The 67036-nt window shown below is 37.1% G+C and overlaps 7 protein-coding genes across 11 annotated transcripts; 1 reads left to right on the top strand and 6 right to left on the bottom strand.

Annotated features, from left to right (window-relative positions):
- Nucleotides 1–24491: 24491 nt before the first annotated feature.
- LOC110604695 (integrin-linked protein kinase 1) lies at nt 24492–31378 on the bottom strand. Of its 2 annotated transcripts, XM_021742965.2 has the most exons (12): nt 30509–31359; nt 30024–30098; nt 29846–29941; nt 28613–28698; nt 28405–28525; nt 27536–27615; nt 26817–26876; nt 26613–26719; nt 26365–26450; nt 26051–26172; nt 25216–25327; nt 24492–24809 (listed from the first exon to the last, which is right to left on the bottom strand). In XM_021742965.2, exons 1-12 carry the CDS (start codon nt 30824–30826, stop codon nt 24708–24710), a joined length of 1365 nt encoding a protein of 454 aa, XP_021598657.1. In that variant the 5' UTR covers nt 30827–31359; the 3' UTR covers nt 24492–24707. The 2 variants fall into 2 exon arrangements, with proteins under 2 accessions (XP_021598657.1, XP_043808430.1); XM_043952495.1 differs by lacking the exons at nt 24492–24809; nt 25216–25327 and adding an exon at nt 25352–25643 and having other exon boundaries at nt 26036–26172; nt 30509–31378.
- A 1481-nt stretch (nt 31379–32859) lies between these two features.
- LOC110604696 (cyclic phosphodiesterase) lies at nt 32860–35112 on the bottom strand. Of its 3 annotated transcripts, none has more exons than XM_021742966.2 (4): nt 34954–35112; nt 34412–34729; nt 34215–34269; nt 32860–33256 (listed from the first exon to the last, which is right to left on the bottom strand). In XM_021742966.2, the coding sequence occupies exons 1-4, from the start codon at nt 35095–35097 to the stop codon at nt 33051–33053; spliced, it is 723 nt and encodes a 240-aa protein (XP_021598658.1). In that variant the 5' UTR covers nt 35098–35112; the 3' UTR covers nt 32860–33050. The 3 variants fall into 3 exon arrangements, with proteins under 3 accessions (XP_021598658.1, XP_043808431.1, XP_021598659.1); XM_043952496.1 differs by having other exon boundaries at nt 34824–35080; XM_021742967.2 differs by having other exon boundaries at nt 34869–35077.
- A 7577-nt stretch (nt 35113–42689) lies between these two features.
- On the bottom strand, nt 42690–44347 carry LOC110604701 (oil body-associated protein 2A). Its single transcript, XM_043952432.1, has 5 exons — nt 44080–44347; nt 43830–43984; nt 43635–43749; nt 43355–43555; nt 42690–42757 (listed from the first exon to the last, which is right to left on the bottom strand). Exons 1-5 carry the CDS (start codon nt 44345–44347, stop codon nt 42690–42692), a joined length of 807 nt encoding a protein of 268 aa, XP_043808367.1.
- Nucleotides 44348–44475: 128 nt separating this feature from the next.
- On the bottom strand, nt 44476–47590 carry LOC110605625 (protein NRT1/ PTR FAMILY 4.5). 2 transcript variants are annotated; one of them, XM_043952500.1, is made up of 7 exons: nt 47533–47590; nt 46936–47018; nt 46755–46851; nt 46381–46598; nt 45831–46274; nt 45575–45702; nt 44476–45475 (listed from the first exon to the last, which is right to left on the bottom strand). In XM_043952500.1, the coding sequence occupies exons 2-7, from the start codon at nt 46936–46938 to the stop codon at nt 44605–44607; spliced, it is 1761 nt and encodes a 586-aa protein (XP_043808435.1). In that variant the 5' UTR covers nt 46939–47018; nt 47533–47590; the 3' UTR covers nt 44476–44604. The 2 variants fall into 2 exon arrangements, with proteins under 2 accessions (XP_043808435.1, XP_021599949.1); XM_021744257.2 differs by lacking the exons at nt 46936–47018; nt 47533–47590 and having other exon boundaries at nt 44477–45475; nt 46755–46857.
- Nucleotides 47591–48513: 923 nt separating this feature from the next.
- On the bottom strand, nt 48514–54115 carry LOC110605260 (MACPF domain-containing protein CAD1). Its single transcript, XM_021743692.2, has 6 exons — nt 53535–54115; nt 51663–51901; nt 51055–51250; nt 50728–50911; nt 50119–50273; nt 48514–49417 (listed from the first exon to the last, which is right to left on the bottom strand). The coding sequence occupies exons 1-6, from the start codon at nt 53793–53795 to the stop codon at nt 48773–48775; spliced, it is 1680 nt and encodes a 559-aa protein (XP_021599384.1). The 5' UTR covers nt 53796–54115; the 3' UTR covers nt 48514–48772.
- Nucleotides 54116–55635: 1520 nt separating this feature from the next.
- On the top strand, nt 55636–59083 carry LOC110605678 (probable LRR receptor-like serine/threonine-protein kinase At1g53430). The gene is made up of 10 exons (XM_021744324.2): nt 55636–55846; nt 56187–56258; nt 56362–56433; nt 56565–56636; nt 56729–56800; nt 56896–56967; nt 57050–57118; nt 57202–57285; nt 57374–57445; nt 58522–59083. The coding sequence occupies exons 1-10, from the start codon at nt 55791–55793 to the stop codon at nt 58622–58624; spliced, it is 744 nt and encodes a 247-aa protein (XP_021600016.2). The 5' UTR covers nt 55636–55790; the 3' UTR covers nt 58625–59083.
- A 61-nt stretch (nt 59084–59144) lies between these two features.
- On the bottom strand, nt 59145–66655 carry LOC110605178 (probable LRR receptor-like serine/threonine-protein kinase At1g07650). Its single transcript, XM_021743545.2, has 25 exons — nt 66501–66655; nt 66175–66321; nt 65856–66033; nt 65645–65716; nt 65482–65550; nt 65322–65393; nt 64766–64837; nt 64600–64671; nt 64421–64492; nt 64257–64328; nt 64071–64142; nt 63912–63983; nt 63668–63733; nt 63398–63457; nt 63140–63205; nt 63012–63047; nt 62821–62870; nt 62177–62553; nt 61910–62105; nt 61606–61740; nt 60952–61070; nt 60604–60814; nt 60252–60489; nt 60003–60153; nt 59145–59855 (listed from the first exon to the last, which is right to left on the bottom strand). Exons 1-25 carry the CDS (start codon nt 66541–66543, stop codon nt 59436–59438), a joined length of 3138 nt encoding a protein of 1045 aa, XP_021599237.1. The 5' UTR covers nt 66544–66655; the 3' UTR covers nt 59145–59435.
- Nucleotides 66656–67036: the final 381 nt, after the last annotated feature.

Below are 67036 nucleotides of genomic sequence, written 5' to 3'. Positions count from 1 at the left end.
AAGAGATAATTCGGTAGAGAAAGAAATAAAATTAATTTATCTTTGCAATTATGAATACGTTTCTTTTCATTGTAGAAGACATGTCAATTGTCTATGCTAACTCTGCCTGACAATTCATTCTTTACCAATCAAAATGCAGTGTTCCTCCATGTTCTTCTGCCACCACCTTTGCTCTATTTGCTCAAACTACCCTTTTCATTCTTTGATTCACTTGATTCATTCATGCAAAGTTAATATGATTTGTAACAACTAGTCTTAAATTTTACGGCAGATTTAGACCGAATATAATTTTTACTGTCGACGTCCGATAGATATCTACAATAATTTTTTGAAAAAGAAATTTCGAAACACGTGACTTTTAAAGTGTAGGTCAATTTTGCATTGTTTAGTGAATCAATTTTATATTTTAATTATTTTTTTAGATATTTTAGATATTTTTATAATTTTATATATTAGAGTTTTGTTTCTATTATAAATAGTTTTGAAAAATTTTAATAAAACTAATCATCTTTCAGTTTATCTTTTCTCTTATATCGTCTTAGCCAAACGATATTGGTTAAAACTCATGACGGAATCTAATTAGTTAATTCTATTTCTTACTTCTTTTTCTTTTTAGTTTTTGATCAGTCATTTAACTGTGTACATTTTAAAATCGAATTTAAATTTTTGTCTTGAGAATGTAATAAATCTTATGAGTAAAATATTTCCTGTGGAACAAATTAATAGAACCTTAATGAGCAATCCATTTTTTTTTTTCAAAAATTGTATATAAGGAATTAAATTGAAAATTTTAGTAATTATTGTTTTTATTCTATTTTGAAAGGACAAATGGCAATTAGTCCTTCTCTAATTAACTTAATTATATGGGTTTGACTTGGCTAAAATGCAAAATCACAATAAGAAGGAACAGATTAATTAAAATTGGATATTAATTGAAAAGTCATAGCAATACTTATTTAGGGTTAACTAGTTGGTATTTTTTTCCAATTATAACATTAATTAAATTAGCATTTCTACCTTGATCTCCAACTTCATTCATTCTACAAAGATCATGATGAATTTGACTTTGGAGTAAACGTGTTCAAATTAGATGGGTAATTAAGCTAATAATTTTCCTTAACAACATCAATTTCATCTTAATCTTATATAAAATTAAACTCGACTAAATAATTTTTAATATTAATCATAATAATTAATTTCAATCGATTTAAATAATTTTCAGAATACGCAAAATAATTAATTTAAATTATTTTAATAGTTAAAAACAATTTGATTACTATTAGTTTGACGATCTAATATTAGGATGTGAAATTTTAGTACAAGACGAACAACCATATTCACATTTAAGAATTTCTAAAATACCCAAAAGAAAATATTAATAAATTTAGTTGGAACCATTGCTCAAAATTGAGATGCACAAGATGGTTTCAACCTCGTAGTGAAGCTTAATTTGATTGCAAATACATATCTTAAACTCAACCATTCCAAATTCCAAAACAGCAGCCTCCTTGTGTTTAGCTAAATGAGGAAAATTAAGTTTGAACTCAATTAAAAATAAATTAATATTCAGATTAATAAATACTAAGATGGTAAAACAAAGTTTTTTTTTTTTTTTTTTTTTAATGTTCACAGCTCATTGGAAAAAGATGTCCAATAAAATATGAAAGCAAGTACATAATGATATTCTCTAGCTATTTTTGGGACCACTTTTTATATAATAGTAATGTTATAAGAGTTTCAGATGATGTTGAAAGCTCCTTCACTTCAATGCTAGACCTAATCCATTAAATGCCATTATGCAGAAGTTGCAATCCATCACTTTCGTTTCATTATCTCCCCTCTAATCCTTTCTTCCTCTTCTTCTTTTCTTTCTTTTTCACTGTAGGTTTTGGGAAAGAGTCAAACTCAGCTATATTGGCTTCAACAACAGATGTCATCACGGCCTGATCGATAGGTTTTAAGAAAGAGTTAAACCGGCTTTATCGAATTCCACTCTAAATGTCATTGCCATCACTGACATAGAAACGCAACAATAATAAATTATTATCTTATATATTTTAACTGTAATTATAAAAAATGGTAAAAATTTGAGAATTATATATTTGCTGATTAGTTTAAAAAGTGTAATTAAAATTATAAATTTATTAAATATAAAATAAATATTTTATTAAAATATATTATCATATATAATAAAACAATAATTTTTTAAAATAATTTTAAATTGCTGCCAAATTAATAATCTCAACTACTACTACAATACCAGTGTCTCAATTCTAAAATATAATATTGCATCTAATCTAAACAGGGCAAGCCTCTCAATCCACTTAACCATTTTTTTTCTATTTTTAACTGCATCCTACTTCAAGGTTCAAGCTAATATAGATCTGGGATTTGAATTCTAAGATCAAACAATTAATTACTATTATTATTAATTATTATAATTATTTTTGCAAATTCACACCACCATCTTTTTTTGGACCGAAGGGTAACTTTTATGTTATAAAATTTACTAATGATTTCATTAATTTTCTTCGCTAACTAATTAGTTGGATTTTAAACTTATAATTAATATATAAACTCTTCCTATTCATTCTTATATATCTTTATTTTTTAAAATTGTTATTATCTAAAATTATAGGTTATTTTAAGAAAATCAAGAAATATTAATTAATTTTTATAATTAATTATTTGTATAATTATTTAAATACCTATTGATGTTTCAGAAATAAAATTGATAACGTAGCCGGAATGGAGTTGTATTGTGATTAGCTGGAACCTGCAAGGGAGACAACGTGAGGTGGTAGTGGGTGTCCACGGCAGTCACTCCGACACTCAAGTCAGTAACTGAATGAGAGAAAGTGTAATAAAATGTTTAGAGTTCTAGAAATTGAAAATAGCATACCTTTGTCTCTGCGATCGTTCCTCTTTTATAATATAAGAAGGTAGAAATGAATGTAGTATTTCCTGATAATCCTGTGGTATTATGGCTAGTCTGCTGGTAAGGAATCTTTATGGGCTAATTGGTCGAGAATCCTGTGATTGTAGGCACAAAGGGAATTTTCTAGATTGTAGCTGTTTAACGGTAACTTTCTTATGAATGTGACCACTTACTAGCTTATTAAATCTTCCTACGTGGCCCTATCTTATGGTGACAACTCACGGCTTACTTTGGGGAATTCTTATGTAACATCAGAGGTCCCTCCGCTGATCTTCGATTCTTTAGATTCGAAGGTGATAGTTGTTTTTATGATCTGGCTCATGTGGCTTATTTGGCCGAGCTGATCACGTGATGTCCTTGCTTTTTTCTTACTTTCCCTATCGAGCTTCCAAGCCCTTTGCAAGCTTGTCGAGCTTTTGGCACCAAATGCCTTTGCGAGCTGCCAGGTACTTTCCTTGTCCTTATGAATTCCTTGGCTTTTTCGAGCTTCCGGACATTTTTCTAGCCCTTGCGAGCTCTTTGGGCTTATATAGCCCTTATGGGCTTCTTGGCCTTTTACAGTCCTAACGAGCTTTTGGCATCCAATGTCTTTGCGAGCTTTCGAGTATTTTTCTAATCCTTGCGAGATCCTTGGCTTTTTTTAGTCTTTACGAGCTTCCGAAAATTTTTTTAGTCCTTACAAACTCTTTGGCCTTATATAGCCCTAACGGGAGTCCACGCATTTCCAGCCCTGACTTTCTTCCAAGCACTTTCTTGTCCCAATGGCCCTGGTGATCTTCCAGGCATTTTCTGCTCTTGTAAGCTCCTCGAGTTTTCGGGTATTTTTCCAGCCCTTGCAGCCTATCATCAAATGACTTAGAAACTTTTTGTGACACGGGACCAACAACACCCAGTTGGTTGGTCCAATGTATACCTATCTTGCGGCTTGGCATAAAATGCTATAGAAACTTTTTTGTGAAGTGAGACCAACACCCTACTGGCTCAGCTTGTCTTATGGACTTGGAATCAAATTTCTAAAAAACTTTCATTCATTAAGACTAACACCCGGTTAATTGTCTTCTTATACAGGACCAACACCCGGATGGCCTTGTTGCCTTTATGAACGTTTATTTTTGTGGACCAATGCCCAGATGGCCTTACAATTGTCTTACGGCCATGATTAGTGAGACCTACTTCTGAGTGGTCTGACAAAAACTGTCTTATGACCAGGTCCGGTGAAAACTGCCTTGTGACATTGATTAATGGGACCAACACCCAAGCAGTTTGGTGAAAACTATCTTGTGATCTGGTCTGACAAAAACTACCTTGTAACCTTGATTAATGGGACCAACACTCAAGTGGTCTAGCAAAACCATCATGTGACTTGGCCTGGTGAAAACAGCCTTGTGGCCTTAATTAATAGAACCAATGCTCGAATGGTCACTTGACTTGGCAAAAATAGTCTTGTGGCTTTAATTAATGAGACCAACGCCTGAGTGGTCTGGCAAAAGCTGCCTTGTAACCTATACTGGCAAAAACTTCCTTGTGGTTTTGATTCTCATCATACAAAAATAACCTCGTCAACTCCTTATTGATAAAATTTTCTTAAGTTGCAAATATTCCATGCATTGGGAATAACTTGACCATTTAGATTGGCCAGCTTATAAGACCCTAGGCGAATAACCTTTGAGACCTTAAATAGTCCTTTCCAGTTTTTTCCTAGCTTACTGGATCTGGCATTGCCTCCTGTTATGTCTGTTCTTATGAGGATCAAGTCTCCCACATTGAAAGCTTTCGGTCTGACTTTGATGTTGAATATCTTGGACATTTTGTTCCTGTAACGATCCGGAAACCGGACCGCTACCGGCGCTAGGATTCTGATCGACTTAAGGTCGCCGAAACCCATAGCAAGCCTACTATGCATCCTGTGTACCTGATAAAATCCCATATATGAACATACATTTTCATAAAAAAAATTTAAACTTTTCATATACCAAGCTCGACATGTATATTCATCATGAACTGTAAACATAAAACCCACACTAGAGCCCTCATCAAATGCTCTAGTATGGTCAACATCATGTACATCAAGCTTGAATTAACATAACTCATCATAAAAACTTTTACATAAAAACATGTTCATTGGGATTAACAATATAAACTAGGGCAAAGCACAAAACTAAACCATTACAGGATACATGTCCACTACTATTCTATTACATAACGTATACCATCAACCTTGGTGACTTCCCCGCTCTAACTCTGATCCTGCAAACCTGGGGGTTAGGAGAAAGGGGTAAGCTACAAGAGCCTAGTGAGCAGAACAATAAAAACAGTTTAATAAATTATGCTCATATGGAATGCATCACAACACAAACAATACACATCAAGGATGGACTTGTCACCAGTAGCCCTCTACATATCCAAATAATGCCCGGCTCTCGACGGAGCTCCTCAGGACTTCCTCTTAAACATAACATAACATGTCCAATTGTGCCAGGGGCGTAGAATGGGCAAGCTTGGTCTTTCCCTTACATCATGCTAGAGGCATAGAATGGGTAAGCCCTGGACTTCCATATCATATCATATCATATCGTATCGTATCATATCATATCGAGGGCTAGTAGGTCATCCAATATCCATCCACATCAACAGTAAATTATACAATGCATCATATTCGTGAGTTCTAATGCAAACAACCTATTATATAACAGGGCATTCATGATACATGAACATGCTTAATAGATTGATAATATTTAAAATAATGGATTAGTTTAGTTCTACTCACCTCAGGCTGATGCTTGACTGACACTGAAGCAGCAGACTCACTACTGGTCTCTTCGGTCTCTCAGGTCCGATCCTACATTGATGGACTCAAGTGAGGGACCAAACATAACTCTAGCAGGACTCTAAACATCTCCCCCAAAAACCTCCTAAAACATCATAAAGCATGCATAAGAAACAAGCAAAGGAAGGCTGGGCAGAGGACTTTCGGCGGCAGGTTCGGCGGCCGAAGGTCCTCTACAGATCCGAAAGTCGGGGACCTTCGGGGGTAGGTTCGGCGGCCGAAAGTTCTCCATAGATCCGAAAGTCAGGGACTTTTGGGGGCAGTTTCGGTGGCCGAAACTCCCTTCCAGATCTGAAAGTGCATGCTTTCGGGGGCATATTAGGCGGCCAAAAGGCTGCCTCCCATACAGGTTCGACGGCCGAACTCTGCTTCGACAGCCAAACCTGGGTTCTCCAAAATGGCAGAACCCGATTCTGTCTCATGCATTTCAGCCTCGAAACTCTCAAATCCTCACTCCCAACTTTCCACAACATGCATACTCACTCCAATATGCATAAGGGGCATAAAAACTTACTTAAGCCCCAACAAAACAACAAAATCATCACTTAAATATACATTCATCAAAAACCCCAACTCAAAGCCTATAACTCTAGGTCCAACCAAAGCATGCATCTTTACCCCTTAACCTTTCATGAAACTTAATTAAAAGCATAAGAGAGGCAAAAATCTAGGCTTACCTCTTGGAGATCTAGGAGTGACAGCAACCCCCAACTTGGAGATGAGTCAAACGGTCTCCAAGGCTTCAAAACTCGGGTTTAAGCTTAGATCTTCAAAAACACGATAAAAACTCATAAAAACATTGAAGGATTTGAAAGAAAATCGTAAAATCATCAAGGGAGGGTGTGAACTCACCTTTGCCCGAAAATGGAGAGAAAAACTCGCCCGTTTTCGGATTGGGGGCTTCTTATAGGTGGCTGGCCAGACCACCTTCAGGGGCCGAAGAGCTCCCACGACAACACTACTTTCGGCGGCCGAACATGAGGTTCAGCGGCCGAACCTGGGCTTGTCCCTCAAAAACTTTTTTCTTTCAATTTAAAACCTTATCTCAAAACCAAACAATGAAATCATGAAAATCATTTTGTAAAAACATATTTTACCCTTCCAAAGGTTTTGGTATCCGAGATTCCGGATTCCAACGGAGATTCCGTCGGAGGATTAGAATTCCGACGCCGGAGTCTAGCCGGGTATTACAGTTCCTGTAAGTCGCCATTCTTATTGCTGCCTTTTCCTACAAGAACTCAGCTTGGTCTAAATTGAATTGCATTTTTTCGGGGTGTCTTGAGATTTTAGGACATTGTGTTCTGAAGCTGCTTACTTGTATTTCCACAAGAATGACTACTTCCGCAACATATATAAGGGAAAAGGGTGTTTCTCCAATAGCTGTTCTGAGAGGAGTCTTGTATGCCCACAGTATGTGAGGCATTTTCTCGGGCCAATTACCCTTAGCTTGATCGAGCCTTTTCTTTAGCCCCTATAATATAGTCTTGTTTAGAACTTCCGTCATACCATTAGATTGGGGGTGGTAGGCTGAGCTGAATCCAATCAATCTCCCATTTCTTGTAAAAGTCTTTAAACCTGATGCTTGCAAACTGAGTTTTATTATCAGTGATCATTATTTTGGGTATTCTGAATCAAGTAAATATATTTTTTACTGGCAAAAGGGATTGCTTACTAAGTAGTGATGGATTGCACTGTCTCAGCTTCCATCCATTTATTGAAGTAGTCTACTGCCACAATAACAAACTTTCTTGACTTGGACACCTTAGAGAAAGGGCCAAGATGTCTATCCCCCACTAAAAGAAAGGTAAGGACTTCCAATGGCTGCTTGTATTTCTTCTAGTGTTCTTGGGATGTTTGCATGCACCTGGCACCTTTGATACTTCTGGACAAATTGCTTCGCATCTTGCATTAATATTGGCCAGTAGTATCCTTGTCTGAATGCTTTTTGGGTGATTGTCTGAACTCCTTCGTGACTCTTGTAGTCACCTTCATGGATATCTTTTAGAATTTCTTGGCCTTCCTCCTTTATCACACATTGCAACCATGGCTGTGTATATGATCTCTTGTATAACTAGCCATCGATTAGTACATACTTAGAAGACTTTCTTATTATCTGTTTGGCTAATAACTCATCAGTCGGAAGGTCATCTTGTGTTAAGAATTTATATACAGGCATCATCCACGACTCTCCTTCTATAGGAAAAGATTCTTCCATTTCCATCGCCGGAGTGTGCAACTCCTCAAATTGGAATGGTTGGGTTATATGCTATTCACCTGCCGCTGCCATCTTGGCTAATAGATCCACCTCTTCAGTGTCACCTCTAGCTACTTGGTGAAGTTTGCAGGTACCTTGCCCTTCCTGAATTTCCTTCATTATGATCCGGATCTTTTCCTCATATTTGACGAGGGTCGGATCTCAGACCTTGAATTGCCCCTAGCACTGATTGACAACCAATTGTGAGTCACTAAAAGTAAAAGATTTTTTTATACTTAGCTCCTTGATGATTCTTATGGCCATTATTATAGCCTCATACTCAACCATATTATTGATGGCTTTGAAGGTGAGCTTCGCCACATATCAAAACTTTATTCCAGTTTGGGATTACAGAAGGATTTTGATTATTGCCCCTCCGGCTCCACAAGCTCCATCTGTCCAAACTTTCACTTCTTCTATGGTTGCTCTAGAGGACTCCGGGAGTTCCAGCACTAGAGTCATTTCTACCATAAAATCGGTTAGGACCTGGGCCTTCATAGCCTTTCTAGGAACATACATGATATCGTAGACTGATAATATTACCGCTCAGGTGGATAACCGTTCTGATAGCTCTAGTCTGTGTAGAATTTTTCGCAGAGGATAATCGGTCCTGACTTGTATGGTGTGCGACTCGAAGTGTAGTCATAATTTTGAGGCTGACATGAGTACTACAAATGTCAATTTTTCAAGAGGAGGATAATTCAACTCTACCCCTTTCAGTACTTGGTTGGCATAATATATTGGCTTTGTTCCATATTGCTCTCATGAATGAGTACTATTGTTTTTTGTATCACAGAAAAATATAGAAATAAAACTTCGCCTTCGATAGGCAGGCTTAGCAATGGAGGGGAGGATAATAAGTTTTTTAAACTTTCAAAGGTCTCTGTGCACTCTTCTCTCTACTTAAACTTACCTTTGCCTTTCAAGGTCTTGAAGAACGGGAGACACCTTCTGGCTGAACAGGATATGAACCGACCTAAAGCAGTGACTCACCCATTTAGCCTTTGTATCTCGTTGATGGTCTTAGGTGCTTCCATATTTTAGATAGCTTTGATCTTCTCTGGATTCGCCTATATGCCCCTTTACAAGATGATGTATCCAAGTAATTTCCCAGCCTTTACCCACCCTCCGAATATCCTCCGGATGTTCTTCTAATGATCGAATTTTAATCATCATGTCGTTGACATATACTGTAATACCCGGCTAGATTCCGGCATCGAAATTCCTACCTTCCGACGAAATCTCTGTTGGAATCTGGAATTTTTGAAGATGCCAGAGTCTTCTAGAGGGGTAAAATGTGTTTCTAAAATATTTTCACATGATTTTATGGTTTTAAATGGAAAAGAAATGGAGTTTTGAAAAGAATAGGCCAAGGAGGAAGGACCCAGGTTCGGCCGCCAAACCTCAAGTTCGGCTGCCGAACATGGGGCGGTTTCGGGAGTACTTTAGGCCTCCGAAGGTTTTGAGGGAATAAACCAGGTTCGGCCGCCGAACCTCAAGTTCGGCCGTCGAATATGGGATAGTTTAGGAGGCACGTTAGGCTGCCGAAGGTGGTGGAGCTGTGGAGACAGCTTAGGCCGCCGAAGGTGGTTGACTGGCCACCTATAAAAGGCCCTCAGACCGAAAATGGGCGATTTTCTCCCCATTCTCAAGCTCAGGTGAGTTCATGTCCTCCCTTGGTTGTTTTCATGCTTTTTCTTCAAATCCTTCACCTTTTTATGAGTTTCCTTTTGGGTTTTGAAGTTTTAAAGCATAAATCAAGTTTTGGGAGCTTGGAGACCCAAGGAGTTTGTTTCCTCCCATCTCCAAGTTAGGGATCACACCGACCCTCGATCTTCAAGAGGTAAGTGTGGATCTTTGCTTTCCTTTATGTTTATTGAAGTTTTAAGAAGTTTTGATGCATGGGATAGGGTAGATATGCATGTTTAGGTTTATGTGGGTTTTATGCTCAATGTATGTTTATATGATGTTTTGTTGGGTGGTTTAAGTTAGTTTATGCCCTATATGCATGAGGGAGTTTGTATGTGTGACGGTCAGTTGCTTTCAGCTGCCTGCTTGCGGATTTGCGGCGCAAATCCGTCCCACATCGAGAAATGATGAAAAAATTGAGTGCTATATAATAGCTAGCACGAAACTACTAAATAATTTGGGTTAACCATTTTGGGCCAAGTGGAAAATGGGTCCAAAAGTTATTTGGGCCAGTTCGGGCCTGGCTGTTTCAATTGGTATCAGAGCCACCCTGGGTCAGACAAATTGTGCGGAGCTAGTGGGTCTGCGAGGAAAGGGCTACCCGTGAGAGACAAGGTGGAGCCGCCCAAGGTACTAGTGAACCACAATACCCAAGGGTCCGGTCCTGGTTAGCAATTGTAATCGATTCAGTTGCGACGAGGACGTCGCAAAATTTAGTGGGACCGAGTGTGACGGTCAGCTGCTTTCAGCTGCCTGCTTGCGGATTTGCGGCGCAAATCCGTCCCACATCGAGAAATGATGAGAAAATTGAGTGCTATATAATAGCTAGCACGAAACTACTAAATAATTTGGGTTAACCATTTTGGGTCAAGTGGAAAATGGGTCCAAAAGTTATTTGGGCCAGTTCGGGCCCAGCTGTTTCAATTGGTATCAGAGCCACCCTGGGTCAGACAAATTGTGCGGAGCTAGTGGGTCTGCGAGGAAAGGGCTACCCGTGAGAGACAAGGTGGAGCCGCCCAAGGTACTAGCGAACCATAATACCCAAGGGTCTGGTCCTGGTTAGCAATTGTAATCGATTCAGTTGCAACGAGGACGTCGCAAAATTTAGTGGGACCGAGTGTGACGATCAGCTGCTTTCAGCTGCCTGCTTGCGGATTTGCGGTGCAAATCCGTCCCACATCGAGAAATGATGAGAAAATTGAGTGCTATATAATAACTAGTACGAAACTACTAAATAATTTGGGTTAACCATTTTGGGCCAAGTGGAAAATGGGTCCAAAAGTTATTTGGGCCAGTTCGGGCCCGACTGTTTCAGTATGCATGTTTGGGAGAGAACATGTGAGGTTTTGGGGTTGTTTTGGAAGGTTTTGAGGCTGTTTGTGCATGAGGAGGCTGAGTTCTGCCCTTCGGGAAGAACTCAGGTTCGGCCGCCGAAGGTAGTTTCGGCTGCCGAACCTGCCTGTGGATGCATGGTTTGGCCGCCTAACCTTGCCCCCGAAAGTTGAGTTTCGGATCTGGAGCAGACTTTCGGCCGCCGAAGGGGCCGCCGAAAGTGCCTGACTTTTGGATCTGGAGAGAGGCTTCGGCCGCCGAAAGTGCCCCCGAACCTGCATGGCTTTCGGCTTTGGAAGGGACCTTCGGCCGCCGAAAGTGTCCTGTCCAGCCTTCCTTTGCATGATTTCTATGAGTGTTTTATGATGTTTTAGGGGGTTCTTGGGGAGTTCTTTATGAGTTGATTAGAGTGTGTTTGGCACCTCATTCGAGTCCACTTGTATAGGATCGGACCCGAGGGACCGAGGAGGCCAGCAGTGTTAGCTGTTGCAGAGTCAGTTCAGCGTCTGCCAGAGGTGAGTAGAACTAACTCAAATATTTTAAGCATGTTCACGCATCATGAATACCATGTATATATATTAGGTTGCTTGCATTAGATTTCACGAAGATGCTGCATTGCATAATTTGTTGTTGATGTGGATGGACCAAGGCGATCCCAATAGCCCTAATTATGATATGTTAATGAAGTCCTGAGGAGCCCCACCGAGGGCCGGGCATAATGAAGTCCTGAAGAGCCCCACCGAGGGCCGGGCATAATGAAGTCCTGAGGAGCTCCTTCGAGAGCTGGGCACAGACAGAGGGAGTTTTGGTGGTCATGTCCATCCGTGATGTGAAATATTTGTGATGTGATGCATTCCATGATAGCATATGATTTATTAAACTGTTTTTTCCTGTTCCGCTCACTGGGCTTTTTAGCTCACCCCTTTCCCCTAACCCCCAGGTTTGCAGGTATGAGGTCGATCGGGAAGTCGGCAAGGGTTAATGTTATGTTTATGTAATAGATTAGTATGTTAGTGTGGACATGTAATGTAAATTGATATAATGTATTGTACGATAATGTGATGTAATGTAACGTAAAGTAGAGTTATATTTATGGATTAGTATTGTGCTTGGCCCTAAGGCTTGGTTAGTCCCTTTTTAATACATGATGTATGTTATGTTTTAGTATTGAGTTGAGTTTGAACCAAACTTGTGGCATGTGATGTTTACCACGCTAGAGTATTTGATGAGGACTCTAGTGGAGGTTTTATGTTTATGGTTCTGATGCATGCACAGGTTAGGTTTCGGTTCATCGGATGTGATCCAAGCTTGATGTATGTAATGTTGACCCAGCTAGGGCATTTGATGAGGGCTTTAGTGTGGGGTTCTTTTATGTTCCCAGTTATGTAGCATACAGGTCGAGCTCGGTATTTAGATCAGATGTTTAAGTTTTTATGTTAATGTTTTGTTCATGTATGGGATTTTACCAGGTAACAGGATGTATGTTAGGCTTGCTACGGGTCCCGGCGGCCTTAAGCCGATCTGGATCCTAGCGCCTGTAGCGGTCCGATTTCCGGGTCATTACATATTGATATCAGAGCCCTAGGTTCATATGGTCGGACCTAGAGTGTGTCGGGCTCATAGAGGTAATAGAAGGGCAAGCACAATAGGAAAATCATGTCCACTAAGATAGGATGTAGAGTCCTGTCTTGAATGATGATGTGAAATGCCATGATTTATGCATGTGCATTAATGTTATGCTATATATGTGATGCAGGTTCATGAGTTTCCACATGAACCGTATGGTCCTAATGTTTGTATGATTGTGTGTTGTTCTTCAGAGGAGCTAGGATGCATGGCACTCGTCGATCTGTGGAATCGACTGGAGTTCCATCTGAGAGGGAAGGTATGGGCACCTTTCCCCCTGCTCTGCCAAGAGCGCAGTCGTGTAGAGTCGGCAGATGGGGAACATCAAGGGATCCTGGAAGGTCTTTTGATGTAAGCAGAGAAGGAATGGATCTAAGGAGAATGTCTGCAGATGCGAGAGAAGTAGAGATGGGTGTTCAGAGGAGGGATGGAGGTCTGGAAGTGAGCATGTTTGAAGAAGGCATGGGAGAGTCTCAAGAAGACGCTCAGACTCAGGATTCCAAAATCTCGGGTTCAGGAGGAATTGATCCTTCCACTCTGAGTACAACTGCCACACGAAGTAAGAAGTGGGGCAGAACCCTGAGGGGGAAGAAGAGTAAGTTTTGGAAGAGGTTGAAGTCTAGTCTGGGATTAGGTGGTGGTTCAAGTTCTGGCTCTGACACTACTGAATGCATGAGGTGTGGGAGGCCGCACAAAGGGGTTTGTCGGTATGGGACTAATCTATGTTATAGATGCGGTCAGGAAGGGCACATGGTTCGTGAGTGTCCTACTGCGCCCTGGTTGGCACAGTCCCAGCAGACAACTTCAGGTAGAGCGGCTCAGCCAGCAGCTCTAGCCATGTTGCAGGTCAGTGGTCGAGGCAGAGGGAGAGGGTCAGCCTTTTCTTCAGAAGGTTCCCGTGGAGAAGGTCCGTCAGCTCCAGCTCGGATCTTCACCCAAGCTCAGTAGGAGGCAAACCCATCGAATATGGTGGTGTCAGGTACGCTCACTTTAAAATGTTCTGATGTGTATATTTTTGTGAACCCTGGTGTTTCTCTTTCTTTAGTTGCTCTAGGAGCCGTCGAGAGGTTGAGTTGATAACTTCTGGGCTAGAGTGTCCTCTTTGGGTCAGTGGACCCGAGTGTGATCCATCTGTGGCAGAGTTAGTCTGCCGGTCCAGTCCCGTGTCAGTTGAGGGTAGATGCCTTCCACCCAACCTTGAGGTCCTAGACTTGACTGTCTGAACGTCATTCTAGGGATGGATTGGGTTTTTTCTACTCGTGGTACTACCTGGGTCTATAGAGACAAGGTAGTCAGGTTCAGAGGACAGGATGGGTCAGAGGTAGTCTGTTGAGGGGACAGTGTAAGGATGCCTAGAGGTTTGATATTAGCCTGTCAGGTTCGTAGGGTGCGTAGGAGGGGTTGTCTGAGGGTTCTAGCTCTTGTTGAGAGTTTAGCAGTCAGGTCAGGGAACCAGCCTCAGTGTTAGTTGTTGAGAGAGAGTTCTTAGATGTCTTCCCAGGCGAGCTGTCAGGTTCACCACCTGCGAGGGAGATAGAGTTTGGAACGAGAAGTGATGCCAAGCATCAGGTTCATCTCTATTCTTCTCTACAGGATGGCACCTGCAGAGTTGTAAGAGTTGAAGGAGCAGTTGCAAGAGCTTGGTAGACAAGGGTTTTATCCAACCTAGTACCTCACCCTGGATTGTTCCAGTGTTGTTGTGGGAAAAGCGGGATGGATCCTTGAGACCCTGTGTCGACTTCAGGCAGTTGAACAAGGTCGCTACCAAGAACAGGTATTCCTTACCTGTTGAAGGTTAGAGAAGAAGTCAGTTTAGTAGAGAAGAAAGGAGAAGAGAAAGGATCAGAGTGCGCAGCGGAAGCTTGTGGAGTTCAGGAGAAGGCTGGGGTATTGCTTAAGGGTGAACTAGCTTCAAGATACATCAGACCCTTTGGAGTCCTGCAAAGGATTGGGAATGTATCCTGCAAGTTAGATTTACCTACTTCCATGGATAGAATCCATTCGGATTTCCATGTTTCCATGTTATGGAAGTTCGTGTCAGATCCAAGTAAGTTTCTTAAAGGACCAAAGGTGGAGATCTTGGAGGGTCTCACCTATGTTGAGCAGCCAGTGCGGATCATTGACACACAAGTCAGAAAGAGAAGGAACAAGGAAACCCCGATGGTGAAAGTCCTTTGGGATCGCCAGTGTGGGCGAGTTCGCTTGGGAGACCCGGGAGTTCATACTCCAGCAGTACCGTATTCCTTTTAGGAGGGAGGTTTTTAGGTTTTGCTTGCTTGTTTACTTGCTTGTTTATGTATGCTTGATGCTATGATTTGAGAATGCCTGTTTGTTTGAACATTCGGGGACGAATGTTCTTAAAGGGGGGAAGAATGTAATACCCGGCTAGATTCCGGCATCGGAATCCCTACCTTTCGGCGGAATCTCCGTTGGAATCTGGAATTTCTGAAGATGCCAGAGTCTTCTAGAGGGGTAAAATGTGTTTCTAAAATGTTTTCACATGATTTTATGGTTTTAAATGGAAAAGAAATGGAGTTTTGAAAAGAATAGGTCAAGGAGGAAGGACCCAGGTTCGGCCGCTGAACCTCAAGTTCGGCCGCCGAACATGGGGCAGTTTCGGGAGTGCTTTAGGCCTCTGAAGGTTTTGAGGGAAGAAACCAGGTTCGGCCGCCGAACATGGGATAGTTTAGGAGGCACGTTAGGCTGCCGAAGGTGGTGGAGCTGTGGAAACAGCTTAGGCCGCCGAAGGTGGTTGACTGGCCACCTATAAAAGGCCCTCAGACCGAAAATGGTCGAGTTTTCTCCCTATTCTCGAGCTCAGGTGAGTTCATGTTCTCCCTTGGTTGTTTTCATGCTTTTTCTTCAAATCTTTCACGTTTTTATGAGTTTCCTTTTGGGTTTTGAAGTTTTAAAGCGTAAATCAAGTTTTGGGAGCTTGGAGACCCAAGGAGTTTGTTTCCTCCCATCTCCAAGTTAGGGATCACACCGACCCTCGATCTTCAAGAGGTAAGTGTGGATCTTTGCTTTCCTTTATGTTTAATGAAGTTTTAAGAAGTTTTGATGCATGGGATAGGGTAGATATGCATGTTTAGGTTTATGTGGGTTTTATGCTCAATGTATGTTTATATGATGTTTTGTTGGGTGGTTTAAGTTAGTTTATGCCCTATATGCATGAGGGAGTGTGTATGCATGTTTGGGAGAGAACATGTGAGGTTTTGGGGTTGTTTTGGAAGGTTTGGAGGCTGTTTGTGCATGAGAAGGCTGAGTTCTGCCCTTCGGGAAGAACTCAGGTTCGGCCGCCGAAGGTAGTTTCGGCCTCCGAACCTTCCTGTGGATGCATGGTTTGGCCGCCTAACCTTGCCCCCGAAAGTTGAGTTTCGGATCTAGAGCAGACTTTCGGCCGCCGAAGGTGCCGTCGAAAGTGCCTGACTTTCGAATCTGGAGAGAGGCTTCAGCCGCCGAAAGAGCCCCCGAACCTGCATGGCTTTCGGCTCTGGAAGGGACCTTCGGCTGCCGAAAGTGCCCTGTCCAGCATTCCTTTGCATGATTCCTATGAGTGTTTTATGATGTTTTAGGGGGTTCTTGGGGAGTTGTTTATGAGTTGATTAGAGTGTGTTTGGCACCTCATTCGAGTCCACCTGTGTAGGATCGGACCCGAGGGACCGAGGAGGCCAGCAGTGTTAACTGTTGAAGAGTCAGTTCAGCGTCTGCCAGAGGTGAGTAGAACTAACTCAAATATTTTAAGCATGTTCACGCATCATGAATACCATGTATATATATTAGGTTGCTTGCATTAGATTTCACGAAGATATTGCATTGCATAATTTATTGTTGATGTGGATGGACCAAGGCGACCCCAATAGCCCTAATTATGATATGTTAATGAAGTCCTGAGGAGTCCCACCGAGGGCCGGGCATAATGAAGTCCTGAGGAGCCCCACCGAGGGCCGGGCATAATGAAGTCTTGAGGAGCCCGAAGGGCCGGGCACCATGTTATGTTACAGAAGTCCTGAGGAGCTCCTTCGAGGGCCGAGCACAGACAGAGGGAGTTTTGGTGGTCATGCCCATCCGTGATGTGAAATATTTGTGATGTGACACATTCCATGATAGCATATGATTTATTAAACTGTTTTTTCATGTTCTGCTCACTGAGCTTTTTAGCTCACCCCTTTCCCCTAACCCCAGGTTTGCAGGTATGAGGTCGATCGGGAAGTCGGCAAGGGTTAATGTTATATTTATGTAATAGATTAGTATGTTAGTGTGGACATGTAATGTAAATTGATATAATGTATTATAAGATAATGTGATGTAATGTAACGTAAAGTAGAGTTATGTTATGGATTAGTATTGTGCTTAGCCCTAAGGCTTGGTTAGTCCCTTTTTAATACATGATGTATGTTATGTTTTAGTATTGAGTTGAGTTTGAACCAAACTTGTGGCATGTGATGTTTACCACGCTAGAGTATTTGATGAGGACTCTAGTGGAGGTTTTATGTTTATGGTTCTGATGCATGCACAGGTTAGGTTTTGGTTCATCGGATGTGATCCAAGCTTGATGTATGTAATGTTGACCCAGCTAGGGCATTTGATGAGGGCTTTAGTGTGGGGTTCTTTTATGTTCCCAGTTATGTAGCATACAGGTCGAGCTCGGTATTTAGATCAGATGTTTAAGTTTTTATGTTAATGTTTTGATCATGTATGGGATTTTACCAGGTAACAAGATGTATGTTAGGTTTGCTACGGGTCCCGGCTGCCTTAAGCTGATCTGGATCCTAGCACCGGTAGCGGTCCGGTTTCCGGGTTGTTACATATACCTCAATGGTTGACCCTATCAGGTCCTTAAAGATCCTTGACACTAGCTTTTGGTACGTGACTCTTGCATTTTTTAATCCAAAAGGCATCACCTTGTAACAAAAAACTCCCTCTTCTGTTATGAACACAGTCTTTTCTGCATTCTCGATGTCCATCATGATTTGGTCATATCCAAAAATGGCATTGAGGAAAGAAACCATCGCAGGGTCCGAGATTGAGTCCAGTAGTCTGTTGATGAACGGCAAGGGGTAATGATATTTCGGGCATACTTTATTCAGGTCAATGAAGTCTACACACATTCTCCACTTTCCATTAGTTTTTTTAACCAGCACCGCATTGGCTAATCAAGTAGGATACTATACCTCCTTTATTAATCTTGCACTCAAAAGTTTATCAACCTCCTCTTTGATCACCTGTTGCCTCTCTGTTACGAATATTCTTTTCTTTTATTGGACTGGTTTAACGTTCTTATCAATAGACAGCTTGTGAGTGATAATGGCCGGGTTTACACCCATGACATCTTTTGGAGACCAGGTAAAAGTTGACACCCAACTTTTCACTAATTCTATGAGACGAGTCCTTATTTTACCGATTAGTGCTATATCGAATCATAGCTTCTGCTCCTTTTCTATCTGGACCTCCTCTACTGGGTCAGTCACTTCTGACTTTACGTGAGATTCTAATTTTTCCAGCAAGTCAATGGGTATGGTTCCTTTTCTGAGACTTTCTATTGGGTGTCCGTAACTTTTTTTTTATTAACCTCGCATGGCCTTGAACCACTGTTATGCCTCTTGAAACTAGAAGTTTAAGACACATAACACTCATGTTAATAACGAAACCGTGATAGTTTAGGACTGGATGACCAAGTATCACGTTGTATGCAAATGCAATGTCCACCACCGTAAACTCTGCGTATAACTCTCGCCAGTATCTCTCATCACCTAACACCAGAGAGAGGTTGATGGTGCCCAACACTGCCACGGTCTTGTCTCCTAATCCTGCTAGGGGATAGAAAACTCTAGCAAGACTATTTTTATCTAAGCCTAACTTATTGAAAACATTTAAGATGATGAGATTAATAGAACTACTTGTATCCGCAAACACCCACCTTACCTCGTACCGGTTCAGCAAGATCTTAATGACTAGAGGGTCATTTTGAAATAACTCTACCGCCCTATCGGCAGGACCAAATCTTACCTCTTGTTTAGCCCATAGTTTTTAATGGACAGATAAGATATCCCTTGCCTCACGCTTATGTTCCCATTGCCCTTATCAGGTCCCCCGTGATGACATGTACCACTCCAGCCATCTCGAGAGATCAGAGAAGAGAGAGATTCTCTTATTCTTCTTTAAATGATAAAAGGAACAAGAGACAGGCTATAATCCAATGAATAAATAAAGTTCAATGGATTTTTCAGCAACAAAACCAAATAATATCGCAAAAATAAGATTGATGATGTGACCGAAATAGAGCTGTGTTGTGATTGGCCGGAACCTGCAAGGGAGACAATGTGAGGTGGTGGTGGTAGGTGCCCACGACAGCCACTCTGACGCTCAAGTCAATAACTGGATGAGAGAAAATGTAATGAAATGCTTAGAGTTCTAGTATTTGAGAATATTGTACATTTATCTCTGTGATCGTTCCCCTTTTATATTGTAAGAAGATAAAGATAAATACAACATTTTTTGATAATCGGGCAGTGTTGTGACCGACCTATTGGTAAGAGATCTTTTACCGGCTGGTCGGGAATCTCGTGATCGTAGGTGCAAAGGGAATCTTCTGAATTATAGTTGTTTAACGATAACTTTCTTATAGAGATTGGCCCTATCGTTTGAGAGGGCGAGTCTGTTCGACTTGAAATTGACCTGTCTTGAGGCCGGATCTCTTCTCTTAATTAAGAGTCTATCGTTCAAGTCTTCTTTTTTACAGGTGCATAGAAAGGAATTGCTTATTGGCTTATCAAACCCTACCACGTGACTCTGTCTTATATTTAGAAAATTCTTATGTAGCATCATTTATTTTATTATTCTAGTTTTTCTCGATTATTTCATTTTTTATGACACATTAATAGAGATTAATTTTTTTATTTTAAATAATTTAATCAAATTAAAGAATATTTTGTTATAATTTAAGTGATTTTATAATTTATTTATTATCATATAAAAAAATTAAATTACAAATAAAAGTGGATTGCGGGTGTATGATTCATTGAGTTTTACAAATTTTACAAAATTGAAGCGTCGTGCAATTGATTGGACCACAGGAGTGGCAGCAGTCGATCGACAAGATTTGGTTGATGCTGCACACAAAATAAACAAAGTAATTATTGAATGCAGACCATGCCAAAGATCGAATCTTGTTAAATTTCATGTTTTGCTGTCTGATTGGCCAATAGTTCCTTCCAATTCAGAACTCCATTTATAAATGCATTAAAAAAAAAAAAAAACTTTCCTCATTCCATTTGTGCTTCAATAGATAAGCCTTTCGATTATTGTGGTTGGTTAATATTTAAATTAAACAATTATATATTGTATTTAAATTAATCATTCACATTTATTAATGATTAATCCAGCAATCAAGTGGGTTAATTTGGTAGACCCATCTTGTTGATTAAGTTGTAGGCAAATTGTAAAATATTTTTAGTATCACAGGTAACACAATCACTAAAAAAAAAAAATCAAATCAAACTCTTTCTTTACTTAAAAAAAAACTTTTAGTGGCAATCTCACAAATTTCTCCTCCTTCTACTAGCTTTTAGAGGCTCTCCTCTTTAGTTAACTCTATTTTAAACAATTTTAAGGTTTTTGTTGCTCAGACTTGTACTCTTATTAAAATTTAGAGACCATAAACTTTCATCATTTTTAATTTAGTAGGTCTAAATTGTAATTGCTAGCCCAACTCGCCAGGACTTTGGATTTTCATGGGTTGTGAGGCCACTGCACTCTGATAGCACTATTGGAATTGTTGACCGATCCAGTTCAAATTTGAGAGTGTTGGACCTTCAAATTTAAGAGTGGTGAGAGCGTGGGACCTTAAATGTTGCTTGATTGGACTTATTGTGGTGGCCCTCTCTAAAATATTTTTAGGCAATTTGGATTGGATTCCACTTGACTTATATATTCTTTATTTATTTTCTATTCTTCCGATGTGGAATTTCTACTTCTCTAACCGTTTTTACATTTGTCCAATTCAGACACATATAAAGGATAAGTCTAAAACTTAATCTTTGTTGTTCTTATTTTATTTAAAATTCATATTGTAGATAAGTTTCTTGATTTATAGGCTCTTAATCTTTAGCTTCTTCCCTGTATAAATTGTAATCTTATGCTATGGATAGATTATCGATTCAATTTACATTCTCTATATGGTATTAGAGCCTGAACACTCTAATGAGTTCTAAAGATCCTTTTTTCTGTTCTTCATCTGTTTGCTATGGCAATTACCACTTCTATTACATCTTCATGCAGTTAAATGCACTAACCCACTTTTTGATTAAACTTAACTCAAATAACTTTCCTGTTTGGTGAAAGCAGATTCAAGCTACTCTCATCGGATTGGATTTGTTAAGGTATATAGATGATTCACTAGTTGCACCATCCAAATTTCTTGATCAATCACAAAAAACCATCAATCCAGCTTCTGGTTTCAACAAGATCAAATTCTTGTCAATTCTAGGTAGCTGTTCAGATGCTATTCAGTCGCTTATCTCTCAGCTGTGTCGTCCAAGGAAGCTTGGGAACGATTGAGTCACAGCTATCCAACCCTTCATGATGCAAAATCATTTCTCTCAAGATTAGACTTGCTCAAACTCCCAAAGGTTCCAAATTGATGGCTGAATTTCTTAATAAAATGCAATGAATTACTTATGAGTTAGCTCTCACTCAAAATCCAATGAGTAAAGAATACCTCATTATTCATATTATTCCTCAATTAGGAGATGAGTTCCATCCTATTGTTGTAGCAATCAAGATTCGCGAATCACCAATTTCTTTCTCATAATTGTTTGAAAAACTAACAGATTTTGAGAGACTATTGAAAGACAAAGAGCAGGTGTCATCACCTGTCATTGCTATGATGAATGCAATTTAAAAGCAAACCACCAAGGCACAACCCTTTTTGCAGGGTACTTCGAATTTTGTTTGATCAAATCAGAATTCTACTTTTCATAGAAAACATGCAGGTTATGGTGGGAATTTTTTTTATTTAGCATAATTAATCCTAGATTGAGTGTATCTAGAGAGTCTAATAATTGAGATTGATAAATTTTGATATTAAGTTTTTCCTCATATTTTAATAAAATTATACTTAAAAAAAATAATTTTGAATTATAATATCCATTGATCTAATTGGCGGATATAAAACAAAAAGAGAATCCAAAGTTTAGTTGTGTGAACTGACAAAAGAGTAAAAAGAAAGTGAAATAGTGTTTGAAATATCTCAACGCATTTGTTTCTGATTAAAGCTCTTAACGGTAAGTTGGGTTTATGTCTATCAATAAAAACATAAAAGCAAATTTAACTATGTACTTGATTTTCATATGAAACTCCCATTTTCAGACTAACAAACATTTCTGATCTCATCATAAAAAAAAGTTAATAACGTTGTAAATTAGCTAGAGGCAGCTATGTGTGTATGTACTAGCTTCATGGTTTGGCAATATTAGGGAAACTTTACAACCTAAACATATGCAACAAAAGCAAAACCACATAGAACAAACAAAACGACACAAATATTATTGGTAATAACAAGATCAATATTTCATTTTCATGCACAAATAGAGACCAATTCAATTCAAGTTTAACAATTTAGTGTAAATTAATTATGTACGTGTGCCATATCCTAAACCCACATGTATATGCTTCCACTTTTTTTTTCTTCTGATAATTTATCAATAATATCAATATCCAACCAGTTTAATTTACTTTTGAATACGAAATAAAAATCATGTATAAAAATTTGCTGCTAAAATATGACACGAAACAACTAGATTTGAAACCGGACTTAATTTTTACTGCCGATATTCGATGGAGATCTACAATAACTTTTTGGAAAGAAAATTTAAAAAATGTGACAAGTGCCACAGGTCTGTCACGAAATTCGATATGAAAATTCCACAATTTAAATAGTCAATTTTATATTTTTATTATTTTTTTAAATATTTTTATAATTTTGCATATTATAATTTTTTTTTTCTATTATAAATAGTCTTCTTTGACTATTTGAAACTCATTTTTAAATTTTTAAAAAATTTAAATAAGACTTTTCGATTTCTAACTTATCTTTTCTCCTATACCATTTTAGTGAAGCGATATTAATTAATTTTTTATCAAAATATTTATAATAAAATTTAAATTCACCACTAAATTATAACAAAAGCTGCGACTCTAAAAATTTAAGTAACGATATTTTATAATGGTAAAATCTTGTCGATACACTATAAATTTTAATATATTTTTAAAGGCGATTTTTTTTCTATTAAAATTTTATTAAAAAATATAAGAAATTATCCTATTCGTTAGATATTAATATATGTGGTGTTGTTTAAATGAATTAATTAATTAATTAATTAAATGGTTGGAAGCCTAGCATTTGACTTGGAGGCTGCAAGTGCCTAACCTTGAATGTTCTACTTTAGTAGAAAAATTCCAATAATGATATATTTATGAGATTCACAATTGAAGTAGAATACATACATATGATGTAGGAACTCCTTTATACTTATTGCTTGGGTTGATGGAGGAGATTTTAATTTGATATGTTTTTATTAATTTTCTTTTTTTTTTTTTAAATGTAGATTTTGAGCATCTGCCTTGTCCCATCTGCCTGCCTTTTATATCTCCACAGAATAGCAAGGCAGCAAAATTTCCTTGAAGCTATGGAACTTTCCAAGTTGGGAATTTTACTTATCTTTAATTTATAGAATTTGATTTTTATAGTTTAATATTTATAATAATTTAATTATCTTTTTATTAACAGTCAATTAATAGTGAATTTAATAGAAAAATCATTTTATTAAAAAAATAAAAATTAAAAAAACAAAAACTAAACCTTAAGGAAAAGCCCAAAATTATGTACTTGTCCTAGTTATGAAAAAGAAGGGTGGCCCAGGGTAAACTTTATAGGGGCAAAAATCCCAATGAAGGTCCTAGTATTTCAGTTTTGTCATGTATTTACCTCAAAATTGATTTAATGGGGATTATTGTGTGGGTCCTTGCAAAATTGGGTATTTCATTTACTGCTAAAACAAGCTTCCTATCCTCCACAAACTAACCCTTTATTTACCAGACCATGCCTGCCCCAAAACTATCAAATCTTTTTTCTTTCTCTTCTCTTCTCTTATTTCCTACCAAAATTTCACTCTCAAGGCTTCATTATCATTTCTTATTTCATGTTCTTCTTTGTTTTCAAGGTATTGGAAGCCTTTGAGTTCTTCCTCCTTTTAGCATCCTCACATATTCTACTCATAGGGTCCACTTCCACTTCCACTTCCACATTATCATTATCTTTTCTTTTTTTATAAAGATTTTAAATTTTGTTTGGAAAATAATTTCTTTCTTTACTTTTGCTAAAGCATCCAAAGTTAGTTTAATTGTTTTTTTTTTTTTTTTTAAATTTACATTTTCTATAACTCCATGCCTTGTGGTGATGATGGAAATGCACACAAGAGAAAAAATGTTGATTGAAAAAAAAAAAAGATTGGGTTAATGTGAGATGTATCATGAATTGTCAAATCTCAAGAGCAAAATTCAGAGCACGAATTGTCACTTACCATCAAAATGTTGGCCAAAGCAAAGACTTGCCATTATTGCTGCTTTTTAATAGTACTCTACAAACAAAAAGCAGATTTCAACTGTTGATTTCTCACTATGTTAGGCTAGTAGCCCAGCCAGCCATTATCTCTATCAATAATATAAAACATACACCCCGTCTTTGAAATAAAAATTTTTACAACCATTCGATTCAATTTAGTCTTTTCTATCGATTTTCTTATTTTTAAAATTTTTATTTTCAAAAAAAATAAAATTACGGATAATTTTATAAAAATTCATTCAAAAGACATTTTATACATTATTCCTAATGTATAACTTCAGTGAGAGAATATGTATGCAGAAGAATTTATAGGTGGAATTACACACAGAAGAAAACTATAATGTGAACTAAAGAAGAATCCTTTTTACTAGCAGACTGGAAGGGACAATCTCTGCATGTAGATAAGCTAATTCTTGCCTCACCCACGGTTGGTGGAGCGTGAAGAACGACTGCGGCCGCTTAGACTGAGATCTTTCTTCAACATAGCCTCCAGATTCTGAAAGCATTTTAATGGTCTAACCTGTACAAGTTACAATGTGCAGAAAGAAAATATATCAGTTCAAAAGGGATCAAACAATACCCTAAGAATGAAAGCTTGAAAAAAGGAAGGTCCATGTTATGACATTGAGGAAGTCATACATCATTACACAAGTACTCAACACAATAGAAGAAAAACATGAACGATTGATGAGACTGGCCATGCGTTGACCCCATCAAAAGATATCAGTTCAAGATATTATGGATTGTTTCAATGCAGTTGCAAACAGACTGGGTTGATCACATGAACAAATCAAGACATGGTAAGAAGATGATCAACATATCATCTCAGACATGGATGTATGTGTACATGCCAAGAGGCACGAAGATATTCAGGGGTCAGTAAAGTATAATGTACGTGGACATGGATGTGTGAGAGAGAGAGAGACCTTCCAACGCCTCTTATGACCAATACTGTTATAAATTGACTCCAGTCTTGTTATTATTTGCCTGAAAGTTGGTCGCTTAGCTGGATTCTCATTCCAACACTCCTGAATCAACCTGTGAACATAGACAAATTAAAGATTACATTTCATTACACTTCCCAAGATCATTATGAAATTAACAGATCAACCAAGATTCAATGACCTTGGGAAACCGCTAAGCATTTAATTTTCTGACAAGAGACCAATCTCAAAAGCAAAGAAGGTCATGATATTTGATAAACAGGACACTATATTTTTGTGGTGGATTAATTTGATGAATTATGCATTTTAAGTTTTGAATTGTTAAGAGGAATCTGTAAGGCCCATACTCTATAGATTTGCTTAGAGTTTGATTTGTTTTTGAGTCATAAAAATCATGAGTTACATTGTACCTAATTTTATATGACAGTTCAGTGCATGTGAATCCATAACATTTAAAAAACTGGAGTCTTTTAGCACAATCCTAGAATCAAGGACTTCATTTCACCCATGGTTCTTGAATTTTTCTTTAGTTTTTAGCAGTCAAATAAACTTTAATTAGAATAATTTTTAATGTATTTTTTTTCAATAAGGTCACTGCTAGAGACCTCATGAATAAAGGTCAATGTAGAGAATTCATTCAGTGTCAACGACATCAAGTGCACATACAACACAAATAAGCTTTGCCATTTTCAAGTATCATAGCAGGAGATCAACATGTATGTGTATGTATGCATGTATGTATGTAACTATGTATGCATGTGTGTGTGTGTGTGTGTGTGTGAAATAAAACAAACTACCAAATAGGCAGAGGACATACTCTTTAAGTCCATGGGAATAGTGCTTTGTTGGAGCTCTAAATGGCGGGCGCTCTTTTGCAGCATATGATTTTGGAACTTCATCTTCTTGCTTTGCAGAAAATGGTGGACAGCCTTCAATCATCTGATATTAAAGTATGTTACCAAGCAAACTACCAAATCAAGCAAGTCTATAAAAGCAAATTCAGGTTCCATAACTATCCTATTTTAACAAAACAAAGCAAGTACAACTTTTGATATGCAGAGATACATGTCCTAAGAAGTACTAGCCAACCATTCAGAGTTATTCTTGGTAATGAAGAAAGAGAACCTTTACCTCTTGCAAAATTAAAGCAAACGAAAAAACATCAACTTTGGTGTCATATTCTTCATTTTTGAAAACCTCTGGTGCCACGTATCGACCTATCAATGACAAACTAGACAAAATCATTACATATATTTATCACACAGCACTAGCACATCAATCAACAGAAATTAGGAAAACTAGCAGGATATCAAAATATTGCAAAAAAGCTTTCAACCGGATGGAAAAAACGAGGACTAATAATGATAAGGAGCACTCACAAGAAGTGTCTAGACAACTTAGAGGTTTGTCTTCTTTAACTGTAAGCAACTTACTAACTCCAAAATCTGCAACTTTGAGATGTCCAGAATCATCTCGCAATATATTTCTGTCACCTTGCTCATAAGCAACACAAAAAGGCAATTTCAGAAAATTATATACATACACAAACCAGATAAATAAATAAATTGCACAAGAATACTCACGAAGGCTCAAGGTCACGGTGAATTATTGGTGGTTTATTCTCATGTAAATAATTCAATCCCCTGCAGAAAAACTCCAGACATTAATTGCCTTTCAGGCTAGAGTGCATCTCAAACAACAAACGTAAGATAAACATGTTCAGGTCCATGAATTGAATCAGTTTCTGATAGAATGATCTTGTTTTCCTTCCAGGTTGAGTTTTGAAAATATATAGAATACCATATAAGATCTTTCCCTTTTTCCAGGGGAGGCCCAACGATGGGCCATGGCATGGTATGGGGCCTATGGCTACATAACATGAGGTAACTCTCCCCTTTCATAACTCTCACCATTTTGCTGGGTGGGAGATTCAAATCCAAGATCCCCTAACCTTTAAAGGGTATGAGGAAACAATCAAGCTAAGCCTGATTGGCACCATATCAGATCTTTTGGTGCATGTTCATACCCGTCAACCGGATCATGCATGAAGTCTAATGATCTTGTACCATCTATCGACCACTATAAAAAATACGTCAAGAATTTTAAACTGAAGTATTAGCATGAGATTGAATTCGAAGCCTGGTGCTTCTCACAAGATCATTAAATTATAGATATTTTTTACAAATATCCAAGTCTCAAAAGAAAAAGAAGGGAAAGAAAGGCAATTGAACTGTATTTTTCAGAAGTACTTAGAACTATTGGGAAAAAGAAAACAATGCTGAAACAAATAACAACTAAATACCTTGCAATATCAAGTGCAAACCTCACAGCTGTTCCAGTTTTTAGTGCTCCTTTTCCTTTCATGTATGCACAAAGATCTCCCTGCAACATTAGTAGAACAACAAGTGAGTTTTCAATGCTGAAATTCACTCAGCAATTTTTTCGAGTATTTATCCACATAGATCATCTCTGCAAATACGGCATGAAACAATTTGATAAAAACTAGTTTCATCATGTACCATGCAAAAGAGCACATTGTGACGATAATTTTTCAAGCAAATCATAATGACATCCTTTGTTACAAAGAAAACAGTGAAAGCAACTTTCTATTGCAGAATACATATACTTTCCAGAATACAGACATTTAATGAGATATTATATTTAAGATACCCATAGTCATCCAGGTTAGGAAGGAAATGTCTATGCTTTATGCACCTAATCTCTAAAACTTTTAATTCAAACCAGGCTAGAAGTCATATTCACATCCTTTGTTAGACGAAAATTAGAGTAAGATATTTTCTATCACATTGGAAGCATTTTTTTCGAAATGATGAACAGTTCATGCTTTTATTTAAACTTAAGAAAATTATATTCATCCAGGGAAAGCAAGACAACTGGATTTCATAGAACAACCCTTCAGGAGAACAGATTATCATCATCAACTCATAAAAGAAAGCAAGGGAGCCAGGGTTCAAAAATTCACCAAAGTAATCTCCCTCCCCAATGCTAAAAAAATAAAGGTCAGAATGGAAAACCACGAACTGATGCCAACCAAAACCTCATTAAAAGGTGATGTGATTACTAACCACAAACAGAAAGCAAATGGTTTACCAGTAGCAACATCATAGCTCCAACAAACAATGATAGTGAATCGAGGGAAGAAAAACAAACCTTGGGTAGATATTCTGTCACAATCATCATAGGACTACTTTGGGTAACAGCTCCCAAAAATTGGACCACATTTGGATGCCGTATCTTCTGAAGCAAAGCAAGCTCATCTCTGAATGCTTTCCTGAAAAGAAGTTAAAACATTTAATAATGAACATGAAAATTCAAAAAGATAAATGGGAGTAAAAAGTGCATTCTATATACAACTCACACTTTCTCCTCATCAGAAATCACATCCTCCCCAAGCCTTTTAACAGCTACTTGGATTCCTCGCCACGATGCTATACGAAAAGTTCCCTGTAACATTTATGTATTTCACTTGAAATGTGACAAAATATGAAACACATGACTACAAAAGCTGATGTAGCATGTTCATCAAATTAGATTGGGTTCACAAAGAGAGGAAAAACTATATCCATAGAAGAACATAAAGACCACCAGAGAAGCAAATGGCAAATTATTCCACCAAACTTGCAGGTTTTAAGGTTCTGATTAATGATCGCTAGAAACACTCAATGCCACACTATAATTTTCTAGCAAGTTATGGATTTCAATTCCTTTTAAGTTTTTGCCTGAAATGGCAAGCTGAAACCCAGGACTTGCATTCTTTGTATTATTAAAAGTATTATTAGCATCTGCAGGTTTTCACATATAGAGATCATGGGATTCTAAAGCATTAAACCCTATTTTAGGACTCCTGGTTCTTACAATGGGGAGATAGAAGCTTGATAATGCCAGATTGACTGCTGCTGCCACCATCACAACCACTGCTGAACCATGACCAGCAGCAGCAGTAAACCACCGGCAACATTACCTCTGCCATAATCACTACCAACAAAACCAGATCCATAGCTACTAGTTAACTATTGCCAAGTTCATATCCACTACCTACAACATCAACTCTAAATTTAATAAAGAAAGAACAAAAAAAAACTAAAAAGTATTTCAAAAAATTAAGCCCTTAGAAGCCTCAACTTTAAGAGTCCCAGAACTTACAACTTCATTCATTTGAACATGCCAGAAAAAGATCAGATATTAATTTGTCACAAATCGTTAACCCACAGTTGGTATCATACTATAAAGTCCTGCACAGAGTGGAAACAAGACAGGAAAGGAAAATAATCAAGCAGAAAGAGTGCATCTTTTCTGTAGTTGAACTCGGCATATGTTTGCACAACTATGATTTACTATTTACATAATAGATTTGATTCGACTTGACCATAAAGGGGCAACAATAAACACTGTGTGTGTGTGTATTATCACTGATTAGTTACAGCAAGGTGATTTTACTATCATATTTAGCAAAAGTAACAGAAATCTTCTATAGTGATTTAACATCACAACTATTCTTGTCCAACTAGAATTCTTGCCTTAGAGGAATTAAACTGGATTAAACATAGAAGAGGCACTATCTCTGGCAAAAGAGAAACAGATGTTAAATTACCTTAGTTATTTCTTTACTGTTAGTAAAATCGAGCTCAGCAGGATTAATTTCATATTCTGGGACTTCACGTGCATGATTGACGTGCATGGGAGCCATCTGAGTGAATTAACAGAGGAATGGCATTAACTCAGTATATATACTGATGCAAGAAACGTTAAAACCAAAATTCAAGACATACCAGAGGCTTCGCACCACGTTTCTCCAAAAGTTTGATCACATCATGATTTTTATAGTAGATAGCATCAGCAAGAGGCTGTTTAAGCAAATATGAGATTGTCATGAAAATGAATAAAACCTGCAATATTATTATTTGCCAAGTAAAACAGATACTACTTTAGTATGATTGTACGTTTGTGCATATTGTGTGGCGGAAGGAAGCAGCCAGATTTTTCTGAAAACAGAGGCAGACACAAAATCTTCCCGACATTGCTTCATTTTTTTTTTTGGCTTTTCAGCGTTCTAAACACTACTATTTTTAAAGGAAAAAAAATATATACTTTTCCAAAAAATCCTAAAAGGACAAGTACCAAGAACGAGATACTAGACAAGATTATTCATAGGCCATCATCAACCTCAAATAACTCAATCGTTAACAATATCAATATTTGAATACTACCATAACCCATCATGGAAGAAGTAAAAGTTTAGGTTATGAGTTCTTACCGTGCTTCCCCATCGGTCTCTGGTGTCAACCTGGGCTCCTTTATCGAGCAACAGAGCAACCACGTCCGCGTTGCCTTGGCAAGCAGCAACATGAAGCGCAGTCCGGTTGTCGATGTCACGGAAATTAACATCAATGCCCGAATCCAAGAGTTCCCGAATCGCATCCAAATTACCCTCATTGGCCGAGTACATTAGCCGCACACCTGGATCGATCTCTTCCAACTCTTCCTGCTCCGCACCTGAATCCTTCTGGTGCCAGTCTGGTGCTAAAGATGATTGCTTTCCAAGAGTGAACCTCACTGCGCTCTTCCCTTCCATTTCAAAAACCCACCAAACAATTTTTTTTTTCTTAGTTATTCAGCCAAACTGATAAAAAGCTTCGATCGGAATATACGATTGCAATCTGACAGAACACAAAACCCTGAACTCGTCTTTTTTTTTTAAGGAAAAAAAAAGTAACTTTTTTGGTCCTTTGATTCTTGATTTGCAAAAGTCTTAAAAGAATCAAGAATATGCAGCTAAATGGGAAGCTTAAACCCTATACAATGATTCAAACGAAACGTATTTGATGCCTAAAACCCCAAAATGATACTTGAAGAAGATTCAAAAAATAAAATCTTTTGCTAGAAAATCGCACGATTATTTTGGAAAGACTTGTTTTGCAGTTGATTGAAAGTTCAGAGTTGAGAACATTAGAACTGAAAACACTGAAAAATCAACAAATCCTCAAATTTATGACGTAAATAGAGATTGATACAAGCAGAGCAAGAAAGAGACAGAGGAATTGGACATGAAAATTCATCGGGAGTGTGTATTTCTGAATTTTCAATTTTCTTATCGGCTATTGGCTAATAGGTAATGGCCCGGAAGACCGCGGACGTTGAAAATTTTTGGCTTCAGAACGTAGCAATCACGAGTATCGCGAGCGCGTGTGGGAGGTCAGGACCCAGAACCATTGGAAGAAAAACGCGGTTACATGCAAAGTAATTGGCGGTTTGACTAACGCGCGCAGGAGCATTAAACGGGTCACGTGCGGTTTTTTCTTCTCGTGTAGTGGGAAGGAAACGGAAACGGAACAGCAAGCTTTTCCAACGGTACAGATCTCGCCGGACAGGTGACTTGTTAAGCGTCCATTTCAGCAAGTAAAAGGTGGAAAACGAAACGACGCCGATTTTTGAAATATGATTTGTTAAGAAATTGACATAAATATAATCCAACCCAGTTAAGCAATCTTTGAACTACACGCGCTTTTCATTTTTTTTTTTTGAACATGATTTTATCTAATGATAATATTGTTTTAGTAGAGAAGAAAGAATCTCTTGAGGAAGATTACTTGATTCTGGCCTTGCACATGTGGAGACTTTGTTTAAGATAAGATTAGCTCCAGCCACCACCCAAGGCATTATTATTGAGGTAAGACTAGTAAACGCAGGCTATTTCAACTCATGTTGGATGGAAAACTCAACTCTGTATCTTTCCATGTACCATTGTCAGCTAGATGGGATAAAGCTGGTTTCAAGGTACTTATCTATTTACTGTGTCCCTTAGAGGTCAGAGAGGACTGGGTAATGAACCAATTGGATAAGCACGTGGGGAAATTGATAATGTAACAATTTTAGAAAGGTACTGTAACAATCAATGGATAGCAATTTTTTGTGGCGCTCTCTCTCACAGAGAGAGTTTTCTTTTCTTCTTGAGGTTCATGGCCTCGTCCAGTCTGGGTTTTGCCGATTCTTTTGTCTTGTTCCTGGAGGTTTTCCTCTGCCCCTCTCTCTCCGCTCAGTGTAGATTTTGGTTCTCTCTCACCGGGTGGAGATGTAAAAAGTGTGTTATTTGTCTCTTTTGAAATGGTAGCGAAGCTTGCAGAGAGGCTATTTTTCTGGACTGCCATGGTTGTTTCTTTTTTTTTTTTTTTTTTTTTTCTAGTTTCTGAGTTCTGGAGAGGATGGAGAGATTGTCCCATGGAGGTTTCTTCCTCTCTCTTTGTAACTACCTTCTCCTTCTCCTTCTCCTCCATATCTGTTGTTGCATGTTTGTTGAGACCCCTTCTGCTCTTCAGCTGTATTGTTAAGCTTATATTTAGGCTCCAGGCCTTTGGTTGTACTCTTTGAGCCTTTGGCTCTTTTTAATGAAATTCTTCATATCTTTGAGAGAAAAAAAAACTGAACAATCAACTCTTTTGAGTTCATATTTGGGTTAGGTCAATGTTGGCATCCAATTGACTGTTTCGGCAAAAACCCCCATGTCCGGCGAGGGACACCACTGGTGCTCTTCTGCTCATAGCAGGGAACATCAAAGACTAAGGTCGTATTCACCAGAAGGTGCCTTGCCAAATCACAAACCTCTGCAAGTACATAAAGCTGTATATTATATTTGCAATAATAACATTCACGATTATTGGAACATAACAGGACCCTAGATTAGGGGGTGGTGAGTACATTTACAGATCGACTTCATTTCCATATTGTCAAAAGGCATATGTAAGAGAAGAGCACATCTAGTAGGTTTTATTGCGAATTGGAAGTGTTAAAATAGACGAGAACTAGTTGGAGCTGAGGGTACATTCTGCAATCTTCTCCCACGACTTCAAGGATATGTCCTCAGTATCTGTTTTCCACAGCGCAAGGCAGCTTACCTGGAAGCTCAGACCATTGATGCTCTCATCAAGAATATTAGCCTTTTCTTCAGCCTTCTTCTTATCATCATCCTTTAGATCTCCATATAGGAGACTAAGATGAGGCATGTAGGCTGCAATATTGTACAAGTATATGCATTATGAAAACTTAGAGAATAACAATGAAAAGCAATATCCCAAGTGTTTTCAGACAAGTTAAAATGAACCAATTGTAGAAGTTAACTGCAATGAAGTCAAAATAAGAAAACAAAGTTCAAATTTTAGAAGATGGATAATAGTTCCCCGTCATTAGAACCAACTTCTGCGTAAACAAATCAAATTCAGAGGAACAATGTTTACCAAATACAGTTCTCTAAGCAAAACTGAAGACAGGATCCCTATAGATGTTCAAGGCACTGTTAAAAAAGCTAAACAGAGACTTCTGAGTTTGCATTTCAAAACACATTACTATTATGGCCTTCATATCTTGAACACGTGCTCCTTACTTAAGAATAGTTTGATATCTTACGGCCTTCAAACCTTTAAAGCACATAAGTTTTGATTTATCACAGCCTTCATACGTTTAAGACATAATCCGTAGTTAAGGATTAAGTTTTAAATTACAAGCACTCTCTCCAAGAGGCTCAATCTATTGAATATATTAAAGGATTTTACAATAACCGAGCAATTTAAAAGCTAAACACTGGATGCCAATGAGTATCTTTTCTGTTTACAACTTCTCATAAGCCCTCTGCCAAGCTTGGAGGACTACTTCAACACTCTCCATAGCTTCACCGATATCAAGAAACTTCAAATATCACAGTACATTCTTATACAATTGTCTTCATACAGAACAGTGTTTTACCATCAAAGCTTGAGAAGTTATGCCTACTTTCAAAATCCAACAAAGATGCCACAACAGAATATCGGAAAAACCAATCATAAATGCTCAATCTCAGAAAAAAGAAAGCATATCCCCTCTCGCGAGTGAATAAATTCTTATTTGAGTGAATTCACAAATACTTTTGAGCAGGAGAGAGAGAAAAAAATTATATATAAACAGAGAGAACAAATGTATTCTATAGAACTTACGAGTAGAACGCTTATACCCAAAATGCCCAATACAGTGTTCACTAGCTTCCACTACCTGAAAACACCAAATCCACTCAAATTTAACAAATGGGCATTCAATCATTGTATCGAATTATTTTTTTTCTTTCCAAGAGCTGCAAGAATCTAATGGAAATCCATCAAAATCAGAAGAAGAAAAAAAAAATCAAGAAGATGACCTCAGGCGTTGGATGGAGGAGCAAATAAACGCACTGATAAAAGAAAATTCCGGTGGCCACTCGATCGACCGTGGCAGTATAAGCCTTAAGCCCATCACAAGCAGATCGAAACTTCTCCAACGCGTCCTGCTCCGTTAAACGAATGGCTCCCACTACAGTTACATGCGGCTGGAACTGGGGACCGCCGAACTCCGATCTCAGACCGTCCATCAATTTCTTCAACCTGTCCGCAACGTCTTCCGGTGGAACCGCCCACACCGAATAAACGTGCTTTTGGGCAACCTCAGTTGTTGCTGGTACAGTTCCCGTTCCCGTTCCCTGGGGAATTTCCATGAAGATAGAGCAAAGGATTAGAGAGAAACATAGGAATCCTAGAAAGGCCAAGAATTTAATAAAATTGATAGACAGAAACATTCAAGGAGAAAGGAAGAGAAATCATAGCCATGGGAGTAACTACCGACTCCATTGAGTTAAAAAGGTGGGATTTTTTTAATGAAGGTGTTTGATATGGGATTGCAATTATAGAGTTGAAGATGGGTTACAGATAACAGAATGAATTTGGGGATCAATCGAGAAGAGAGCACATGGCACATGCCAAGGCATACGCTGGCTGATCGCTGAGGTATGGAATTTAGTGGAATGCGACTGAGGTGTACGGCGTTCCTTGGATGGCCTACTATGATCATTTTGCTCGCAGTAAAACTGGTTATTTTTCCTTTTTCTCAAAAAAAAAAAACAGGGGTTGTTGTACAGCCCAAATCACACAGCAGAAACAATATATGGGTTTACAATAGAAGTCCCAACCAAACTAACTGTTTTTTTTTTTATCAGAATAATAAACACAAATTATAGCCACTAAATTCAAGTTAAATCATGATAATTTTGATAAATCTTTTTAAGTGATATATAAATCTACACACAATCATCACAATCGATACAAAATTCGAATAATCATATCACAACAGGTATGTACACCGACTCACTCTAATATCAAACCGATCAATTATTTAATTCATATCACATGTTTAAGTTTAGACAACTAAGAAGTCAGAGGAGAGCTTCGCAGAAGAGCAGGTTATGGTCAGAAATAAAAGTATCATAAAGGTAGCATGACTAGAAAGTTTACCGCAACAAGAAAAAAACAAAGACAAATTTAGTAAAGTTGAGAACTAATAAATAATTTAGACATTTATTATTATTATTACATACAAGTGAACTTTGTCAAGTGCCAAATACAAGTACCAATATAGACATAATTATAGAGGATGAGTCCAAGATTTAGTCTTTATTGTTTTTATCTTGTTTAAAATTCATATTGTAGATAAGTTTCTTAATTTAAGCTTAGTTAGCTGTAATTATATTTTGAATAGGTTCTTGTATTTTTAATTTATTATCTGTATAAATTGTAACTTTCTACTATGAATATATTATCGATTCAATTCACATTCTCTATATGGTATTAGAGCTTGAATACTCTAACGAGTTCTAAAGATCCTTTTTTTTGTTCTTCCTCTGTTTACTATGGTAATTATCACTTCTACTACATCTTCTATTATGCAGTTAAATGCATAACCCACTTTCCGATTAAGCTTACCTCGAATAATTTTCCTATTTGGTGAAGGCAGATTCAATCTACTCTTATCGAATTGGATTTGTTAGGGTATATCAATAGTACACCAACTGTAATACCCGGCTCGAGTCCGGCATCGAAATTCTACTTTTCGGTAGAGTCCGGGATGTCGGAAGTCTCTAGAAGGGTTAGATTTATATTTTTCTAACATGTTTTGGTATGTTTCATAGTTTTAAAGCATAAGGAACTGAGTTTTTGAGTGAAATGACCCAAGGCAGAAAAGCCAGGTTCGGCCGCCGAAGTTGAGATTCGGCCGCCGAACATGCATGGCTTTCGGTTTCACGTGTGGCCGCCGAAGGTGGTCTGGCCAGCCACCTATAAATGGCCCTCAGTCGGTTGAAGCAGTAAGAGCATCGTTTCTTTCACTTGCTGAGGTGAAACTTTGTCCTTTGTGAGTATTTCTTCCTGTTTTCATGAAATCATGCAACGATTTGATTAGTTTTCATGATTGTTTGAAGGTTTTAAAGCTAAACACTCAAAGTTTTGAAGTTTGGAGAGTTTGAAGGCAAGTTGCTCCAAAACTCCACGTTAGGATCGTTCAACTTCTTGATTTCAAGAGGTAAGTGAAGATCATGAGTTTATTTTTATGTTTTCTGAAGGTTTTATGGGGTTTATGGAGAGAGTTGCATGAATAGGGTTATTTGTGAGGTTTTGATGATTTTGTGTATAAAGCTTGTTTCTGTGTTATTTGTGTTATGTGTTTGGGGTTTTTAGGTAGTTTTTGACCCCTTTGAGCATATACATGAGTGTATGCAAGTTGAGGAAGTGTGGTGTGAAGTGGGAGAGGAGTTTGGTGCATTTGGCAAGAGGCAGGGCAAGTTTCTGCCCTGCTGATGAACTCAGGTTCGGCTGCCGAAGGTACATTCGGCCGCCGAACCCCTGAAGAGGTGTGAGGAGGTGGCTTCGGCTGCCCAAGCTTGCCCCTGAGCTTTTGGACTTTCTGCTCTGGAGGGAAGTTCGGCCGCCGAAGGTTAGAGACTTTCGTCTCTGGAGTGCCTTTTGGCCTCCGAAACTTGCCCCCGAAAGGGTTCGGCAGCCGAAAGTAGAGATTCGGCCGCCGAAGGTGCATGAGTTTCGTCTCTGGAGAGGACATGCACAGGTTAAGTCTTGGTTCAGAAAAGAGTTTTTATTTTCACAGAAAATGTATGATCATGTATGAGATTTACAGGTACACAGAGAGTATAGCAGGCTTGCTACGGGTTCTGGCGGCCTTAAGCCGACCTGAATCCTAGCGCCGGTGACGGTCCATTTTGGGGTCGTTACACCAACTGCACCATCTGAATTTCTTGATCAATAACAAAAAGGCCATCAATCCAACTTATACTATCTGGTTTCACAAGATCAAATTCTTATTAATGCAATTCCGGGTAGCTATTCAGATGCTATTCGGCCACTTATCTCTTCAACTATGTTGTCCAAGGAACCTTAGGAACAATTGATTCACAGCTATGCCAACACTTCAAGATCTAGAATCATTTCTCTCGAGACCAGACTTGCTCAAACTCCCAAAGGTTCCAAATTGATGGCTGAATTTCTTAATGAAATGTGATCAATTGCTAATGACTTAGCTCTCACTCAAAATCCAACGAGTGAAGAAGACCTCATTGTTCATATTATTGCTCAGTTAGGAGAAGAGTTCAATCCTATTATTGCAGCAATCAAAGTTCGTGAATCACCAATTCCTTTCTCAGATTTGTTTGAAAATTTAACAGATTTTTAGAGATTATTGAAAGACAAAGAGGAGGTATCATCACCTATAATTGCTACGATGAATGCAACTTAGAAGCAAACCACGCACAACCCTTTTCTTAGGATACATTGAATTCTGTTCAATCAAATTAGAATTCTACTTTTCGCATAAATCGTGTAGGCTATGGTGGGAATTCTTCTCACCATAATCAAACTAGTAACCGTGGAGGTTATAGAGCATATGCTTTTTGTCAATTTTGTGAAAATGCAGGTCACAATACAGTTAATTGCATGAAGCTTGCTAGATTTTTTAGGGAGAACAATATCACTATAAGTTCCAATTAGTCTTCATCTATGCGTTCTAATCCTGTAGCTAATGCTACTACTATGTCCACTCAAATATAGCAACCTTGGTTGTTTGACGTGGAGCATCGCATCATATGGCTTCGAATCTGTTCGCTTTGCAAGGATATTCGATTATGGGGATCCAGATGAAATTTTATTGGGTGATGGTAACAATTTTTCTATTTTTCATACTGGTTATACACATATCAATACAGCTCATAAACTACTTTCCATATCTAATGTTCTGTGTGTTCCTAATTTACGTAAAAATTTGATTTCTATGGTCAAATTGTACAAAACTAATCATATTTTCGTTGAATTGTTCTCTTCTCATTTTCTTGTGAGAGACCCGTGCACAGGGACGCCTCTAATGTGGAGAGAGAATATTGATGATATTTATTGTGTAGCCATTCTGAAATGTCCTTAGTTGCATGTCACAACTCATGCGTCTTCTTTGTTTGACTGGCACCATAGGCTTGCCATCCTTCCAATAAAGTTCTTCATGCAGTTCTTAAAGTTTTGATTTAGAGTCTCTTTTAAATTCAGTTTCAAATTTTCATTGTGATTCTCGTTTAATAAACAAAAGTCATAAATTGCCAATTTTTAAAAATTCTTTTGTTAGTACAAAGTCATTGGAATTTATTTATTCTGATGTTTAGGGACCCATAAAAAAATCTCTTGTTGGATATGAGTATTATGCTAGGTTCATTAATTATTTTACAAAGTATATATAGTTATATCCAATGAGAAAAAAATCTGATACTTATAATCTATTTCTTTAATTTTAAAGGTTGGTGGAGAATTATTTTCAAACTAAAATTATTTTCATTTTTGCTAATAACGATGAAGAGTATCAAAAACTCAAACCCATTTTTAATGTGTGTGTAATTTTACATTTTATCTCAATGCCACACACATCAGAAACATGTCTTTCTTTACTGCTTTTTACGTCACTTCCTATTTCATATTGGTCCTATGTCTTTCAAGCAGCTGTGTATTTAATTAATCGTCTTCCTTCATCTATTTTATCCTTTCAATATCCTTTTTCAAAGATTTTTCATAGGGCTCCTAATTATCAGCAGCTTAAAATGTTTGGGTGTTTATGTTATCCTTGGTTACGACCATATATAACTTACAAACTTCAGCCTCGGTCTACACCATGTATCTTTCTGGGTTATTCTACCACTCAATCTGCTTATAAGTGTCTTGATTCTTCTTCTAATAGGTTATATACATCTCATCATGTCAAGTTTGTTGAAAACGTTTTTCCACTTCAGGTTCACAATAATTCTCAACAATTCTCTAACCTATTTCAATATGCTTCTTGTGCAGGTTTTTCTTAAGATGATGGCCATTCTTTACCTTTGACTAGTACCGTGCCTGCTTCTATACCAGCAAATACCTCGCCTCCTCTTGCTCCAAATACCATTGCCACGGCCTATGCACTGATTTTCTCTACTCCTTCTACTGCACCAACTGCATTGCCAAATCAGACTTTAGCTCCATCGTAATCTGTTTCTCAGCCCACAGATTCTCGCCCAAACCAAATCTGAAAACTCAATCCTAGGTATTTTGGTGATCACTATGTCAACCTTACCACTAAACATCCTTTACCATTAAGTCTAGAATCTCACTTTGTGACTTAAGCAGTTAAGGATTCTCTTTGGAGATAAGCCATGGATGCGAAGTATAATGCACTTCTCAAGAATGGCACTTGGGAGTTAGTTCCTAAATCTGATTATATGCCAATTGATTGCAAATGGATATTTCGAATTAAACGAAAGCCTGATGGTACTATTGACAAGTACAAAGCATGGTTAGTAGCAAAGGGATTCTCCCAAGAGCCAGGCCGAAATTATTTTGAAACATTTAGTCCTGTTACTAAATCGGTAATAATTCAGGTGGTTTGCGATCTTGCAAATTTCTCATGGTTGGCAAATGCAATAGTTGGATGTGAATAATGCCGTCTTGCATGATACTCTTTATGAAGATGTACTCTTTATGAAGATGTACTCTTTATGAAGATGTCTACATGATGCAACTGCCTGGATACATAAATACACAATATTCCACTCATATTTGCAAGCTCCGAAAAGTGCTTTATGGCCTTAAACAGGCGCTAAGAGCATGGTACATTGAATTAATAACTTTTTTTGTTAACACTAGTTTTTTAAAGTCTTGTGCTGATGCTTCTTTATTTATTTATGATCATCATGGTATCATTGCTTACTTTCTTATTTATGTGGATAGTATTGTGCTTACCGGCAATAATTCAAAGTTCTTGGATACTTGTGTTAGCAAGTTAGCGAGTTGATTTTCCATTAAAAACTTGGGGTCACTACATTGTTAAATTTGGGCTAGGAAGAAGTGGATCCAATTCTTCAACTAGAGCTTTTTTTTTCTTTTTTTTTTAGAAGGACAAAAGATGGGTTGAGGCGATGGAGACCGAGATGGATGCCCTGGAGAAAAACAAGACTTGGGAAAAATGTTGGCTACCCAAGGGAAAACGACCAGTGGGATGCAAATGGGTGTTTACCATAAAGTATAAGTCAGACGGAACGGTGAACAGATATAAAGCTAGACTTGTAGCAAAAGAATATACTCAGACTTATGGAGTTGACTATTCTGAAACATTCTCTCCAGTAGCAAAAATTGATACAATACGGGTCCTATTCTCTCTAGCTGCAAACCTAGACTGGCCACTTCACCAATTTGATGTGAAAAATGCTTTCTTGCATGGTGATCTAGAAGAGGAAGTATACATGGATGCTCCACTAGGGTTCATGAGTGGATATAGAAGGGGAGAAGTGTGTCGATTGAGGCGAGCTTTGTATGGGTTGAAACAATCACCCAGAGCATGGTTTGGGAGATTTACTCAAGCAATGAAGAAAAATGGATATCGGCAGAGTAACTCCATTCACACTCTATTCTTGAAGAGGCAAGGAAGGAAGATCACGTGTTTGATTATATACGTGGCTGACATGATTATAACTGGAGACGATGTGGACAAAATCAAACAACTGAGGGACAACTTATTCCAAGAATTTGAGATGAAAGACCTGGGGATGTTAAAATATTTTCTTGGAATCGAAGTTCTCAGGTCAGACCAGGGAATTTTGAGATCATAGAGAAAGTACATTCTTGATCTGTTAACTGAAACAGGAATGATAGATTGCAAACCAGTCGATACTCCGGTAATGGTCAATCACGAGTTGAGCAAGGACTCAAAAGAAGGACCCACAGACAGGGGAAGGTACCAGAGACTGGTAGAAAAACTGATTTATTTATCACACACCAGACTAGACGTGGCATATGCTGTGAGTTTGGTAAGTCAATTCATGCATGATCCAAAACAAGACCATATGGAGGCAGCATTGAGAATCGTTCGATATCTGAAAGGAACAGCTGGGATGGGCATGTTGTTCAAAAAGAATGGTCATTTCAGTATCAGTGGATATACGGACGCAAGTTGGGCAGAGATCTTTCCGACAGACGATCTACTTCAGGATACTTCACCTTTGTCGGAAGAAATTTGGTAACGTGGAAAAGTAAGAAACAAAAGGTGGTGGCAGTGTCAAGTGCTGAAGCAGAATTCAGGGGAATAGCAAAAGGACTGGCAGAACTCCTATGGATCAGAAAGTTGATGTTTAAGCTTGGATTCCCATCAAAGGATGCAGCTGAACTCCATTGTGACAACAAGGCGGCAATAAGCATTTCTGAAAATCCAGTTCAGCATGATCGAACAAAACATGTTGAAATAGACCGACATTTCATCAAAGAAAAGTTGGACAGTGGTCTGATATCTTTACTATTTGTTCGATTAGAGGATCAATGGGCGGACATCCTAACCAAAGCGGTAGCTGGACGAATATTCCATGAGGTTTTGGGCAAGTTGGGTATGCTAGATCCACATGAACCAACTTGAGGGGGAGCGTTGGAAAGAATCCTCTGTCATGATTGTAAATCAATCAGTGATTAAATCTTACCATGTTTAGCATAGCATGATTTTAGGACATAATTGAGGGCACAATCAAAGGTCTAATTGTTCATATTATGTACTATATAAACTCTGTAACTTACTACACAAGAGGTAAGAAAATAAAAACAGTTTTCTTCCTATAATCTCAAGATACATCACTTTTTGGGTGTTGAAGTTATTTCTATTAAATCTGGTCATTTCTTGTCTCAACATCGTCACATTACAGATTTGTTAAGAAGATTCAATATGACAGGTGCCAAGGAGGTTACTAAACCTATAGCTACTACTGACAAATATGTGCTAGTTGATTGTTCTCCTAATATAGATGCTATGTCTTATCGTAGTCTGGTTGATTTGTTGCAGTATTTGTCCATTACTCGTCTTGATGTTTCTTTTGCTATAAATAAATTATCTCAGTTTATGCATGCTCCTACGAAGAATCATATGCAAGCCTTGAAGAGAGTTCTTTGTTACTTGAAAAGAACAATTCATCAGGGATCATTTCTAAAATGCAATTTAATGCACTCTTAACAACCTTTTCTGATTCTAATTGGGGGAGTTTATGATAAAGGTCGATCAACAACTACTTATATTTTATATCTAGATTCCAATGTAATTTCATGAAAATCTGCTTGTCAAAAATCTATTTCCAAATCCTCAATTGAAGTCAAGTATAAAGCATTAGCAAATGCAGCAGTTGAAGCTATATGAGTACAATTACCACTTAAACAATCTCCAACTATATTCTGTGATAACACAGGGCAACCTACTTTTGTGCTAATCTGGTCTATCATACACAAATGAAACATTTGGCTCTTGATTATCATTTTGTTCGTGAAAAAGTTTCTGCAGGTGCTTTATGAGTCCTCCATATCATCTCCAAAGATCAAGTGACTGATATGCTTACCAAAATTCTCGGTCGTGCTCAATTTTTTTATTTTTGTTCAAGATTGGAGTTTCCAATGGATCCCCATCTTGCGGGAGCGTATAGAGAATAAGTCCAAAACTTAATCTTTGCTGTTCGTATCTTTTTTAAAATTCATATTATAGATAAGTTCCTTGATTTAAGCTTAATTAAATGTAACTATATTCTGAATAGGCTTTTGTATATTTAGCTTTTTCTCTATATAAATTATAACTTTTTGTTGTGGATAGATTATCGATTCAATTTACATTCTGTATGATAACCACAGTACACACCTCACACTATATTATTTATTATTATTATTATAATTATTATGTGATCATGGTCATGGAAAGGTGCCCTCAACTTCATTTCAGTTTATGTCAATGGCAAAACCTTTCCTATGCTGTTTCCAGTAGTCAGCCTGAGGATTTATAGATTCTGGCTCTGCAATCTCAACCCTTGATTCCTTTGTAGCATCTGTCAGTATATTGAACTTTACACCCCTTTTCTCAACGAGCTTCGGGGATATCATGCCCAACTTCGCATCTTGTGGAGACATCATCAGTGCAGGTGTGCCAAGTGGAAGCCTATCACCTGCAACACCAAATTCTTCACCTTTTTATCAGAAAAATAAAGAAGACAACCCTAGCTATTTCAATAGAAGCACTCATACCTCTATCAGTCTGCCATGTGCACCAAAACTTTCCATAGGTCTTGGCCAAATTTTCGAGTTCTGATTTCACCAACATTTCTGAAACCTTGGGATGAACTAAGAGTCTTGATTTGACCTGCAACCATGCCTCCAATATACATGTTCCACGTCCATTGTTTATAGGAAAATTGATAGGTTTATAGAAGTGGGTGTTACATCCCATTTCTTGAAACGGTAACTTGTTTTGAACTTAGCAACCATCAAGAAGAAGGAGAGAAAGGGTTGAACCTCATTAGCATGAGAGTGCCAGAGTTTCTGCTCTTCAGGTGGCAAGCTTTTGAAGATCTCATCTGACACTATATACTCCACTCCTACATATGGGGGAGAAATGAAATACAGAACATAATCACACCACCAAAGTTTACTAAAAGAAAACAAAGTGAAAATTTTGGCCTATGAGACAGGCCATTAGAGTCATCAGTATCATAAACAGCACACTGAAGGAAATCCCGGTTGATCTTGGAGATATAGTGGTGGGTTTCTATCTGGCGAGATATGTCATGGCTATATATAGCGAAGGTGTAAACATGCTGGCTCATCTTCTTTATTGGCTTCAAAGACTGCAACATCTGTGCGCCCCTGTCCAGCATGTGCTGCCCCATCGACATCGGTTCTCCTGGCGGGATCGACTGATCTCCACCGAAGATAAGTGGTGATTTTTCGATGGACGCCATCAAAATTATGCAAGTTTGTGGTATGGATTTGTAAGCAAATTAGAGAAAGATAGAGGCGTGGAGAACTTGTGGGTAGAGCACATAGGAGAGGGTGGTGAAATTCATTGACAGATGGGCTAGCATGACAATTTTAAAGGCTTAATTCTTATCAATCTTTAATGAATAAAAGACGGAAATGATAATCTATCCATTTAAGTTTAAACAAAAATACATGCTTGATTGAGTAGCTAAGTAAAATTGAGGCAATTCTTAGGCTATTAGGCCTTACAGTTCTCATCTAAACTCACAGGATTCTGAGGCCTGTACTTGTACCTCTTGGCAACAAACAAGTAAATACAGAAATTGATCAAGCTCAAAGCAGATAACAACCAATAAAAGAGATTCAAATGATTCCTGTTAATATTGTTGCCTGCCAACCAGCCTCCACTTCTAGTAATTCCCTTGGTTGCAGTGTTCACTATCTTAACCAACACAGTGCTAAAAAAATATCCAAGTGCCATGGAACTCCAGAGGAAGCAAGTAGAGATAGATTTAATCCCTTTTGGTGCCTGTGAGTAGAAAAATTCAAGAAGCCCCACGTAGGTGAACATGTCTGCAATCCCAAAAATGAGGTATTGAATTGATAGCCAGAAGGTACTAATGGGCAATGGCTGCATCACAGGGATTGCATCTAACATATTGTGGTCTCTAGCCACTTTCTTTCGTTTCCCTTCCATTATTGCTGCGGCTGCCATGGATATAGAAGAGAGGATTAGGCCAACCCCTATACGTTGAAGGTGAGTTATGCCGGTGGGATGGCCTGTCATCTTACGTGCGAATGGTACGAATATGCGATCATACAATGGGATTAAGATGATCATGAAAATAAATGGAATGATTGGTAATGAAGCTGGTGGAATGTCAAAAGACCTGGTGATGCTTGTGTCCATGGAGAGACCTTGTTGGATGGAGAAGGTTTGGAGTTGAGCTAGGCAAAGAGTCATAATAATGGTGCAACAGAAGACAGGTAGCATTCCAAAAATGGTTTTTGCATTTTCTACTTGGGTGACCCTGCAGAGTTTCCATGGATTTGGAGCTTCTGCTCTATCATCCTTCCCCGTTTGGATTATGGCTGCTTTGTCAAGGAATCTGAACACAAATAGACATTCACTTTTCAGATGATTAGATATGTTTCACCTTCTTTACTCAATTATCAAATATACTCGGTGGTGGAAAATTATAATTGACCTGAAAGTATCTGTGTGGGGTTGAAATTCTGCTTCTAAAGCAGCTTCCTTGTCGTTGTCAATCTCATAAAGTTCTGAAGAGTCTTCAGGAAGTTGAAGTTTTCGATTAAGGATGGCTGCAACATACACCTGCGAGAACAAAATAATCCAGGAAATATGTTCATATGTTTAAACTTGAGCTTCCTCAGAGCTCAAACTTGCAGTCTTGATCATTTGGGCACCCCTTGATGGCTAAGAACTAAGAAATATGAGCAAACCTGTATAATTTCAGCGATGGCACTAGATCCTTGGACAACTTGTACACGATAAATAGGCAATCCAGCAAAAAATAAGAGCATTGCCAGGAATATAGCAATAGCACTGATTCCAAATCCCCAGTCCCATCCTCTGTTGTCTTGAACCCACACGAAAAGTGTTAAGCTAACAGCAGCACCAATGCAAACTGCAAGCAAGAGAAAGTTGAAGAAGCTGGACATCTGCCTGGCCTCATTCGGGTCTTTTTCGTCGAATTGATCAGCGCCATGTGATGGCAGTGCAGCTTTGATCCCTGAACTTCCAAGAGCAAGCAAGTAAAGAGCTACAAACAGAAGCAAAGCATTGCTACCTTCAATTTTCTGGCAGTGAGAATCTTGTTCAAAGACATTACACTTGGGTGGTTTGAGCTTGGGGTGATGAGCTTGAATTGCTAGCAGAACTGTTCCCTGGATGATCAACACATTTTCTTGTAAGTTAATATCAGATTTTTTTTTTTTTGCTTTTTTCTTACTGTTGAATCTTTGATGATGATTTAATTAATAACATGATTACTATGAGCTCAAAGCATCCTGAAACTATGACAGCTTTCCATCTGCCAATGTAAGTGTCTGCAAGAAAAGCCACCAGAATAGAGAGGATGTAGCTAGCACCCATTAAGTTGGTTAGCTGATTGGCTGCATCTGCTAGTTCAAAGTGCATTACCCCATTGAAATATGTTATCAAATTCACTGCAAGTGCAACAGTTGCCATCTGTTCGAAACAAAATGTGCCTGCAAACCAAAAGAAACCAAATTATCAAAAAATTTATAATAATTCAATTTTAAGTGACTAATTTTTAAAGAAATTAAAACTTCTTATGCATACTTATTTATCTTTAAATCCTATTAAGTAATAAAAATCGCAATTAACAAAGCCTAGATACATGCCAAGTGTGAGCACAGAAGCCCTGGTTCCTCCATGCTTATACTTTGTAGCTTGTCTCCCCTTCCAATCTAACTTTCCATAAGGAAGCTCAAGTTTCTCCTGCATGCAAATAATTACAATAATAATAAAAAAAATGCAGATGAAGCAGAGATGCAAGAGACAGTACATCAAATAACCAAGTACCATGGCTAGCGACAAGAGTCCTTTCTCTGCCTGTTCTGGTTGCCTTCTGCAGAGTAGCAATGGAGACCAGATTGGTATATAACCTAGAAGTAGAACTATATGTATCAGTGTATATATGTATATATAGAAGGTTTTAAATTGAATATGTTACATAAACAGTGGCTCTTGACCCCTTCTTGAGAACTACAGTGCTACTTGTTTGACTGTGACTCCATGTTCTCTTTTGATTATTGCCGACTGATACAGCTCTAGATTTAAACTGTTAAAATGGCTGTAATGTGAAGAGAATTATGAATATAATCAACAGAAGTAAAGTTAAATTGAGCTTCTGCTTGATTACAGAGCTTTATGGAAAGAGCAAGAGAACAAGCACAATAAAAGTGGAGCATAGTCCAAAAGGGTGCCCTGTCTTTACATTCTTGGACAGGAGCATTTGCTTATTTATTCAGCCATTAATGGACATTTTAGCAACTAGTGTTTATACGCAAGGAAGATGATGCAAGGTAAAATGCATGGAATGATGGAAAGAGTCAATAGCTCCTTCTTCTTATTCAAATGTCATGTCAAAAGACAATTTTGGCACTAAGAAAATTCAACCTGCATATTCAAGCCTCAGCTGTTCTGTTGTAATGAACACTTCTAGTTGTTGTTGAGGAAAACTAAGATGGGATGCAGTCAGAACCCTTGATTTAGACGTGCAAAGGATTCACATTTAGGTGAGCTACCCTGCATTTAGATGGTTAATACATTAAAAAAAAGCTTATTCAGCACCTGTGCACTAATCAACAACCATCCAATCAAAGCAGACACTTGATCGGAAGCTTGAATTTTGGATATGTTTTTCATAAATTGCATTGTAACCTGTCCACTGACTTCTTTGAGCAGTGCAGGGAGTAACAGCATGTATGGTGAGATTTTTGAGAAACATAATGGAATTAGTATAACTGGTCGACTCAAATAATTTTTAAATTATTTTTTATTAGTTTAAAATAATTAATCCAAATTATTTAATAATTTTTAATAGCTAAATATAAATCTATCAATTTTCCTACAATGGGACATTACAATTAGAGTTTGAAAGCTTTGAAAGATCAATTCCTTTTTCCTTTCTCTCTCTCTTCTATATTGTGATGGTTGATTACGTGTGTGCCTAGATTTGTATGCTTGTTAAAACACAAACCAACCCCACTTTTGTCATTGTACTTAGCCCTGTGAATTGTTTAATTGGATTTTCTTGAGAATTGAGGGAACAGTTTTTCCTCTGGCTTATATGGCCGGCTCAAGTGATTATATGATAGCTGAAGTTGATTGTTTAGGACTGTTGCTTAGCAATGCAGACAAAAATGGGAACATCCAGACAAAGAAACTATTATTATTCTGATAACCAGAAAACAACCTTTTATAGAGGAAAGCTATATTCCTAGATTCTTAAAGTGTCCATGGGATTTAAAAGCCTTCCAAACCCTCCTGAAAGAGACAAATATACTTGTAATTTGGACAACAGTTTCCCATGGTCTGAAGTTAGCTACCGGTATAAAATTAGCTGGAGATGGAAACCATCATTCATGAGAAAGATCATGGACAAAATCGCTTTATATGGAAACTAAAATGAGTGTTCTTGCTGGACAACAAAACCTCATCTTCTAATAAAAAAATATATCAAAAAGAATCCAGAAATATTTGATGATGTGACTATCAGCTATTAGGGACAAAAACCAACAAACAAAAAGAACATAATGTACAGAGAAACAAAAGAACTACCATGCCTGTGCAAAGAATGCCTGACTATGCTTACATATAGAAAAAAGGGTAATCCTAAAAATGTAGAAACAATCGATCAATAATTCAATAAGGAATACTTCACACGCAAAACAATCCTCCCCTTGTCCACGCCAAGCTTAGCTCCAGTTACCAACCAATGACCTGGAATATCTTGTGGTCCCTTTGACATTTCGCTTACATCAACTATTTTTGCCAGTTTCCCAAGGTGGCTTGAACTATCTTCCTTCTTATCACTGGATGTTTTCTCATTTGAAATTGATGATGATGCCCCATTGGGTTGTTGTGCAGAAGGATTGGAGGGGCTATGGTCCCATACAGACCGCCTTATTGTACAACCTGGAACTTTTGAGAAGAGGAGTTTGAGGTGCAACACATTTTTGGCTCCAAAATCCCAAACACCAAGCTGAGCGCCAGTGACAATGTGAACACCAGAGAGATCTCCAATGGAAGTGTCAGTATACTCTATCGGTGCAGTGCTTACATGGGAAAAGTTCTTCCACTTGATAGGCTCAAACCAACGGCTGTCTTGCTCCTCAGGACCTTTCCACTTGGGTGCACCTATGGCTATGTGTGCATCCCAGTGTGGCTGAAGAATTTTGGGAAGAGACACAAGATGTTGCAAATGGATGGAGAGTCTGTTTTGCTTAATGCCTTCTAGGCTAAGCCGGAGACCAGTAACTGGCTTACGGCCAACAGTTACCTGCAATACCATACATGTTTATGTGTTAGGTTTATGACCCCACCGAGAGTTGATGTGATGCTATGTTTGTTCTGGCAGGTTCTAGCAAAAAGAATTTATGGAATCTTTAAACAAGAAATTTCCACTTGATGGTGAGGAAATTGAGGTACACTGAGGAATTATTTATGAAAAAAGTATTCTCAGTATACATGTTTTTCTCACTTTATTTCAAATCCTGAAACTGTACTGGATAATGTGATTCCTCTAATGCTGCTTACCAAGCACTGGCATGAGAGGTAACCACTACAATAGTTTAAGCTTTCAATTAAGGCTTCTTACCTCTGATTACCATCAATTATGACTATTCTTCATTGTTACATGTAGTTTCATAGGACATACAAGTTGTAATCATTATTTTTAAAATCTGCTTTCATATGTAAGTTATTCACAAAGATTTCCTTTTGGTGATCATTTTTCGTTTGAATACACAAGTTACTGTTAGTAACTTATAAATTTAAGTACCTTTTATATGAAAGCAACACTTCCCAGGAATGAGAATCTTAAGGCGAGAAGAACAAAAACTGCATTCCGTTTTGCTGCATTTCATTGTTTTCAATTCATCATGCACCATCTCTTCATTTCTCTTTCAATTTTTTACATTTTCATCATTTATTTCCTTTCTATCAGCATCTATCAAGGTTTTACAACTATGAAAAAATTACCTGATCTGGGCTGATATAGAGCTTGGGGCCCATCAAGCTGAACTGAAGGGATTGGCAAACAGGCTCCTTTCTTTGAAGGTTGTTATGTTCTGGGGCCCAAACCCGAGGAATTTGGAAATCCAAGAAATATTGCAGATCCTCTATAGGTGGCTTGTCTGGTAAAAAAAAAAATGATAATCCAATACCACTATTGTTAACTTTAAAATGAAAATAAATTGTACAAGACTCCATCTATAATGTTATAATAAACCATATATAGGTGAAATAATTCAAATGTTCCATCAAGTCTTATTGAAACTCTCCTCACATATCACTTGACTAAGAGATTCTCACAACCCCACTAGAGGCAGCCAAGGGCATGAAGTACTTGAATCTGACTTCATAAGAAATTACAGGAAATCTCAAGAAAGTAAACAAAATTTTGCAAAACCAATTTCATCCCTATCACTTGTTTGTAAGAAAAATAAGCATCTTACATCCAGAATACTGCTTAAAAACTGCATCACATTTTTAATGAACCTTGAGTGAAACAATAAATTGCAAATTAAATCAAATTCACAAGTAGAGAGAGAGAGAGAGAGAGAACTAAAATTTTAAATAAGAACTTACACTCCAAGTATAAGTCAATTGCCCGGGCTAAATGCTTTAAGCCAGGCATTCCTTCAAGCAGAGAAATAATTGGTGTAAATGTCATATTAATCACATCTGGTGCCAACTGCACAGTCTCTGCCCACTTGGCATGACTCTGCTCGAGATCATCACCTCCTCTCCTTCTAAAAATGACTGTTACATCCTACAACAATGAATTTAATTTTTACTGATTTCTCACACTTCTGAGCAGAAATTATTGATTTAAAGGAAATAGGAAGCAAGTGAAAGCAAAAACATTCATGGAAACCAAGAAGGCAAGGAAAAATGCAATGCCATGATAATAACCTTGTCCTTGTATTTTAAGGGGCCAGCACTTGCTTGGCTTTTTGAGTCCTGAAACCTCTGATCTGCGATGTCATTTATATAGCTCTCAATATCTGATGCTAACAAAGAAGAAGACTGGTGCTGCCTGATGTAAACAACATCTCTTCCACCAATTGTTGCAGATGTGACAATATGTGTACCATAGCTTTCAATGAAGCTGACAGGGGGACAAAGATACAAATAGCATTGTTAATCAGAAAGCTGACACTGTCAAACTTTTCAAGTTTCTTGAGGAATTTTATCAGAAAAGTTCCTTGAAATGCACACGGACATAGCTCATTTGCATACTGTAAACAGGAATCAAGAACTCAATTTATTTAAGTACAGCGAAAACCACGTATACAACCTATCCAATTGTAATTCTGTTTAAAATTTACAAGGAGTAGAAGCCGTCATAATTTGCAACTTTAAAGCAGGACCTTTTCACTATTACAAATTTGGACAGATACATCTTGAAGCTTCTTGATTTCTTATTCAAATGAATTAAATAATTACTATCAGAAGAAAATATAAATGGCACCAAATTACAACCATGCATTATAAAATTTTTTACTCGATACCATGCTTACCTTGCCAAGGATGCAGGATCCCAGGAGTATGGAACAGCCCGCTTGATGTCCTCGCATAAAACTAAATTCACTTTTGCTAATTGGACCTTATATAGAGGAATGAAATGGCCAACCATTGCAAGGGATTTTGTTGCCGCTGCATCAACTTGCCAATTACCAGTGAAATTGAACATGCCGTTAAAGCTTCCAAGTGGAATATGTCCTGATATACCTGATGCCTCATTGAACCTTCCTGCCATCTGAAATTTCAAATAATAAGCTTCTGCTAACACTAAAATCAACGTAAAACTGATTTAACTATAAGCAGCAGAAAACTATAAATCTTTGATGCAAATAGAAGAAAGTAAATGTTTCTTAAATATGAGAATTTAACACATAAAAAGGAACATTGCTATTTGATCTAGGAAATGAGAGAAATTTATCAATAGATAAGTAGGCACAGAAGTCCAACATCTACAACTAAGTTGATTCTTGCCTCGCTTTGGTTAGACAATGTAATTACAATGATTAATATATGTTGCCATCTATTTCTGATTTTAAATTTGAACTTCTTCAATCCTCAATACAACAAAACATTACTCCCAAAGTCAAAATGTCAGCGTGGGAATGGATTAGTTTAATCCTACTAAAGTAGTAATAGAAACAAACAGTAGCCCACAAGAGGATGATAAAGCAAGAACCTTGTGACTCTCCTGATGTTGGACCATTATTTCACAACAAAAAGGAGACAAAAATTTGAAGCTGAAGCACCTCTACCAATTTCTACAAAAGATTAATTCAAAATGTCTTTCAAAACTTATTGCATATCTGGAAAAGATAACTTATAAGTGTTGTTGTTACCCACAAATTGTCAGGTATTTGCTACCAGAAATTCCAACAGGTAGTAAAATGCCAAAAGATTAAATCCAGAATCAGTGGAAAGTGATGATGCTAAAGAAACAGAAAATAGAAACATTGTAACACTCTAAAGAATCACCTTGAATTGACTTAATGCCTAATCTATCTTTCTGGACAAATAAATCCATATCCATTTATTGTCCTCAATCAAAGCCTCCTTAAGATCTTATGGTTTCATGTAACAAAAATGCACCTATAGAATTATTGGCATCATATGCTTTGGTTCTGTTTCAACAGGAAACCTAATTCATACAAATAACAATAAACTCTGGGAGGCTCACAAACTTAGCCTAGCAGTTTAGCATTACAAAATGTAGTCAGCTATTCAATAGAGGCTCCACAATAGACAAATGGCAACATTAAACACATTTAGCAATTATTTTCTTCTCAAAGTCAGTTGAAAAAAAAAAAACTAAATTGAACACTTTAAATTATAGAGATTTAATGGCATCCAAAGAAACTGAAGACACTGCTACCTCGGTTCCTTATAATAGGACCATCCATGTTAAAATGGTAAAAGTTCAATTTGCCAACTGCTCTAAAAATTTAATCCATCAATATGCATATAACGCTATGCTATTGAAGTTCAGCTTAGTCGGAAGCCAAAAAGGACAAGAAAAATAAATAAGAAGTTCAATATAACTTTTTTTTCATTAATTCCCTATCGGCCTTCGTTTGCCGCATCGAAATTGCCTACTGGCAAAATATATAAAAGCTTAATGCTGCAGTTTTGTAAAATCCCCATAATTAACACAAGTAGAATCCATAAACAATTCTTATTGGACTTCAAGAACATCCCAAACAAACAATTTGGGAATGAATCTTCAAAGCACAACCTAACATTTCCTGAGCATAATTATACTTGCGACTGTTAACAAAGAGAAGAAACAGCAAAAGAGTAGCAAAAGAAACCCAATACACCAAAAAAAAAATTGAAATCAAACCTATCCATCAGATTAAGAAAGAATAAATTACCTCATGGAAGCTGCAAACAGGAATTCTTTTAATACTCCTATGTCCTCTAGAGCAATCAATATCAACAGAAACATTGGGCAGCGAAACCCCATCAGAGAAATCTAGATCCGAAGTATGCTCCTCATCAATATGCACCAACCTGGACCCAGGAGCTCCCTTACAGTACAAAAGCCGTATATCAGATGTAACATCAAACCCACGACCCAAAGCCTGGATTGAGTTAGAGAGAGTAGTGGTCAAAGCATCAGAGCTGAAGCTCATCTTCCTCCTCTTTCTTTCTCGAACAAACAAACCTGGAGGGTTTTATCTCATTCCCTCGATTTGTTTCCACTAAGTTAAAGAAAAAGAATAAGAAACAAGACACTTGTGGATTATTCCTAACTGGGTGATGCTTGATTTGGGCGTTAATTGATTAAATGGTTATTGGGTAGGGCAAAATTTGGACATTGAAGTTGGTGAGGTTTTGTTCTTCTTGTTGATATTGTTGGAGAGGTGATGGTGTTCTTGTTCTTGTAGTTTGACTCTAATAATGTCCAAAAAACGCGTTGCTTCTTTTGTATGTAATGTTTGTGTAAGAAAGAGAAAAAGAGAGGATTCTAAGTTGACTGGTCATCCTTCCAAATTCATCCATCCTTTTTCTTTTTCTTGCTACTTTCTCTACCGCTTTTATAAATTTTATTCTGTTTTTTACACTAATTACTTTTGACTTTTGCATTGTTTTCTTTCTTTCAACTCCCAATTGGTTATATTTCTAATTTTTCCCCCCCTAAATTTCTTCTTTCTTTCTTTTTTGCATGCCAACTTTTACCAATAATTTCATGGAATATTGTTTAATTACATAATTGTATAACCTTATCAATATGCTTGGCCCTCCTAGGTTTCAACCACCCTTATGGATAGGTTAGACCCGATTACGAATGGATTATAAATAATTTATATGTGATATAAATATATTCTTAAAATTCAAGTATATACCAGAAGGGGTTTTTTTAAAAAAAATAAATTTTAGGCATAAGAATATGTAATATTTATACCTATTATTATTTGGAGAGCTCTGGACACTTTCGTAGCAGTGTCAAGGAAAGAAGAGGGATCCCATGCTGGATGATGCACATTTGTAGGGGAATTCAAAGCCAGTGGAGAAAAGATCCAAAGGCAATTGAGCTGTGCTACTTATAAATTCAACTCCCATGTCCATCTGCCGACCACCCCTTTCTTTACTTTGTCTGAAATGGACATGGGTATGGCTATGTTCCTTGGGGGCCTCCAAGCTGTATAGGCAGAGCCTAATCTGATCAAATTGGAACATGACAGAGCCTGCAGGCCCATCAAATGCCAGAGACTCTTGGGCAGAATTATAACCTCATTAAGGATGATATTGGGTTGTGAAATCTCACCCAAGTGGACGCGACATAGAGGCGACTTAAAAGGTCCATGCCTTTGACTCAACTGCGTGGAGAATCACCAACCTTGAAGCAAAATGATACAGTATTTTCACAATAAAAATTGTAAAATCTGGTGGGAAATTAGTAGGGGTGTAAATGAACCAAACCGTTCGTGAGCTATTCGAGATTCGATTCGATAAAAGCTCGACCGAGCTCGACTCCATTTCTAAACGAGCCAAGCTCGAACTTAATTTTTAGGCTCGTTTGTTAAACGAGCCAAACTTGAGCTTCATAGTATTCGGCTCGTTAAGGCTCGTGAACTCGGCTCGTTTCTGAGTTCATGAGCAGGCTCGCGAATAGGCTCGTGAACAGTCTCGTTAAACAAACTGAAATTATTATCATAAGAGAAATAAACTCAAACCCTGCATATACTTTAATGAGCCAAATCTAAATTTTTTAAAATTCAGCTCTATATAATTTAATTACACTCTTAAATTTGCATATATTTGGATCATTGAGATTTAAAAACTCATCTTTATAAGTTTACATACTAATTTGTAAATATACTTATTTAACTAAAATTATTTTAGTTTTAAACTTATTAGTTTTAAACTAAAATTCATTATACATGTAAATAAATTAAATTACTCGTGAAGCTCGATTAAAGTTCGACTCGTCTAAGCTCGTTTGCTAAATGAGTCCAGCTTGAACTTCTTAATACTCGACTCGAGTTCGATATGAGTAAAGTTCGAATTCGGCTCGAGCTCGAAAAAATTTTAACGAACCAAGTTTGAGCTCTTCAAAGCTCGGTTCGGTTCCATTCGTTTACAGCCCTAGAAATTGGGAATGATGATGCAAAGCAGCACTATAAATGTGTACAAGTGGAAGACTCTGCTGCCCCTTTTTGTTTATGGCTATCTTATCTAGGTAATTGCACCATTCATTATTCAATTTTGGGTCATTAGCTGATTGGCAGCGGCAGTTCAGGTTAAGGGCATTGACTTGCAGATGAAGTATTCGTCTTAAGTCCTCTGTATCATTGGTGAAGCTTTAGTGTCATTCATTATGATTTGTTTTTATTTATTGGTGAAGTGGTATAACCATTAAGATTAGACCGTTAATGGATGACAAATAATTTAATATAAAGTTGAACTTATATTATCCACATGTAGTAAGTTTAAACTTAACCTTTTTCAATTAATTTTCTTTTCACATTTTCTAATTACTGCTTTTTTTTTCCCATCTCAAAAATTTCCATTGAGCACAGAGATCTTGCAGACAGCTGGTTCAATGGCTCAATTCCACCAGCACTCTGTTCCCTTCCTTCTCTCCAAGTTCTGTAAGTCTCATATTATTCACCAGAAACAAATTTCATAGTAATATTTTTTTTCCCAATGTTTTTTAACAATAATTTATTAATTTCCTTTCTGATTGCTTTATAGGTTCCTTTACAACAATTTGCTATCAGGAGGAATTCCACCACAACTTGGGAATCTTACAAGCCTAGTAGAACGGTATCTTTTTCTTTTCTTTTCTTTTTTTACCACCATATTTATATATATGAAATAATGAATCATAACTATATATAAATATATAGAAAAGCTTGACTATGATGTAATAAAAATTCATCTGGTTTTTCTTGTAGGGATTTGTCTGACAACCAGCTCTCAGGTGTTCTCCCCAAAGAGTTAGGACACCTTAGAAACCTTGAACGCTTGTAAGTGTTTTTCAAGATGATCATGAACAAAAATAACAGGAGATTGAAGGTTGACATTGTGATTGTGTTAATTTGGAGTTTGTTGCTTTTAGGGTTTTGATTAACAAAGAGTTCACTGGTGAATTGCCTCAAAGCTTAGCACGTTTAAAAAAGATGGTCAACCTGTAAGTTTACAAATATTATTATTTCTTTTTCTTTTTTCCCTAGAGAGAATTATTTCTCCGCCAAATTCTAATTACTTGAAACTGAACTTGTGCAGATTCATTTTCGGAAATAACTTCTCTGGCAGGATACCAGAATACATTGCTAAGTGGGAGAATCTCAAGTATCTGTAAGAAACCAAAACTCTATCTTTCTAAACAACATAAAGCTCTCATTGTTGTGCTAAGCTTAGTCTCCATGATGATTTTCAGGGGACTGATAGGAAACAGTTTTGAAGGGCCTTTTCCTGATGCACTCTCATCTTTAAACCTTTCTGAGCTGTAATATTCTTACCAGCTGCCTCCCTTTTTTTCTTGCATAACAATGTCCACATCTTAGGTTTTGTGATTCTGGTTTGGTCCAGGCATGTTTCTGACTTAACAGGAAGCAATGAAGGAAGAGGTTTTCTATTCCCAAATATATCAGGAATGACTTCTTTGGAATGGATGTGAGTGTTGTGATGTTCATTTCCTATATCCATTGTTGTGAAGCTCAGACAATGGCTTTTATCCTATGTATTGATTTTCTTGCTTCAGGACATTGAGGAACTGTTCACTGACTGGTCCAATCCCTACATTTGTTAGTCAAATGAAATCCCTATATTACATGTAAGATCAGTTCTCACAGTACTTGAACTCGTTCATTTCTAAATGCATATTTTTATATCTATATTTTAACACTTTTATTTATTATATATATTAATTTTAATCATAATTTAATAAATATTTAAATTTTTAAAAAATATTATTTAAATATTCAGATGTTGGATTAAAATTAAAATATTTAATAAAAAAATATTAAAATATGTGTATAATAACTATTCTTATTTTTACCCTTTATTTCCATCCTTAATTATAGAGAAAAAAAAAGAATATCATTTGTATTTCTTGGATAAATTATTATTAAAATATATGAGAAATATAATTTTTTTTTAGAATAAAAAGTGAAATAACTATTTTACCTCATTGTTTTTCTTATGACCAAGTACACATAAATAATTTCAACTTAACTAATATATTTTCTCTTATATTTTTCTTCATTTCACCAAAAAATTTTGAATTAATAAAAACCTTTGAAAGAAAATTTTTTTTTTTCCATCCACTTCGTTCCTTCTCTTTATTTAATATCTAAATGAAAAAAATTGGAGAAAGATGCGTTTTCTCATTCCCTTAACTGTCTTTTTCTTTTGTTGGTCGAACTCGCTGCTTTGTGCAATTAGTAATGAAATTATTGCATTGGTCAAAATCGAAAATAGAGATTAAAACTGCTGAAACGACATCGCTTTAATGTAGTCTAAAACGGAAAAATAGCCCAATTGAGCTCGCTTTCACCCTAGGCATGGCGGAGGCGTATGGTCGGTGCCGCCCGTGGTGGCGGAAGATGTGGTGTTTGAGATGAAGGAACAGTGAGCGTTTTGAAGGCTAATGGACTGGATAATGTAGATATGATGTGATGTGACTGAGGGTGATTGGAAGTGGCGGCCAAGGCGAAGTGCCGGTGGCGGATGATGGTGGAACTTTTCATTCTAGGCGAGGCAGCAATAATTTTATAATCCATGAAGAGACCTAAAATTCGTCTACATCACATTTAGATTGGAGAAGAGTTCTTTTTCCCCCACAACTAGTTTAGAAGCCTGGTTAGACTAATCAGTTTATATACTATCTTTCTGTGTGTTTGTGTTCAGGTATCTTAAAGGAAACAAGCTTAATGGATCAGTCCCCAGATGGCTTGCTGGTTCAAAAGCATTATACGCGTATGTGTTCGTATTTATACTTTTCTCTTTGTAGCTACTGGTTCTTAACGGGGAGTGCTGTATGCCATTGCATCACTGCTGCTTCATTGTTTCTACAGTTTCTTTCAAATGGTTTACGAGTACTATTATGTTTTTTTTATATATATTTTTCATATTCATATAAAAATAAAAATAAGAAAATTTTAGCCGCTATTTATTCTTTAATCGTGTAATTGTTTGATTTTTAACCCCTAATTTACTAATATTAACAAGAAAATCAATTGATGTGACAACATGAGTAGCTTTAATGTTTTAATGTCAGAATTCAATCACACTACAATATAAGCACATTTTGGTAAAAAGCTTATACTTGGGATCAGAATGGTCAATAGAATTTCTTATCTAGAAAACTTTTTATTTTCAATATTATTCTAATAATTAATCTATAGAAATTTGATTATTATACTAAGTTTGAATTGAGAAAGGAAGTGTAAAGAGAAAAATAAATTATAAATCAAAAATAGGAGGAAAACAAACTCTTCTTCTTATGTTTGGATATTAAGAAGAAAATAAAGGGTGAAAAAGTTATTCTATAAATAGTAAAATTATCTGAGTGTATATGAATAAACTCCTAAAACGATATGTAACAAAAAACGGAGGGAGTAATACACACAAATATTGCAACCAAGAAGAAAGAGACACAAGCTGTCGGTTCAGACCTCATACAAAATTACAAATTCAACTTGCTACTTTGAGTAAATATACTAGTTTATAACAATTGACGAGAAGAGAATTATATTACAGCAAGATAAATTCAACTAGTACCTGAACAATATGAAATTCTGAAACCATCTTGGTTATTGATCCTACCACTGGCATGAAAGTGGTGAAGTTTCACTTAACTTAAAATTTGTGGACTCCGGATTAATGGGGTAGAGATCATGACCAGATATGGTGGAAGATCCAACCCCTGTATTATCTGATGAAAAAGTTAGTGCCTGGCTTGTGCTTGAACCGTCGTGTGAAATCTGCTGGTGATGGTTCTTGAGGGGTTTAAATCGCATGCCATCAGCATAAATGCTAGGATCTGATACCACTTCCTCGATGCTTTTTTGTCCTTCAAGCATACTCAGAGCAGCTGACATTGTAGGCCTTATCGTTGGTGATGCATTGGTGCATAAAAGAGCCACTTTAAGCATCCTTTCAGCCTCTTCCACGTTGAATTCAAACCCCAACCTTGGGTCCACTATCTCCATTAGATTTCCTCTCTGATGCAAAATGAAGGCCTGCAGCAGATGAAACCAAAATACAAAAAGGTGATTAACATTGGAAGTCAGAATATCTAACCAAACCTAAAATTCCAAGTTTATGCATAGAGAACTGAAATGCATCCGAAATCTGTGATGGCAAAATACATTATTGTGAAAGTTTACCCAATCAAGAAGACAAACAGCATCATTTTTCGGCCTGTAACTGGTATTGCACCTTCCACTGACAATTTCCAGAGCAACAACCCCAAAGCTATAAACATCTGCCTTTTCTGTTAGATAACCCCAGAGTGCATATTCTGGAGCCATATATCCTCTACAATCAAAGAATATAACAGATTAATGTCTTCATAATACATGACCTTTTTTTAGGATAAGGAATATTAAAAAAAAAATGATGCCCATGTAACTGACATAGTTCCTGCAATTCTGGTGCTAACGTGAGTATTATCCTCCTCAAAGAGCTTTGCTAGTCCAAAATCCGATATCTTGGCATTCAGATCTCTATCAAGCAGGACATTTGTTGCTTTGATGTCTCTATGGATGATCCTCAGTGGTGATTCTTCATGGAGAAATGCTAGACCTCTGGCTATTCCTACACAAATCTTCTGTCTTGTTGCCCAGTCCAACATCAGAGAACTTGTTTCTGAATCTGTAATTAATCCATAAAAGAGGCTTCTTAACAACAATCATCTAATGTTAGATTATAGCCATAACATAGAAACTCTACTTTTCTTGAAAAGTTATCAATGCCCACTATGTTTACCAAAGAGTGCATGTGCCAGGCTATTGTTTTCCATATACTCGTATACCAGCAGTAACTGATTTCCTTCAACACAACATCCATAAAGCTTTACAAGATTTGGGTGCCTTAAACCAGATATCATTCCTATTTCAGTCACAAATTCACGGTTTCCTTGCCTGGATTTGGAAGATAGTTGCTTCACAGCTATAATGGTGCCATCTAATAATTCACCCTACATTGGAATTATTCTATGCATTAAATTGTTAGGAAATAATGCATCCATATGCTAATGTTTCAGGAAATTAGTCAGTCCTGCATGCTTGGTTAGGAGAAAATTTGGGATATTTATGAAAGTATTAGCTGTGTTACCTTGTATACAGACCCAAAACCACCTTCTCCAATCTTGTTTGCAGAATCAAAATTGTTAGTGGCAGCTCTTAGTTGTCTCAAAGTGAAGGAACCAGTTTGCAGATCCAGCCCTTTAAGATCTGCCAAAATAAAAGTCCGTTTAGAAGAATTTCCTTCCGAGGAGATATACATATTACATGACTGAAATAACAGAGCACTATCGTTTGCTATGCTTAATTTGCATGCAACTGCTTGACTCGAGTGCATATTGATCAAGAAAACTAACTACAGGAATGGTTGATTGACCGTACCTTGTTCTCTTACGCATTTATGCTTATTCAAACAAACAAAATTCATACCAAAGAAAGCAAGCATGCTGTTGAACTACAGAACTAATCCCTTATCATTTCAGCTGTCCGAATCACATTTCGGATAATGAAGTATCATAAACATATTGTCCACTCTATGTGGTTCTGGAGTTGCTTGCGCAGTTGTATTTTTAGGTCCCGCATCGTTCAATTAGGGACAGGAATTGAGGAATCCATTTATTGATATTAAATTGAAAGGGAATTGAATTGTGTGAAAGCACCAAAATAGTCTGTCTCTGGACATATTCTGGCAACAGTAATGAAATCAAATATGAAAAATTCCATAGTGAGTGAAGCAGTTCCATACCTTTTTCCCTTAATATCCTGCCTCCTAAACAACCTTTCCACCAAAGAATGCCTACAATAATGAAAATGAGGAGCAATGGAAAAACAACGGCTCCAGCCACAATGAACTTCTTCCAGTCAATAGGAGGCTTAAAATCTGTGGAAAATGGGGAAACAAACAGCAGCATTTTCAGATTGCAGTTTATGATCTACATGCACACAGCAAAAAAATTTCTAGTAATAACTTAGTAGAAGTATTTGCCAATATAATTCATGTGCATTAACAACATAAAATTTCTAATATGACATTGATAGGTCCAACTTACCAGCTTCCACGTCAATGGCAGATATGAGAGGACCAAATATTCCTCTATGTGGGGCAGCAGTTGTTCCTTTCCCAACCCATTGAAAGAGTATCTCTAAAGTTCCATCCTTAACAACTGCCTTAAATGGTGTAATTAGTACTTTATCTACCCCTGGTGCTTTCTTCTTGATCTCAAAATCTTTCAACACGAGTTCACCCTAAAAGATGCAGATTAAATAAAAACCTTCTTATGTTACAAGTACACAGCATGTAATATGAACCTGACTACCTGGATATAAACATCAAATATCCGTCTTCCCAGACTTTGGAAGGATCTGTTATCCCTGATTACTATCTCCGCGAAGTGAAGCTTCACAGTATAATTCCCTTTTGCTAAACAACGTGCATAGTATGTGAGAGAGAGGGGAGACAGACGTGCACTTGTGTACAATTCGGAGTTGTTCATACTCAGTACGGACACATTTTTTGCTATGAACTGGTCTAGTGCATTATTTGTATCCCTAAAACGTCCAGTGCTACTAAGTACCCAATTGTCTTTCGAGGTGACATATAGTGCTTCACCTCCATTTTTTTCATCTGCTTCATAGCGGAACTTCCCAATGGTGATTTCTCTTCCACCACAGTTTATATGCAATGAATAATGATCTAATAGAAAATTAGAAATATTAATGATGTTAACAGAATATAATTCAGTAAGACCAATCATAACAGAACAGACATGGACAAAATTTGCTGCCTCAGGTGTTGTTTTGTTTTGTTTATCATTAACAGAAACAATGGGGTTTAGGTTTCTTTTCCAGTCAAATGAGTTTCACTCCCTTGTTTTTAGTTCTATTGTATATTTTGAATACCAAAAGGGAAGGCATAAAAAATCAGTGCATCTCATCCAATTAGATGCAAATGTATGACAACCTTTTGAACAACCATAGTTACCCAAGCACTCCAGTGACTCCACAGCCTTTCTGGTAAGGTGATACATAAAAGAAGAATCAACTCACATTAACAAAAGGAAAGAAAGATAAAAATTACTTTTAGGAAAAGAAAGGAAGGAAGAATAAAAGGAGGAAATGAGTTCCTATTAATTTAATACAGTAGAAGCTCACAAGTCCTTCCCTCGAGAGGTGCTTTTGAACAAATTCCTAATGGACCAAGAAAGAAGTCAATTCCCAGAATTCAAAAATGGAACTGACGATATCCAATCACAGAAAAATACATGTACAGAAAATCTTACAGATTATCTCGACAAGCCCTTGGGTCAGGAGTTCCGGAAAAGTTATTGTAAGAAACATCCGTTGGACTGGAAAGAGACATTGCATTGGCTTATGGCTCAGAGAAAAAGTGCATTTTCGAATATTTTGGACAAAATGTGATATATAATTGAATGTAAAGTTGGCTGAAGTTGCTATAGGAAATTATTTCAAAATACTAAAATAAAAGGTCAACAATATTTATTGCAATTCCGATGTGGGATATAAGAAAACCAGGATACCTTTTTCTGTTCATGATCCAGTCTGGAATGGGTCCATTTAGCAAGTTGTTCGCCATACAGCTGATCAATCATGATGTTAGTTTATTGAATGCATCCAGAGATTTGCAAAAATGATACATAGTGGAATGAAGGAAATCTGAAGTTTTGACTATTGAGGATAGAGTAATAACTCAGAAGCATTATGTGAAGAAGAATCAATTATACAATGGAAATTATAAGGCTCTTTACATATATACTAGCTAGCCACTTTCATGAATTTAGAATGCTTACACTGCCAGATATTCATTGTTTGTTGGAATTGGAAGATTGCCGGTCAATCTATTGAAACTGAGATCTCTGCAAGACAATAATTTTCATTAAACCATTTTTTTTAAAAAAAAGTTGCAGGTATTATCACTGATAAAATAGTCTATAAGGAACATAAAATAGTTTATCTTGAAATAGTTGGTGACATGTCTCAGAAATGGATACAGAGGAATTCAAGAAACAAGTTTTCAGGGAACAGTTCAATTACAGAATGAAAAGAGTTCCCATTTGGACGATATAGTCAGGGAAAGGTCCAGATAAATTGCAGTTCCTCAATGTCCTGAAATTTAAATTATCTTCATGTCAGCTCAAATACTACAGTGCAAAACTATTCTGATTTTAAAGCATCAAAGTAAGAATGCCTCACAAATATTGAATTTTTGTCATGTTTTGTAAATTTGGAAAATCAGAACCTTCCCCAAGTATGTCACTGATCCTCCTACACGGTATACAAGTAGACAAATATCCAAGATGTGCAATCAGACTAAGAGAAACACAAGTATATTATGCAAATAAAGAAGTACAAAGTGCAAACTCAAAGGGCACAACTCACAGATCAATTAAATTAGTCAAGGCAGAAATGCTAGAGGGTATAGGCCCTTCAAGACCACTACCTTGGATCTCTCTGTTAACAACACAATTTGCAAATGTTTTAGATTCCTCCAGAAAAATAATGTTGAGTATATTTAAATTTTATGACAAGGAAAAGGCACTTACAGCCTCTTAAGTCCTTTCCAATTCTGAATTAAACTGGGTATTTTTCCACTGAAATTGTTACCACTAATCCTACTGCGCATGACCAAATACAAAAACGAGACTAAAATTAAAAAAAAAAGGCCTGAAGATATTGGCTCTTCAAAAGATTAAATATAATATCAAATGTTTAAAGGACTTACAAATCTGTTAAATTGGTGATCATAGTGAGATTCTGAGGTAAAGATCCAGAGAGGTTGTTGGCACTAAGAATGCTATTTTTAACAAAGAGAAGCAAATAACAAGCTAATGTCATGTTATTTTTATAATTAAATACAAAGTTTGTAACACAGGGTCTGAAGGACTAACAGAGACTCCAAATCAACCAAGTTTCCAAGCTCAGCAGGAACAGGTCCATAAAACATATTGTTCTCTAGGTTCCTGAACAAATATTTTCCATCAAGATACAACTAAACCATATTAAGAAGGTTGAAATGATTGTAGATTGAAACTAAAAGAGAGAATTACTATCAGGACTCTGTATTTTTCAAAAACTCACTAGTCCATTCCTATTTAAAAATCAATCCATTAAAAAGTCCCTTTATTTTGTAAAATCAAACTCTTTAAATTTTGTCAAAAAATTCGTTAATTAATTTATTTTAGCCTTAGTTAGAGAAACAAATAATATGAATATTAAAAATTACAGAAGACTAAATAATACATATAATTAAAATTATAAGGATTAAACAATATAAATAATTCAAAATATCTAACCATTTTTTTACCAGAACAAAAGAGTTGGATTTTACAAAATAATTTTGAATTAGGACGAATAGTTAATTTCATAAAAACTCAAAGACTTACGGTAATTTACCCAAAATAAAAAGATAAGGAAAGAGAGAGAAAAGAGACAGAGCAAGCATACAAGTATTTGAGCGAGGTCATTCCTCCCATGTAACTTGGAATCTGACCTGTTAAGCGGTTCACTGAGATGGACCTGCAGTATGTACATTATTCATTAGAAGAGAATAGAATATCTATTGGTTATCTCCATTTTGAAAATTGGAAGAGCAAGAATTTCTTACAGAATTTCCAGTTTTGTGGAAACCCACTCTCGTGGTATATTGCCACTAAGATAGTTGCGAGTTAGATCACTGAAAGTCAGATAAAAGATCTTTCACTTGAATCAGAGGTTATAGTCCTATTTCAAGCGTTGAAAGAAAATGGATATATGATGTAATATCTTACAGTTCCTTAAAGAAAGGCAGCTTCGCAATTGATGGTGGAAGCACACCATCAAGATCTTGCCCTTTGAGAATTCTGTATTTCAAAAATAATAGGATTCATCAAATCAAAAAAATTCTAGACAGCTACTACCATTCATTACCAAAATACATTGCATTAAAGAGGAAATTCATCAAACAGGAAGCAAGCTTGAAAGCAGGTGAAGGAAGTGTACATGCGAACAACATGGCATACACCATCCAGGCCTGTGCAATTACAGAGGATAGTATTGTTGTACTGTGGCATGCTTTCGGATTTTGGTGTCTCCCAGCTTGATTCACGACTGCAAGGGTCTACACTGAAATTCCAATCTCTTTTTCCCAGTTGTGTCGCAATTTCGCGTAGAGCTTCCACTGCACACACACGTCATAACTGTGATCAACTTTTAAATTTTTTTTGGGTTGGGCCCCTTGGTCTGAAATTCCTTTAGCAACTCGGATTACAAAAAGAACCACACACCTTCAACAAGAAAAGAAATGCAGCATTTAGTTTACCTTCAGCTTGAGGAAGATACGCAGCTTGTACTTCAACTCTGCTCATTTGCAACATAAACATAAGCAAGATAGAGCTGATCATTAAGATTCCACCAACTCTAGCCTCCTTCTTCTTCTTCTTCTTTTGGATCCACTTCCTTTGTGAGCCTGTTTAAGAACGGAAAAAGAAAAGGTGGAAGCTTTTTTGGTGTATTTAATCTCTGAGACTAAGATAATGGGAAACTGTTTTACTGGTTTAAGTTACAAGCATGCAAAAATATGCATGAGACTGCTCCTTTTTCTATAGAAACTCTATGTCTAAGAGCACATAGAACATAACATATTACCTTGATCTGGACCCAAGGGTGATGGAGCAAAGCAACCCACCATGGCTAGGAATAGAAATACAAACTGTTCCTTGCGTGACGATGGTACTTCATTTGGAGGATTAATTAATCGTCCATTCTCCGGTTGGATAGTAGTGGAAGAAAACCAATCCAGAGAATAGGTATATATCATTTTCATTTTCATTTTCAATTTCAATGACTTAATGCGTTTTATTTATTAATCAATGCGTTTAATTGACAACTTTAATTTTTGAAAAAGAAAATAGACATCATCCTAAAATTTTAAGAGTAAAATTAATATTTCTACCTTTCAATATTTGATTAAATTGATTGCAAATATATCCTCAAAAATCAAAAAAATAGATATATAAGAGTTTTTTTATAAAAAAGAAAAAGAAAAATTATTCTGTAAAATAATTGATTGCAGCTTAAACAAGTGCCTGAATTAAAGAAGGATAACATGTAATACTCTCCCATCCTTTATCTCTATTTCAAACAAAAAAAATCAAAGAAGGCTTCATTTGTCTACGCTTGTG

This window comes from Manihot esculenta, chromosome 17 (genome assembly GCF_001659605.2).
Source record: "Manihot esculenta cultivar AM560-2 chromosome 17, M.esculenta_v8, whole genome shotgun sequence".
Lineage (NCBI taxonomy): Eukaryota > Viridiplantae > Streptophyta > Magnoliopsida > Malpighiales > Euphorbiaceae > Manihot > Manihot esculenta.
Note: the sequence above shows the minus strand (reverse complement) of the source record. Positions and strands in the feature narration are given on the sequence as shown.

What these genes read in the sequence shown, in the direction of transcription:
- LOC110604695 (XM_021742965.2), bottom strand. Translation starts at nt 30,826, where the DNA reads ATGGAAGGGAAGAGCGCAGTGAGGTTCACTCTTGGAAAGCAATCATCT. An exon ending in ATTTCTGATGAGGAGAAAGT is followed by an intron (nt 28,526 to 28,612) that starts GTGAGTTGTATA and finishes ACTTCTTTTCAG; the next exon opens with GAAAGCATTCAGAGATGAGC. An exon ending in TTGCTTTAATTTTGCAAGAG is followed by an intron (nt 26,173 to 26,364) that starts GTAAAGGTTCTC and finishes CTTTAATATCAG; the next exon opens with ATGATTGAAGGCTGTCCACC.
- LOC110604696 (XM_021742966.2), bottom strand. Translation starts at nt 35,097, where the DNA reads ATGATCATAGTAGGCCATCCAAGGAACGCCGTACACCTCAGTCGCATT. An exon ending in CCAAATTCATTCTGTTATCT is followed by an intron (nt 34,730 to 34,953) that starts GTAACCCATCTT and finishes GAAATTCCCCAG; the next exon opens with GGAACGGGAACGGGAACTGT. An exon ending in TCCTCCATCCAACGCCTGAG is followed by an intron (nt 34,270 to 34,411) that starts GTCATCTTCTTG and finishes TGGTGTTTTCAG; the next exon opens with GTAGTGGAAGCTAGTGAACA.
- LOC110604701 (XM_043952432.1), bottom strand. Translation starts at nt 44,347, where the DNA reads ATGGCGTCCATCGAAAAATCACCACTTATCTTCGGTGGAGATCAGTCG. An exon ending in TGATACTGATGACTCTAATG is followed by an intron (nt 43,985 to 44,079) that starts GCCTGTCTCATA and finishes CCCCATATGTAG; the next exon opens with GAGTGGAGTATATAGTGTCA. An exon ending in ACCGTTTCAAGAAATGGGAT is followed by an intron (nt 43,750 to 43,829) that starts GTAACACCCACT and finishes GCATGGTTGCAG; the next exon opens with GTCAAATCAAGACTCTTAGT.
- LOC110605625 (XM_021744257.2), bottom strand. Translation starts at nt 46,857, where the DNA reads ATGCAGGAGAAACTTGAGCTTCCTTATGGAAAGTTAGATTGGAAGGGG. An exon ending in CAGGATGCTTTGAGCTCATA is followed by an intron (nt 46,275 to 46,380) that starts GTAATCATGTTA and finishes TTGATCATCCAG; the next exon opens with GGAACAGTTCTGCTAGCAAT. An exon ending in CCCCACACAGATACTTTCAG is followed by an intron (nt 45,476 to 45,574) that starts GTCAATTATAAT and finishes ATTTGTGTTCAG; the next exon opens with ATTCCTTGACAAAGCAGCCA.
- LOC110605260 (XM_021743692.2), bottom strand. Translation starts at nt 53,795, where the DNA reads ATGAGCTTCAGCTCTGATGCTTTGACCACTACTCTCTCTAACTCAATC. An exon ending in CTGTTTGCAGCTTCCATGAG is followed by an intron (nt 51,902 to 53,534) that starts GTAATTTATTCT and finishes TTGAAATTTCAG; the next exon opens with ATGGCAGGAAGGTTCAATGA. An exon ending in AATTGACTTATACTTGGAGT is followed by an intron (nt 50,274 to 50,727) that starts GTAAGTTCTTAT and finishes TTTTTTTACCAG; the next exon opens with ACAAGCCACCTATAGAGGAT.
- LOC110605678 (XM_021744324.2), top strand. Translation starts at nt 55,791, where the DNA reads ATGTGTACAAGTGGAAGACTCTGCTGCCCCTTTTTGTTTATGGCTATC. An exon ending in TGGGAGAATCTCAAGTATCT is followed by an intron (nt 56,968 to 57,049) that starts GTAAGAAACCAA and finishes GATGATTTTCAG; the next exon opens with GGGACTGATAGGAAACAGTT. An exon ending in ATGAAATCCCTATATTACAT is followed by an intron (nt 57,446 to 58,521) that starts GTAAGATCAGTT and finishes GTTTGTGTTCAG; the next exon opens with GTATCTTAAAGGAAACAAGC.
- LOC110605178 (XM_021743545.2), bottom strand. Translation starts at nt 66,543, where the DNA reads ATGGTGGGTTGCTTTGCTCCATCACCCTTGGGTCCAGATCAAG. An exon ending in TGGAAAGGACTTAAGAGGCT is followed by an intron (nt 64,329 to 64,420) that starts GTAAGTGCCTTT and finishes TGTTGTTAACAG; the next exon opens with AGAGATCCAAGGTAGTGGTC. An exon ending in ATGACAAAAATTCAATATTT is followed by an intron (nt 63,984 to 64,070) that starts GTGAGGCATTCT and finishes TTTAAATTTCAG; the next exon opens with GACATTGAGGAACTGCAATT.